The 72089-nt window shown below is 44.4% G+C and overlaps 1 non-coding gene and 1 pseudogene across 1 annotated transcript; both read left to right on the top strand.

Moving 5' to 3' along the window:
• Positions 1-13675: 13675 nt before the first annotated feature.
• LOC9271751 (receptor-like serine/threonine-protein kinase SD1-8) lies at positions 13676-62862 on the top strand (annotated as a pseudogene).
• A 5910-nt stretch (positions 62863-68772) lies between these two features.
• LOC112939762 (small nucleolar RNA R71) lies at positions 68773-68879 on the top strand. The gene has a single exon (XR_003243632.1). It is a non-coding gene; the product is annotated as a small nucleolar RNA R71 (small nucleolar RNA).
• Positions 68880-72089: the final 3210 nt, after the last annotated feature.

The following is a 72089-nucleotide window of genomic DNA, read 5'->3' as shown; positions in this document are numbered from 1 at the left end:
TCATCATCACTCAAGGCTAGTTTCCTCTTGCGGAAGTCTGACTGGCTGCGGTGCTGAGCAATCGGGGGGGTCAGATTTCATCAAAGCGAATTCCTATATTTCAAGTTTTCCGTCAATTTGGCAGAAGGTAAAAGCACGCTTTATAGAAAGGTTGAGATGATCGATACTTACCGGTGGAGGAGGGTTGAAGGCGTTGTACGGCACCACTGGCAGCAAGTGCGAATAGCTGACCACAATTGCATTCGAGAAAATTTTATACATTCTCTCCTTCATGAGCTTGAAATCAAGGGAATCTGGGTCTTCACGATTCGGATCATGTTTGCCGTCAAACTCAAAAGCTGTGCGGGATCTCTCTTTGATTGGAGTAACCGACTTTTTATGAAGTGCCGAGTGATTTGCTCTCCTTGCAAGCCTTGTTCCTTCAGCTTTATCATGCGCTCCATTAGCTCCACTCCTTCAGCAGCCTCATCTCCCATAGGCAATGAGTTCCATGTGTCCTGGTAGACCGGAGGGAGACAAGAGTACTCGGGAAGAGCTGGCTCAGGGTTTTGAACGTAAAACCAATTTGCGTGCCACCCTTTGTTTGAGGTCTTGAAAGGCATAGAGAAATATTTCTGGCTCAGTGTTCCTCTGAGTTGGAAGCCGGCGCCCCCAACAACGCATGGTTTGCTCTTGTTCGGCTGGGGCTTGAGGAAAAAGATGCGGCGGAATAAAGCAAAATGAGGCCTAATTCCCAGAAAGGCTTCGCAGGCATGAATGAAGTTCGCAATATGCACTATGGAGTTTGGATTCAGATGATGCAGGCTAATTCCATAAAAGTTCAGAATCCCTCGGAAGAATCTTGAAGTTGGGAGGGAAAATCTGCCATAAAAGAAGTGAGAAAATACCACGACCTCGCGTGTGTCGGGGGTCGGGAATGCTTCCCCGAACGCTGGTCGCCACCCGATGATTTCCTTCGCCGGAAGAATGCCGTGCGCCACCATTTCCTTCAGATTCTCCTCCGTCACATCGGAGGGCGCCCACTGACTCTCGAAACTTTCTCTCTCTTCCGCCATGGACGTGAGTCGAATAGGCTGATTCGGTCTGAGAAATAGCTGGAGAGGAATGGGAAATCGGTGCGGTGGGCGCGTGGAGAAGTTTTGTGGATTTTTGAGAGTGGATTGGGGTGGATTGATAAACCCTAGCTTCGTCGGTGCGGTTTTGTACTGTAGCAAGAAGTAGGGAAATGGCGAGAGTTTCGGCGGGGAAGATGAAGTGACGCTTGGACTTCGGTGTTTTGTTAGGGTATCGGTAGTACTAATGGGCCTGGGCCTGTACAGTACTTCAGCCCAATATCGTTATCAGTGTGGCCCGTTGTGATCCCTAGGGACTTAGGCGCTTTTTGCTTTGGCAATTTGAGCTCACAATGATGTGACCCGACGCTGTTAAAATCCTTTTTAATGCAGTTTGATAATTCTTTGGAATTACCACGATGCAGATGAAAAAGGTGCCCGACAGAAAGGTGTTATACTATTTTTGTCAGCTTTATTAGGCTACAAAAGCTGTTTGGGTTGATTTGAGATGACTGGTTTATTAAGAGTCATTCTTTTGGCATGTTATATGCTTATTTTGATTATGGTAAGGGTTATAGCCTAGGATATTAAACTTCTTAATTACCATGATCTTTATCATATTTGGTGGATCATTTTAAGAGTTTCTTACTCGGATTTTTATCAAATGTGTCTTTTTGTGGACCTTTTGAGTGTTTATCGCTCGGGCCCTTTTCATATTTTTTCTTGATATATTCAAGTTGAAAGGCAGTCGGCTGGGTATTTTATTGAATACCATACGAACTTTACAATTTGCTATTTGGCTGTAAAACCACTCGGTTCTTGACTACATGTCTAGTTTTTCAACTAACCATATAGTCGGGAGGCTACACCTAATTAGGTGCATCTACTCGATGCACCATATTTTATTTTCGCCCTTCACAGTCTTTGATTTAGGCACTCGGCAGGCTGGAGCAGAAGGAATTGAAACACTCGGATTATTGCTTTGTGTTCTGAGAAAGCAATTTCGTCGACTGCAAAGGTCTTTGGGGCTCCTGTGGAGATTATGGATACCCCATATCTACACGGCAGTTATAGTTTAGTTGGGTATGTGCTACCAAATATTGACAGAATATCTTTATGAGGACTCAGGTTAGTTTCTAACTTGTATGTCAAGGAAATACCCGAGATCCTAGTCGGTTACGATTGTATTTTATCTATAATCGCATATTCTGTTAGGGATATGGACTGTATTTTGTAATACGGACCCCTTCCCCTAAAGGTTATAAACGCTTGTAGCATAGCCGATCAGATAGATCTAGCATGTATCGGCTAGTACTCCGATACTACTGTATGCTAAGATGTTAAAACAGATAGAATATATCAAACAAAAGCCTAATATACTTTATTGCAATAAGATCTTAATATAAAGAACAGACTTAGCATATCAATTAAGCATGTAAGACATAAGGCTAAATCAGGTAAGATCGGCTGAAACCCCGATACTATCTCTATTCATAATCATAAAACGAGCCAGATATTATAATTATAAATAACACTTAATAGATTGAACTCAACCGATGCAGCATTAAGCATAAAGACAAGTATGATATCTAAACAAGATGACGAAAATCTACAAGAGATGGTAAATACACGATACAATCTAGATTAATAACAAAATATAACTCTACCGATTGTTCCCTAATAATAAGAACCAGCCGATAACAAGCTATATAGCGAAACTAGCATAGATTGCAACATGTATATGATAACTCGACGGATTACATAGACAGGGTTAAAGTATCATAAAGATGGAAGCATTAACCCCGATAACGCAAGCCGCCATAACAAGCTTTACCTCTAGTTGAAGATCGAAATCGATGCAGCTCAACCCGAAAGCAAGAACTCGTCGAAATAAACGAAAGCCAAAAGGGTGGCGATGCGCCGAGATTGTATTGAACGATTGTTGTTTGATTATATCGGTTCGGGTCATATTTATACCCGAGATACAAAATATGTCCTTGTCGGACACAACTCCTATCTCTAACAAACTTTAAGATACCATAAGTCTTTGCGGCAAACTTTTGCCCAAACTTATCTCTAAGGAAATTATATAAAATATCCTAATTAATAGATACAATTGCCTTTACAGGACCCAATCCGTGCGTGGCAATCCATATGAAGCACATTAACTCAACCCAACGATGTGTACCGGGTCACATTGTCGGAATCGGCCCAATCGGCTACCTTGTCCGACTCGAACTCTGCTGATTCTGATCGCAGCCGATTCGGACTTCATCCGATTCTTATTCTGTTTCCGGTCGATCTATCTCTTGGATTCCGCTTCGATTTTATCTTCATCTCCGATACTTGAATTACCAAATTTGGTCGTTGACAGTGCCTCATGACATACAATGGGGAGGCTTGAACTATCAGTCCCCCAGATCAAGCGGTATGCCTCCATCTCTCGGTGAATGGCGCTCAAGTTCCTCTCGTTGGGACTTAGGTGAAATCACTAGGAGAATGGATACCCTTGATATGCAAACGGAAGAGATCCAATACAACCTCGAGGAACACATAGCACAGACGCAAGAATGGCAACAAAATGCTGATGCTCAGTTCACCAACATCAACAACCTGATGCAGCAACAGCACGATGACCTTCAAACGTACTTCCGCTTCCAGGGATTCAATCCTTATCAAGGACCCTGAGCGAAAGCCAAGCTTGGGGGGAGAAATCTCTCCCCCTACTAAGGTAACTTGTATCATTGCATATTTTCCTTTTCAAATGCATGTTTGTTTTTCCAATTGCATCTTACAAACTAAAAACAACATAAAAATTTGCAAAATAAAAAATACCAAAAAGATAGGATAGATTTTATTATGCTAGGTAAGACAACTTAGTTCTCTTTGATGAAATGATGAATAGCTGCTCCGTTTTATATCTCTCATTTATAGGTTCATGGTCAAGTACTCTCTAATAAATTGAATATGAGTAGCCATCCGGGAACCTGAGATAAATGAGTTGCATTTGCTAATCTGATCTAAGTTGTTGTGAGATATGAGATAGAAAATAAAAGTTGCTATAATCCTAGTCTGAGTTTGACTTGAAATTCCGGATGTTTTATTTTTCAAAATGACAAAATCATGAAGTTCCTCATTTGATATTATAAATTCCTACCAAAGCCAAAAATATTCATATTGATCAAGCCATATATAGTTTGGTTATTTGCAATTCCATTGAACTTTGTCAAATCCTTGAGACACGTGTAGATTCTTCTCATGCTGTATGATCAAGATCATGCACCCACATTTATGCACACTGTTGGTATTTCTTAGCGACACAACTGGAAATATAGTTCCCAGCAATAGCACTAGAAATAACCTTGATATATTACGGTTACAGACGTGATCCGCAAGCGCACGGATATACCATTGTAGCATTTCACCCGGGAGTATTCCAAGGTATCGTAATTATTTTATCCCAAGGGAAGATATGATAAGAGAGTACTATGCTAATAGTATATATATATTACTTGTATACATCAAGGTCTATGCAGGGGTAAGTTAAGCTTAAGGGTAAAGTGACACACAGCTAAGGATTCCGCTAACTCCTCCTTAACCTAAATATGATTAAGTGGAAATAGAATAGAAATATCTCACTCCTGTACTTCTAGTATACAACATCCTAGTCTATTCTAACTAGTATACTCTATGTAGTATAACCCCTTTAATAATGCAGCATAGCTAAACCGGAACTCAGCTATGCCCTCCCGATGCAACGCAAAGTTAGCAAGGGTTGTCGAGTTTCTTACGACAACATGTCATAACCCTCCAACCGAAGTAGGATATAGAGGTGTATCCAACCCCAGGAAATTGTATGTAGGAATATAAACTGCGAGGAAGACGCCCATACTGAGCTGTCACCATCAGCAGCCTGCTACTCTCCCGGCGAATATACCCCCAAATAATGATAAGTGATAACCTGAACCCTATGCTTAAGTAACTACTTATTACTCTACAGCCTTGCAATCGGTGCAGAGCATCTGAGTCCCCGGGCCATAGCTCTCGGCCTAGCCAGAGCAGACTTATGACCCAGTTATCAGACATTCTACCAGCATCAATGAAAATCCCAGAAGGTTTAACTACTAAGATTATACTGATTATCAATAAACTAAGAATGGTACCTATATTCTATGAATGGAATAAAGTACCGACCTTGTATAAAGAAGAAATATTATATTAATAAAATGGAGCTTCAATCCTTGCTTGAGTGTGTGTTGTGAAGTGAGGATGAGGGCTCCTTAAATAGGTAGGTATGACGGTTGTAGAGCATAGGAGTTGTCCGAAATGCCCCGCAACCGCCATCAGGAGTTCATCTGGAGCGTCCACGCCAAACCCCAGCCTGAACGGCTGTGATAGGGGTTCGGCCGAAACAAGGGGTTCGACCGAACCATGATCTGGCCCAAACGGCCCAATTTTTGGCGGGCCGACTCCTCATTTGCTCCTCAATCCAAAACATGGAATTTTGGGCTTAATTGATCATGTCTTTTCTGTGTTCTCAGCCCATCTATCCATAAGTCTGATCCTCGACAGCATCTGATTGATTTTTTATCAATTTTATGTCGATTCTCCTCCATTTATGTGTGCTTCTCGTGTATACATGTTTTTTTTTGAAGAGAACACAGCAGGGGATTCTCCTATATACATGTTAGTAGCATAGTATATAGTGGAAGTGGATATTTTATTTGGAATTTATGCATTGCAAGCATAGCTAGTCTTCATACATTGGGTAATACTGACGGTCGAAACTGGTCGATAACGACCGTCAACACACACGCTAAACTCCTACACCGGGAGCTAGCAATTATCCATTCCATTTCCATACCACCATCAAAATAAATTCTCCATGCTTTTGTGTGCTTTCTTCTCCTAAAAAGAAAATCCTTTATGAAAAAAAAGAGAGGGAGGGAAAGGCATGGTTGTGAAAATAATAATGTTATGCTCTCTCAATCATGAGCATGATGTTGAGAAAGAAAATATAAAAGAAAATAATGTGTAGCCATGCCCTCTTCTTATTTATGAAAGAAGGATTTTGGAGAAGGAAGTAAGCACATAGGAGAAGCTTTTTCTTTAGTTTCCACATTTCATTTGTACCATATATATCACACACACACACTTTGCACGATCTTGATCTTGAGTATGTTTAGTCATCTATTTTAGTCATAGTTTTTTACTTAGTAATAAATGTTAATGCAAGTATGCCATGTTTGATCCCTACTGAGCTCCACATATCAACCTTAGAGTTGGAATCAAAAAGGCAAATTGGTGAGGAGTTCAAATTGATACACCCTGAGAGATCGAGTGAATCATTTGAGGAACTTGGATTTCTTTCGCAAAATCATTTGAAAAACTTCCGGAATGAATGTTGAATAAATATTGGGTGATTGGTGCTCAAATTGCTGTTCTGCCTCTCAACCGCTCAAGATAAGGAAAGGCAGTGTCTCGTGGTAATCAGGGGTAACGGTAAGCCATCGTGCCAAAGATTATTTGATTTAAGAGACAGTACACAAACCCTGCACCTGTACATTTGAGATATACAGCATAATAGCGACTCCTGATCAACAACCAAGTCTTTGTTTCCTTTCGTCCTTCACTAGGGATGACCAAAGGTTCAAGCTTGGGGGTTTTTGTTGACGGTCGTTAGCGATCAGTTTCACCCATCGATATTACCAAAATAAAGGAGAACTAGTTATGCTTGCAATGCATATTTGTGTTCAAATAAAAATATTCCACTATCACTAGGATTACTAACCTCTTGCAGAGAATGAACACAAAATGGAGGAGAATTGTCACGCCTAGAAATTCATGAACTAGAATTTCTAAGCACAATGTGCATTAAAACCCCTGTCCAGGACTAGCCAGGGTACACAAACGACAATTGTTGACATACAAATCTACGTCTTACAAAAATATAAAAGATTACAAATGCAGCGGAAAGGATAAATGAGCTAGACTTGAAAGCTTGACTCCTGCAGCGAGGCGACTCCACTCCATAGGCATCCTTGATGGCAGCGACGAAACCAACTTCAACGGGACAGCTCCAACTGGGAAGATCTTCAGCTCTGGTGTGGGGAAGAGAGAGCAAGACTGAGTACTACCCACTGTATTCAGCAAGTCAAACCGGAAGAGGAGGTATTGTCACACCCTGAAGTTCTTCTCCCAAGCCTAAATTGAGTTAATAAATGGTCTCAAGAAATTATTTGTGTAAAGGCAAGACAGAAACCCCAATTTAATAAATGCAATTAATAATCGAAAATGGCATGTGGAATTTTTCTTGCGGGCTATATAAACCACCCCCGCATCCTCCTCCTCCTTTTTCACATTCTCGTTGATCGCTCCCGAGCTCTCCTCCGCCCTAGCACCGTGCACCAACCGCCGCCGCCGCTTTAGCCACCTCCGGTCACCGCTCACCGCCGTTAGAGCCGCCGCCAAGCCTCGCCGTCGCCACCGTCGGGTTCGCGAGCCCGAGGGCCACGCCGTCCACCCCTCCCCCGTCGAAATCCGCCACCGGAAGCCATCTTTCGTCGTGCACTGGTGAGCTTCTCCATTGCTGCCGCCTTTGGCCGGCGATTCCACGCGTCGTGACCTTTCCCTCTCTCTCTAACTCTTCTCGAGTGTTTGTTTAGGTTCTCCCGAAGCACGTCCGCCACTTGTCATCACCTCCGGTCGATCGCCGTCGCCTCCTCTCGCGCCGGCCGGACCTCGCTGTGAAGACGCCCTCCCCTCCTTTTTCCCCTCTCCCTCCCTCGCTGCGCGCCGCTGCTCGCCGCCGGTCGTCGCCGGTGGCTGCCGAGCTGCCGTGCGCCATGGCCGGGCTAGCCTAGGACGTGCCCGTGCGCCATCGGCCACAAGCGCCCGCAGTAGACCGATCTACCGTGCGGTAGATCAGGGCCATCTGTCGCTGCCCACGTGGCCGCCTGCGCGGCGCTTCCCCTCCCGGTCCCGTGGACTTGGTCCACCGTGGACCGGCACGCCTTGATTCATTGGCATGTGTGGCCTGCTTGTCGGCGCCGCCACCCCTGCTAACGTAACCCGAGGTTAATTAATTGCGCGATAAATCAATTAAGGATTTTTTCTGTTATAGTAAAAACACAGTGAATCTTCTAAAATTCATGGAAAATTCATCCGTGCTCCATTTAAGCCCATTCAAGTCTCAGTAAATCAAGAAAAATGCAAAGAATCCATTAAAAATGGTTTTGTTCTCTGTTTCAGTAGTCTTATAGCCTGTTTGCTTTGGTTGCTTAGATTTCGGCTCTCCCGACGCTCCGGTGTACTTTGAGATAGTCGCCGAGGTCCCTCCAGCCACAGAGCAAGGCAAGTCATGCTTGTCACTTGAATATATTGATCCCATATTGCAAATGCTCTATTGTTTTCTTTAAATATTGCATTGTTTTATAATGTTACTATGGGATGTTTACCTACTGTCTCAGCCATACTATTTGTTTATCTTATTCCTTTGCTAGCTTGGGTTGTAACATGACTAGATGTGGGATTAGGAATTGCTTAGCCATGCTTAGATCAACTAGTACACAATGGGGGAGTCACATTAATGCATAGACTCTGGACTCTAGTATGATATTAGATTAGTCCCACCGCTATGGTGTTGGTTGATTAAAATACATTAAATGGTGGGCTGTGGGTGCATGGTTTTGATGGTCGTGCCCATGGCAATTAAGGACCGGTTCGTGCGAAACCCTGGAAGAATTCCTCGTACTTACCACAAGCCAGCGTGGGCAACAGCTAGGCTTGTAGTGTAGCTTTCCTCTAGCCAACGCATCTAGGCAAGGGTGGGCGTGATGGAGTGGGATGGGCCCTGCGACGGCCTTTGTCGCTTCCGGATTCACCTAGGCACGAGAGGGGACTGCCCGCTGCCTTTTGAGGACTGGGGGTAAAACCTGAGGTGTGGTGTGCTTGGTTAGAGGGGTTATGCGAAGGGTCCTGTCACGGCATCTTTCCAGTATATCGTGGTGGCATGCCGGCGCACAGGAACGTGTCGTGGGACTGTGTCTTGTGGGTACAGTTGTACACCTCTAATCAGACTGTGCCCGTGGTTATTGGCGGTCAACCAGATTCACCGTGATTAGTCTCACCCTAGCTTAGCTTAATGGAACTGATTAGCGCAAGTGGTGGTTTGGTCCTGTCTCAACATGGTGTAGCGTTGAGCAGTGATTGGTTTAATATTGGTTAATTACTACAACTGTTTTACCGCTTTCAACTACTGTTTATAGATGCTAGCTTTATGCAAATGAACTCCTTTAGCCATCTTTGGTTATATACTGCATCATACCCTCTGCTCCGGTGTGACTTGCTGAGTACAGTGGGTAGTACTCAGTCTTGCTCTATCTCCCAACCCCAGAGTTCGAGTATGCTTCCGATGGTGGTTTTCCAGAGGAGTAGGCTTCGTCCGTGCCATCAAGGATGCCTGTGGAGTGATGTTCCCCGCTGCAATCCAAGTCAAGGCTTAGCTCCAGTTATCCTTTTATTTTCTGCTGCATTTATGTAAGACTTTTATAATGTTTGTAAGACGTGGATCTGTATGTCAACTTTATCGTTTGTGTACCCTGGCCGGTCCGGGACAGGGATTTTAATGCACATTCTGCTTGGAATTCCATTCGGGAATTTAAAAAGGAGGCTAAGGGTTCATTTGCATATAGCAGGCATTTAAAAAGGTAGTTGAAAGCAGTAAAACAGTTGTAGTAATTAATCAATATTAACCAATCACTGCTTAACGCTACACCACGTTGAAACAGACACAATCCACCACCTGAACTAACCAGTTCCATTAAGCGAAACAAGGGGTGAGACTAATCACGGTGAATCTGGTTGAACACACATATTCGTAGGCACGACTATTCAAATAGTTTTACTCTAGAAAGAGGTGCACAACTGTACCCACAAGACAAAATCCACCGGCATGTCACCGTGCCATGCATGATGCCACCGTGTGTTCCAATATTGGCATTAATTGACAAAAGTTCGCCGCACGAATCACGAAGTGATTTTTTTCCATGAACGCAACCAATACACTCCAATATATCCAAAAATCATGCTTTGCTGCTTTTTGAACTTTTTCATTCCGGTCAAAAACATCGCACCCTTCTATGCCACTATATGCCAATATTGGCATTAAATGACGAAAGTTCGCTGCACGAATCACGGAGTGATTTTTTGCCACGAACGCACCCAATACACTCCAATATGTCCAAAAATCATGCTTTGGTGCTTTTTAAACTTTTTCATTCCGGTCAAAAATATTGCACCCATGTGTGGCAATATATTCCAATATTGGCATTAATTGACAAAAGTTCGCCGCGCGAATCACGAAGTGATTTTTTGCCACGAACGCACCCAATACACTCCAATATGTCCAAAAATCTTGTTTTGGTGCTTTTTGAACATTTTCATTCCGGTCAAAAACATCGCATCTACGTGTGCCACTATTGACATTAATTAACAAAAGTTCGCCACGCAAATCATGAAGTGATTTTTTGCCAAGAACGCTCCCAATATGTCCAAAAATTATGTTTTGGTGTTTTTCAAACTTTTTCATTCCGGTCAAAAACATCGCACCCATGTATGCCACTATATGCCAATATTGGCATTAATTAAGAAAAGTTCACCGCGCGAATCACGAAGTGATTTTTTTGCCACGAACGCACACAATACACTCCAATACGTTCAAAAATCATATTTTAGTGCTTTTTGAACTTTTTCATTCTGGTCAAAACTTCGCACCCATGTGTTCTAATATTGGCATTACTTGAGAAAAGTTCGTCGCGCTAATCACGAAGTCATTTTTTGCCATGAACGCACCCAATACACTCCAATATGTCCAAAAATCACGTTTTGGTGTTTTTTGAACTTTTTCATTCTGGTCAAAAACATCGCACCCATGTATGCCACTATATGCCAATATTGGCATTAATTGACAAAAGTTAGCCGCGCGAATCACGAAGTGATTTTTTGCCAAGAACGCATCCAATACACTCCAATATGTCTAAAAATCATGCTTTGGTGCTTTTTGATCTTTTTCATTCCGGTCAAAAACATTGTACCCATGTGTGCCAATATTGGCATTAATTGACAAAAGTTCGCCGCGCAAATCACGAAGTGATTTTTTGCCACGAACGCACCCAATACACTCCAATATGTCTAAAAATCATGTTTTGGTGCTTTTTGAACTTTTTCATTCCGGTCAAAAACATCGCACCCATCTATTCCACTATATGCCAATATTGGCATTAAATGACGAAAGTTCGCCGCGTGAATCACGGAGTGATTTTTTGCCACGAACGCACCCAATACACTCCAATATATCCAAAAATCATGCTTTGGTGCTTTTTGAACTTTTTCATTCCGGTCAAAAACATTGCACCCATGTGTGGCAATATATTCCAATATTGGCATTAATTGACAAAAGTTCGCCGCATGAATCACGAAGTGATTTTTTGCCACGAACACACCCAATACACTCCAATATGTCCAAAAATCATGTTTTGGTGCTTTTTGAACTTTTTCATTCCGGTCAAAAACATCGCACTAATGTGTGCCAATATATTCCAATATTGGCACTAATTGAGAAAAGTTCGCCGCGTGAATCACGAAGTGATTTTCTGCCACGAACGCAAGTAATATATATATATATATATATATATATATATATATATATATATATATATATATATATATATATATATATATATATATATATATATATATATATATATATATATATATATATGTATATATTAGCATGGTTCTCTCTTTCACAATCTTCACTTGCGACTAAATAAATACGATACCTTGGAATACTTCCGGGTGAAATACTACAATGGTATATCCGTGCGCTTGCAGATTACTTCTATAACCATAATTATACCAGAACTATTTCTACGCCATTGCTAGGATTAAATATTTCTAGTAATGTCGTTAAGAAATACCAACACTAGGTTAGGATGAAATGTGAAATTTTGTGAGTTGTATAAAATTTTAAGAAGCGATTCTCAATATTTATATATAAGGTTCTCTATTCTAATAATTTTGGTTCAAGTTAATACGATGCGTATGAATCCTATTATGAAATGTGTTTAAGATCGAAAAACACATAAAAGACTCAATCGCAGCAAAACAGTCATGCAAATGGGCAAATGCAAGCTCTCACCTTATAGTTTTATTTTATTTTAGAATGGCAAGGAAAAGTTTTAAATTTTCCCACTTGTCGCGGTTGCTCTAGCTAGTTTAACCTTATTTAGGTATTATGTTGATAAATTTTGCATGTTTATCCTCTCATCTCCCTAAAGTTTGAGTTTAATAATTCTTATCATGAAAATCTGAAAAATAAATTCAACTTTTAAAATAAGCTTCAATGTTTTTAGAATATATGACTTGCATGCAAATGTCTTGGATTCTCCTTATTTCTCGTATGATACCTTGTGCTTGTGAAATATATCATTAGGAAGACATGTCATCTAAGCAATTGGTAAATGAATGATTGCCTGACAATATGACCCTTGCTTTTTTCTATTTAATTCTTGGAAATTATATTAAAAAAAGTATAACTTTGCCTACTCATCATTAATGTTTTATTCCTACCAAAACCATATGTTGATCTTCATGATAAACCTTATACATATGCTGCTTGTATCATTCTATGTTTTGTCAAATGGTTTAGACCCTTATTAGATTTTTTTTTCTTTCATGTTCTCATCATCAAGATCTTGTGCACATCCACCATATATTGCTCTCCCTGTACACTGAATGTTTAGCTAAACATTTTTATCCACCATCATATGCTATACTTCTACTCCGGAAGTCAGCATCCACTATCATCCATCCACCAAATAAAGACTTCACATGACTATGATTCTCCATCCTCTATCCATGCCAAATGAGACATGAGTTAAAAAAAGAAATGATTTTAGAAAATCATAATGTTCAAAAAAGAAGGAAACAAAAAAAAATATTCTTGAGCATGATGAATAAGATAATATAGAAAATAGCCATGTTCTCCAAATAAAGTATAAGGAGGAGGATCATACCAAAAATGAGTCATATTCTTCCATTTTCCCATCATCCACCTATGTATTCTTTTCCACACACATGTGCATAAACTTGATCATGGTGGTTTGATTAGTATCCTTCTTGGATCTACTCCCTGGTTTTACAAAATTTTTTATACAAGTATGTCATTCTTATTTCCTACCATGAGTTCCACATAAGCCTTAATAGAAATATAGGACAAATTGCCAAAGCAAAAAGTGCCTAAGTCCCTAAGGATCACAACGGGCCATGCTGGAAATAAAATTGGGCTGAAGTACTGTGCAGGCCCAGGCCTGTTAGCACTCCCGATACCCTAAAAGCACCGAAGTGAAATAAAACGTCTCTTCGTCTTCCCCGCCGAGACTCTCGCCATTATCCCCATTCTCTGCTACAGTACAAAACTGCGCCGGCCAAACTAGGGTTCATCAATCCGCTCCAATCCATCCTCAAAAACTTCACAAAATTTCTCCCCACATCCACCGCTCCGATTCCCCATCCCTTTCCAGCCGTATCTCGGACCAAATCAAACCATCCAACTCACATTCATGGCGGAAGAAAGAGAAAGCTTCGAGAGTCAGTGGGCGCCCTCCGATGTGACGGAAGATAATCTGAAGGAGATGGTGGCGCACGGCGTTCTTCCAGCGAAGGAGATCGTCGGGTGGCGACCAGCATTCGGTGAAGCATTCCCAACCCCCGATACTCATGAAATCGTGGTATTTGCTCATTTCTTCTATGGCGGTTTCTCCCTTCCAACCTCAAGATTTTTTCGGGGAATTGTGAATTTCTATGGAATCAGCCTGCATCATCTGAACCCAAACTCCATAGTGCATATTGCCAATTTTATTCATGCCTGCGAAGCTTTTCTGGGCATTAGGCCTCATTTTGCCTTGTTCCGCCGCATCTTCTTCCTTAAGCCTCAGCCAAACAAGAGCAAACCATGTGTTGTTGGAGGCGCTGGTTTCCAACTTCGGGGAACACTAAGTCAAAAATACTTCTCCATGCCCTTTAAGACCTCAAACAAAGGTTGGCACGCAAATTGGTTCTATGTCCAAAATCCTGAGCCTGCTCTCCCCGAATACTCCTGTCTTCCTCCCGTTTATCGGGATACTTGGAACTCACTGCCAATGGGAGATGAAGCTGCGCAAGCAGTGGAACTGATGGAGAGGATGATAAAGCTAAAAGAGCAAGGTTTGCAGGCAGAACAGATCACTCGGCACTTCATAAAAATCCGGTTAGCTCCAATCAAAGAGAGGTCCCGCACAGCTTTTGAGTTTGACGGCAAACATGATCCAAATCATGAAGATCCAGACTCTCTTAACTTTAAGGTTATGAAGGAAAGGATGTACAAGATCTTCTCGAATGCTATCGTCGTCAGCTATTCGCACTTGCTGCCAGTCGTGCCATTCAATGCTTTCAATCCTCCTCCACCGGTATGTAATCAAACATTTCAACTTTTCACAAAATATAGTCTTGTCTTTTTGTTGAATCAATTAACAATGAAGGATATCATGCCTAGGAATTTTCTTTGATGAAATCGGACCCCCCCAGTCATTCAATGCCAATCACCCCACTGCCAAACCGGCCAAGGGAGCGGGGGTCCCAAGATCCATTCTGAAGCCCGGCCAAATACTTCCAATCCAGCCGGCCAGCCAGATTCACGCAAAAGGAAGTTGGTGTCGAGTGACGACGAAAGCGATACTGCTAGAAAGCCTGGGGACCGAGAGGCAACCAAGAAACTGCCAAAGCAGGCTACTCCAAGGAAGAAAACCACCAGTCGTCCTGTGCCAAAGATCAGGAAGTCTTCCAGGTACAAATCATATAACGATCTCCCTTGCATTGACGTGCACCCAGTGCAGAAAAAATACTGACAAACCAAACTTGCAGGAAACCATCTGATATAGATCCTTCTGGAAAAGACTCTAACCCGACTAGCAGGGAAACGAACTTAAAAGGAATCGAGCCAACTAACGAGGATCAGCCGAGTGACAGCCAGCCAGCAACCGATAATGTAGGATCTGGTGATCAACCCCTGACTGAGAATGAGTCGGCCGAAGCTGTGGACGGAGTTAATCAGGAGCCCCCGACCGAAAACCAGTCGGACTCTAGGCCAAGCCAAGAGATTCCAGAAGTTGGAGCTTGGTCAGACAGCCCTCCTAGACAAGACGCCAGCAACGTCCCGATGCCAGGGTCTCCCATTAAGGCGCAAGAGTCGACTCGTCCCCGTCCGGAAATCATCACAGGTAAACACCTTGCCTGAAATCGTGTTGATCCAAATGAATCTGATCAATTGTCTAACCTTTGTCAGTGGATACATTAGGACCAATGATTGGTGTTGAAGAAGAAATTCTCCGGATACGAGCAGCTGAGGATTCGCGCCCTCCCATTCTGGTCAAGTGGTGGGATGACAACATGCAGCCTCAAGGGATCGTAATAAATAAGCAAAAAGAGGATGAAGAGTTATGCCTACTGAGAAAGGCGCTTGGTCAGGCAACCCGCATTGTAAATGTAAGCTCTTTGGCGCCTGATCTCAACCATCTCGTTTGCCATTTAGTCCGAGCGCTAATTAAACTGTCTTGCAGAGGATTCATCTTAGGAACGAAGCTAAAATGGCAACCTTAGAGAGGTTAGTCCCTCATCTTGGGACCCTCGAAGCCACTAGGAATCAACTGCACGAGACAAAAGAACTTGCCAGGAAGAATGAACATGATATGAGGGATCGGATTGCTGAGCTCCAGGAATCCAATTTTGAACTGAGCGGCTCATCAAAAGGTACGCACAAACTCTGCCCAACTAACTTATGTTGTTATCTTTGTAATCTTGATTAACCAGAGTCAATGTAGTGCAAGCTGCCAAGATATCTCAACTGGAGAAGCAGATTCAAACTCTGGAAAATGACAAGGCAGAACTGGAAAGACAGAGGGACTCAGCTTTAAAGGATGTTGAAGGTACCAATAATCAATACCTCAAAAGCCATTATCTTCTATATGCTGATTCATTAATGTGAATCTGTTAATGCAGACCGCAAGATCAAGTCCCAGGCACAGTTTGATGTCTTAGTTGACAAGATCAATAGGCTTGAAGGGGCTAGGGACAAAGTCGCTAATGCCGCTACTCCAATCATCCAAGCCATGTTCTTCAATAACGCCGATCCGAGTACACTTGATGCTGCCGAAATCTTCGACAAGCTGAGAGTCGCTCCGGATACTTACTTCAAGAACATCAAAGAGGCTGGAAGTATGGGAGCAAGTCTGGCGTTGGCGATAACCAAATCCCTTTATCCAAGAGTTGACATTGATGCCATTGATGGCTTTGCAGACGGGACGAGCGAAGAAGCTGCTCTTGATCTCATCAATGATGCGCAAAAAGCCGCTGACAAGATTGCTGCTGACGTGGTTGAGAGATTCCAAGATGTCGACCTTCGGCTGACTGGGTCTGATAATTCTGATGATGAAAAAACTGATACTGATTGATATAACAATGATTTTGATGATTAATGATGATGGAGGCTCAATTTGTACAATACTGATGAATTTATGCTATGCTTGGTGTTCCATACTTAGCTTCTGATTTCTTAAAAGCCTTTGTCAAGCCTTATTGAGCCTAAAACCCGCAAAAGCTATTAAAAACCTTCAGTCCTCATTGACTAAGTCGAAAGACCAAACAGGGCAATGATAAATCAAGTAGGCAAATTGAATTGATAAAAATCACACTCCATTATTATCATAGTAGCCCCCCGACTGAAAACTTCAAGGAAAAACTTGAAGTTAGCAGTCAAAGAGGAAAGATACAAACGAAATGCCTAAGCATAAAATCGACGAAGGTGTTCAATATTCTAAGAATTGTTGATAAGAGTACCATCTTCGCGCTTGAGTCGATAAGAACCCTGGCCGAGTGACTTCAGCAATTATGAACGGTCCTTCCCATAAGGGAGATAATTTATGCCGATCCTGTGTGGTTTGAATTTTCCTCAGAACCAGGTCGCCGACTAAAAAGGCTCGCGATCGAACATTCCGATTATGATAACGGCGCAACCCTTGCAAATACCGAGTCGACTGAATTAAAGCTGCTTCACGGGCTTCCTCTAGTCGATTGATGTCGTCTACTCGGCCCTCTTCGTAGCGCTCCTCGTTGAAGTTCCGAAATCGTAGTGATTCAAATTCCACTTCACTTGGCAACATTGCTTCTGCACCATAAACCAAAAAGAACGGCGACTGGCCGGTAGCCCGACTGGGAGTAGTGTGTAAAGACCAAAGTACAGACGGCAGCTGATCTACCCACTTGCCAGCATAGGGACGTAGTCGGTCGAAAACTCGTGCTTTTATCCCTTGAAGTACCATGCCATTGGCGCGCTCAACTTGTCCGTTACTCATGGGGTGTGCCACGTACTCATGGGGTGTGCCACGGAGGCATAACAAACTTTAATGCCAAAGTCTTCACAAAAGTCTTTAAATGCTCCGCTAGTGAATTGAGTGCCATTATCAGTGATGATCCGATTAGGTACCCTAAACCGATGCACAATGCTGATGAAAAAATTTCTAGCTTTATCTGCTGTGATCGTGATGACCGGTTTAGCCTCAATCCACTTGGAGAATTTGTTGATAGCCACAAAGAGATGCGTGTAACCACCGACTGCCCTTTTAAACGGGCCGACCATGTCAAGCCCCCAGACCGCAAACGACCAGGACAACGGGATGGTTTGCAACTCTTGGGCTGGCAGTTGAATTTGTCTGGCAAAAAATTGACAACCTTCGCATGTCCGCACAATCTTGTCAGCATCAGACACAGCTGTAGGCCAGAAAAAACCTTGCCGGTAAGCTTTGCCGACAATGGTCTGTACAGCAGCATGATTACCACAAATACCAGAATGTATATCCTTCAACAATTGTCTCCCTTCTTCCAAAGACACACAGCGCTGCAGTATTCCTGATGGACTTTTCTTGTACAGCTCAGTCTCATGAATAATGTAAAGTCTGCTACGCCTGGAAATCCGCTCGGCTTCATTTTTGTCTTGAGGGAGTTCTTGTTTGGTCAAAAATCTTATGAAAGGTTCTCTCTAGTCGGCTTCGATCATGCTTACGCCTTGAGTATCCATGGCTTCAATTGTTTCTTTTCTGGGCACGGTTGGTTCGTAAAGATGTTCGACGAACACATCTGAAGGAGCTACTTCCCGTTTAGAACCAAAATTGGCCAGTCTGTCCGCTGCCTCATTATTATGTCGGATGACGTGGGTGAGCTCGAGTCCATCGAATTTATCTTCCAACTTGCGTACCTCTTGTCGATAAGCAGCCATATTATCATCTAGACAAGACAACTCTTTCATGACTTGATTAACAACCAACTGAGAGTCGGCGAATGCCTAGAGAGATTGCAATCCTTAATCCATGGAGTAGCGCCTCGTATTCCGCCACGTTGTGGGACGCAGAAAAATGTATCCACAATACGTAGCTCAATCTTTCTCCGGTCGGGGAAATTAATACGACCCCAGCTCCAGTGCCTGTAAGCCTCTTCGACCCATCAAAATGCATAGTCCAATATTCCATCTTTTCCTCTGGCATGTCTTCTTGGCACTCGGTCCACTCGGCAAGGAAATCAGCTAAAGCTTGTGACTTGATCGAAGTTCGTGGCTTGAACGATATGTCCAAAGACATCAATTCTAAGGCCCACATCGCAATCCGTCCGTTTGCTTCGCGGTTATGAAGTATATCCCCGAGTGGAAACGATGTGACCACCGTGACCGAGTGACTTTGAAAGTAGTGAGATAATTTCCTGACGGTAATTAAGACACCATATAATAACTTTTGAACCTGAGGATATCTTGTCTTGGAATCGGCCAAAACCTCGCTAACGAAATAAATTGGTCCGTCACGCTCGACAACCAGGACCGTGCTCACAACCAGGACCGTGCTCACAACCTGGGAGGTTGAACTTTTTGAATATGGCCTTCCTCTTCACGCTCGACAACCAGGACCGTGCTCACAACCTGGGAGGTTGCCGACACATATAACAGTAGCGGCTCTTGTGGATGTGGCGAGGCCAAAACTGGTGGAGTAGTGAGAAGTTTCTTCAAGTCTTCAAAGGCTTTTTGTGCTTCGGGTCCCCACTGGAAATTGTCAGTCTTCTTCAGCAGCTTGAAAAAGGGCATCCCCCACTCGCCGGTTCGTGAGACGAACCGGCTGGGTGCTGCCATGCAACCAGTCAGCTTTTGGACGTCTTTTTGGGAGCTTGGCGGTTTCATGTTGAGGATGGCATTGATTTTCTCCGGGTTGGCCTGTATGCCTCTTTGAGATACCATAAATCCGAGCAACTTCCCTGACGGTACTCCGAAGATGCACTTTTCAGGGTTTAGTTTCATCCTGAAAGCATGAATGCTTGCAAAAGTTTCTTCTAAGTCCGTGATCAGGTCATCCTTCTGCTTGATCTTGACGACTACATCATCAACATAAGCTTCAACATTGCGGCCGATCTGAGTTGAAAAACATCTTTGAATCATGCGTTGATAGGTTGCTCCTGCGCTTTTCAATCCAAAGGGCATGGTGATGTAGCAGTAGGCCCCAAAGGGCATAATAAACGAGGTCTTCAAGCAGTCGGATTCTTTTAGTCGGATCTGATGATATCCCAAGTAGCAGTCCAAGAAATTGAGTAACTCGCAGCCGGCTGTTGAGTCAACCACCTGGTCAATGCGAGGTAACCCAAAAGGATCTTTGGGACAAGACTTGTTGAGGTCGGTGTAATCAACACACATGCGCCACTGTCCGGTCTTCTTCCGAACCAAGACTGGGTTAGCCAGCCAGTCGGGATGGAGGACCTCTTTGATGAAGCCTGCTGCTAACAGCTTGGTTAGTTCTTCCTTGATCGCATCCTTCCTGTCCTGTGCAAAACGGCGGAGTCGTTGCTTGATGGGTTTGGCGTCTTCCTTAACGTGTAAAGAGTGCTCAATCACCTCTCTAGGAATACCAGGCATGTCGGATGGTTTCCACGCAAAAATATCTTTATTATTCTGAAGAAAGGTGATGAGCGCGCTTTCCTATTTACAATCTAACTCAGCACCTATTACAGCAGTCTTGTTAGGATCAGAGGGATCTAAAGGAATCTTTTTGGTCTTGGCATCGCTTTCTCCGCTTTTGGGCATCTTGGTTGCGGGCAGTTCTCCTTCGCTTGCCATGGTCACCGCTAGTCGGATCTCTTCTTGGTCGAGTGTGATCTCGCGGGTCTGGGCCATCTCGCAACTTTCTTTATCACATGTGACGGCTTGCTTGATGTCGCTCCGTAGGGATATGACTCCTCGAGGACCAGGCATCTTCATCATCATGTAGGTGTAGTGGGGGACAGCCATGAATTTGGCTAGGGTTGGTCGTCCGAGTATAGCATGATATGCTGTTTCGAAATCAGCAACTTCGAAACAAACGTTTTCTGTGCGAAAATTCTCCCGAGTGCCAAAAGTAACCGGAAGAGTGATCTGGCCGACTGGTGTAGCTGATAAACCTGGGATAACACCGTGGAAGGGTGCATTACTCGGCTTTAATTCCGTGCGAGGAATCTGCATATCGTCCAGGGTCTTAGCGAAAAGGATGTTGAGTGCACTGCCACCATCGATGAGAGTCCGTCGGAGCTTGACATTGCGAACCACTGGGTCTAGTATCAGGGGGTACCGCCCCGGGTGGACCACTCGGTCGGGATGATCCGAGCGGTCGAACTTAATTGCTATCTCTGACCACCGAAGGTATTGGGGTGTGTTGGGCTGAACCGCATTGATCTCCCGTTCAGTTAGCTTCTGCTTTCTCTTAGATTCATAAGCCAGGGGTCCGCCGAAGATGTGGTTGAGTTCTTTGCGATGATCTTGAAAACCAGTCGGGGCATCGTCTTCATCATCTTTCTTCTTTGATGTGCCTTGATCTCCGTCTGAAGGCTTACGCGCGTTCTTGACGTATTGCTCCGCAAACTATTTGTAGACGAAGCAATCTTTGGCCACGTGGTTGGAGTTGGGATGATGCGGACATTGGGAGTTCATTATCTTGTCGAAGGTGTTGACGTGGGAACGTTGTCGGGAAGATGGAGAGGTTGTTGCCACAAGCTCTTCGGGCTTACGCTTGTGATCCTTGTGGTTGTTACTTCCACTCCCTCCTGCGGCCGGCATATCCTTCTTTGGCTTCCAAGTGGTCCCCGACTGCTTGGACGCAGTAATAGCATCTTCGGCTTTGCCATACTCGTTGGCTTTTTCAAACATCTGCTTAACCGTCTTGGGAGGTTTGCGCCCGAACTTGCCAACTAGGTCCTCGTGGCGAATGCCTTTAGTAAAGGCGGCGATGATGACATCGTCGGTGATGTCGGAGATCTTGTTGCGTTGCTCGGAGAAGCGTCGGATGTAATCTCGAAGGGATTCTCCAGACTTCTGAACGATGTTATAGAGATCGAAGTATGTACCAGGCCGTTCAAAAGTGCCTTGGAAGTTGGCGATGAAGTGGTCGCGTAGTTCTGCCCATGATCCGATTGTGCCGCGGGGTAGCCCGTGAAGCCAGGACCGGGCAGAATCTGCCAAGGCCACGGGCAGATAGTTCGCCATGGCTTTGCTGTCTCCTCCTGCTGCGCGGATTGTGAGACCATAGACGGTGAGCCAAGACTAAGGGTTGGTGGTCCCGTCATATTTCTCGATTCCAGTCGGCTTAAAGCCGGCTGGCCAATCCACTCGACGCAGATCGCTTGTGAAGGTAGCAACTCCGTCCATATCGTCGTCGTAGCGATCCGGTGAATGATGGCCTCTTGCTACGCGGCGCTGGTTGATGGTGTCGCGAAGATCGATGGGGCGCCTTAGATGTGGGGAGTGCGGTCGTTCAACTCGACGCTCCCTATATCGTTCGGGAGGCGAACGAACAGACCGTTCATCATGTCCCCTGCTCCTGCGACTAGAACCGGCGCCGGCAATGCTTAGGCTTGGCTGGTGATAGTCCTGAGATCGAAGGTGAGGGACTCGGCTACCAGTCGGGGTGCGGGTGCTTGCGGAGTTGGCTGGAACCGAGGCAGCGATCATGGTCTTCGTCTGGTTCAAGATGTTGACAACATGATCAGTTTGGTTGAGTGCGTCTTCCTTGAGGAGGGTGTCAAGGAGAGTGATTGCTGCAACTGCGTTCTGCTGGGGGGTGCGAAAGACCGCTGTTCCATTGATGTCTTGTTGCCCAATGAGCTCTCTTGCTCGCCGCCCAGATTCCAAGGCGTGTTGCCGTCGATCTTCAGCCTCCTTTGCAATCCGTTCGCAATCTTGTTGCTCATGCTGTAGTCGTTCTCGCTCCTGTCGCTGTCGCTCTTCCTCCAGTCGGCGACGTTCAGCTTCTTGCCGTGCGCGATCTAGGTCCGCTTCTCGGGCTCGGCGCTGTTCCTCCGTTTCGTTGTCAGCCATGAATACACCGAAGAAGAGGGGCGTATAGTTATCCTCATAGCTGTCGTCGAAGTTGTCGAGGTCGCCGTGGTCGTAGTGGTAGCCGAAATCGTCGTAGTCGAGGATCTCGGTTGGTCGAGAACTGACGCCGGGGGAGCGGAGGTAGCTATCCAACTCTTCCGTCGAGACTGTCCCAAGAGGTTGGAGTATAATGCCAACCTCCCTGGATCTAGATTGGATCGGGGCCGAAGCCGGAGCTCGCCTAGATCTTCGAGTTTGAGATGTCTCGGCTGTGAAGACAGCGGCCAAATCATCAGGAAGTTTCATCAGGATTGAGGGATAGGATCCGTCGTCTTGATCTGGTCGCGCAGGAGGAGTAGATTGGATCTCGTCCGAGTGGTTTGAAGCCGACTCGGGAGAGATGATCTTGGAGTAGGCCTCGACCGAGTTCGGGATACCGAACGGCGCTGGGACCTGATCTCTCCCCGACTGGTTCGAATCCGAGTCAAGGAGAGATATTTTGCCGAAGTCGTTGGAGATGAAGTTGAGGCTGCCGAACCGGAACGCCTGCCCGGGAGGGAAGGCGAAGTCGTCGATGCCGGAGACAGAACCCATCGCACTTAGTCGGCAAAAACTTGACGCTACCCCTACCTGGCGCGCCAACTGTCGAAACAAGATTTCGGCAATAATAAAAGGGGGTGGCTATCAAGCTAGGAAAGCGGATGGGTTTCGAGACAAGGAATTTTTATACAGGTTCAGGCCTTCTTATTCAAGAAGTAATACCCTACTCCTGTCCGGGGATGATTCCGCCGAGTGTGTTATTGATTGTATAAACTGGAAACAAAAACCGTGCCCCGAGAGGCACACGGACCCTCCTTATATAGGGGACGGAGTCCGCTTTACCAAGTACAGTCCATATCCCTAACGGAATATGTAATTACAGATAAAATACAATCGTAACCGACTAGGATCTCGGGTATTCCCATGACATACAAGTTTAGAATCTAATCCGAGTCCTCATGAAGGTATTCTATCTTTATTCGGTATCCCGTACCCAGCTGGAATATGACCGCCATGTAGATATGGGGTATCCATAATCTCCACACTTTTCGACACCGGCAACCTGGTGCTCACGGACAAGGACGGCAACGTGCTGTGGCAGAGCTTCGAGCACCAGACAAACACGTTCCTCCCCGGGATACGCGTCGGGAAGGACCTCCGGACCGGCGCCGAGTGGTCGCTCTCGTCGTGGCGCGGCGCCAAAGACCCGTCGCCCAGTGACTTCCAGTACGGACACGAGCGGCTCACCTGAGCTGCACGTGTGGAGCCGAGGCCGGAAGACGTACCGGACGGGCCCGTGGATGACGACCTTCGAGGACATGTTCGAGTTCGAGTTCAGGGTCGCCACCGGCGGCGAGGTCTCCTACCAGTTCCGCAACCTTGACGGCTCGCCGATGTCATGGGTGCTCCTCAACGAATCCGGCGTCATGCAACGCATGGTCTGGGACCGGTCGGCGATGTCGTGGAGTAACTTCTGGTCGGGGCCGAGGGACCAGTGCGACAACTACGGCAGGTGCGGCGCGTTCGGCGTCTGCAACGTCGTCGACGCCACCGTCTGCGGCTGCATCAGGGGCTTCACACCGCGCTCGCCGGCGGAGTGGTACATGCGGAACACGTCCGGCGGGTGCGGCCAGAGGACGCCGCTGCAGTGCACTGGCAGCAGCGGAGGTGGAGGCGAGGACGGGTTCTACCTCCTACGCGGCGTGAAGCTGCCGGAGACGCACGGCTGCGCCGTGGATGCCACGGTGACTCATGAGGGGTGCCGCTGGAGGTGCCTGTCCAACTGCTCCTGCACGGCGTACGCCGGCGCCGACATCCGCGGCGGCGGGAGCGGGTGCATACAGTGGTTCGGCGACTTGATGGACACGGGGTTCGTCGACGGTGGCCAGGAGCTCTACGTCCGCCTTGCAAAATCTGAGCTAGGTTTGTGACACTTGCTATCTCTTTTAATTCAACGATATTAATCTGATGTGTTTTTTGCATTTAATTTGGTCTTGCAAATTGGTAAACTATTGGAATTATTATCTCTATATTTCAGTTCCATTATCATTTTTTTCTTACTATTTTTTTATACTCCTATTTGAACCATATGCAAGAATAAACCACGACATATACTCTCCATGGCTTAAAATCTACGTTGTCGTCATCGTCATCATCATTGTTGTTCTTAGCCAAAAGCCCGTGCATTGCAACAAAACAAAAATGAGTTTCTAGCTTATTTAACTTGATTAAAAACATAGTTAGTCCAAGTAGTACTTTACGATGTTTTCCTCATGGTACTTAATAACCTGACTCGAATTGTGCATTATTCAGATCTTGTCCACCGTACTGGTTTTCAAAAAAAATAAATTATTGGTCGAATTTTGGGGAAAGTCAACAGTGAAATGGAAAAGAACTTGTGGGAGCGTGGGGCTGATTAAAGGGGCCCATTTATCAAGTTGGTGGAGGTGGTGTGATAGAACAATCACCACTGCTATTAGTATAGATTATTATTATTATTACAGAAGACAGTGAAATTATTAGCAGTGTGATGCATAAATGTTAGTATATAGATTGTGTTCTAGTACATCTTTTTGTGTAGGGATAAAATATATTACGTCTCAGTTTCTATGATTGGCTCAAGGTCTCGGTATAACTAGTCAATAGTCATTTTATCAAAGAATTCTTCTAGCTAAAAATTTCACTCATCGTGTCCTCGCAAAAAAATCACCCATGGTAGCTACTGAGTGTGGTTGGTGAAGAGAAATAAGATATGGATAAGACTAGCTTCTATATATTTGACTTGGCATCTCCTGCTTCTACCTGCTCTATATTAACTATTGATACTACATGGACAATGTTTCAGTTAGTTGCGTGATCATTCACTTAATAATATTTTTAATCATGCATAACCCAGGTGCTATACAACAACTTCAAACCAATGCTAACTCTATGGGAAATTCATACAATAAGTTGGAACTTTCTATTCAAATCAGGAAATAGACAATCGCATCTACAAGGACGAACAAGTTGTTGGAAATATAGTCAAATATCGGCATATTTTAATCCAAAATATTAAGACATAATCATGACATGAACAATGTGAGGTGATCCAGTGATAAAATTAAACATAAACAGGAGCATGCTTAAGGTAGAATAAGCATCATCATCATCATACATAGAACGCAATTATAGTGCGACTAACAGAAATATCAAAAACTGAAATAACAGTAGAGGATTATACCCTGTGAAAGTTCCTCCGCTGGATTGTGAGGCAGAACTGCCTCCGTTGGTGTTGTCGTTCTGTGCACCAGCTCCCGGTGCGCCAGCTCCGGCTCCCGGTGCGCCACCTCCAGGTGCAGGTGCGGCAGACATGGTGATGCAAATGTACGGTCGACGACGAACAGAAGACGAGGAGCAGTCGTGCGGAAGCACTCCCCAAAAACCTGATCACCCGCCTACCCAGTGCAGATCTCAGGCGAAGGTATGGTTCTGGAGGCCCTCGGAAGAACACCAGTGTTTGGAAAGTAACCGAGCGGATCTGATCGGATTCCCCCTTTCCTTATGGCGCAGGAGAGAGATCCGCCCGTTGCCGCAGTAACAACGCGATCAATGGGTATTGAATCGCCTGCCCATTACGGAGGCAATCTCAGGGTTGGATTCTGATCCGTTGCAAAAGGATAGAGACATGCGCAACGCAACGCACGCACGCACGCCTGGCCCTCGCCACGGCCGGCCGGCTCGGCTTGGCTCGGCTGTTAACAACTAAATTTGGTAATATCGGCATTGGGAAAGAAGACTAGATTGAGGAAAGGTCGGAGGTGGAGATCGAGTTCGGAAACAAAGCAGGAATCGGCTGGAGTCCAGATCGGCTGCGATTAGGGTCGGCTGGGTCTGAGTCGGACTAGGTAAGCCGATGCAGCCGATTCTGACAATGCAACTTGAGGTATGGCATCGGGTTGAATTGAGGTGCTTCAAGATGATTGCCACACATGGATAGAGTCCGGAGAAGGCAATTGTATCTATTAAATTAGGATGTTTTATGTAATTTCATTAGAGATATGCTTGGACAAAAGTCTGCCGTAAAGACTTATGGTATCTTAGAGTTTGTTAGAGATAATAGTCATGTCCGGTATGGGCATATCTTGTAATTCTCGGGTAAAAATAGACCCCGAGCCCTATGTAAAATAAGAACACACATTCAATATAATTTCGGCGCATCGCCACCTTTTTGCTTTAGTTTTATTTCAACGAGTTCTTGCTTTCGGGTTGACCTGCATCGTTTTCGATCTTCAGCAAGAGGTAAAACTTGTTATGATGGATTATGTTCTCGGGATTAGTGCTTCCATCTTTATGATACTCTAATCTTCGACAGTATCGTCATTTAATTTACAACTGGCTAACAAAAGGTAGCCGATTAGGTTAAATAGCGATGTTGATCTAGATTATATAAGATATCTACCACTCTATGAAACTTCCAGCGGCTTGATTGTCTAGATATTGTTATTCTTTTCATACTTAATGCTGCATCAGTTAAGTTTGATCTATTAAGTCGCGCTTAGAAAATCAATCTCTAGCCTGCCTCCTGGTTGCCGATTAGGGTAGTATCGGGGTTTCAGCCGATCTTATCTGATTTAGCTATATTTACTACACATGCTTAGTTGACATGTTAAATCTGCCCTTTATGTTAAGATATTATTGCATTTAAATATATTAAGCTTCTGTTTGGTATATCCTACTTGCTTTAACATCTTAACATAGAGTTGTATCGGAGTATTAGCCGATACACACTAGATCTATCTGATCGGCTATGCTATAAACACATATAGTCTTGTTATTAGTATATGTTTCAATCTGAGCGATTTATACTGTCTCGGCATGACGACTGATCTATCCCAATTACTTGATTTAAGCATATATCGATATAAGAACTATATATCGTTAATATCTACAGCCGATCGAATAGATCTAGTTCTTTATTGTTTATTTACAACCGCCGATCGATTCACATACGACATCGGCTCAAAGATAAATGATATGTCATCGGCATCTAGCCGATCGGCTATCATTTACAGATTTAATTGCGGTTCCTTTGTTTCTATCTCTTGTTGATTGCAAGATCAAATCAACTGGCACGCCCATACATCTGAAGGCGAGCTTTGGACCTGCACTGGAGTTAAGCAGATCTCCCAGGCCTCGTGTTTTCTGTCAACACGCTATTGGCATGCCCAGTGGGACAAGTAAGAAGTCAGCAAGCAATTCTTCCTCATGGTTGAGAAACCACCACTGTCACCATCCTCGGCTAGCCCGGGCACTATCAAAGAAAAGATCCAGAAGTTAGGATTGATCAACGTCCATGAGGCAAACGTCGTGCCTATTGATCCAGAAAAGTTCACTCCTGAGCAAAAGAAAGATTTTGAGGCAATGATGCAGCAAGCACGAGATCAGTTCCTGAATTCGTTTATGCAGACTCGCAAGAGAACATTTGTTCAGAAGTAAAAATTAAAAGTGGTTGCTGATGATCCTGGAACCGATTCTTCTAAGGATGGAGATGGGAAGCAAACTCCAGACGGCTCAGCTCAACCGAGTGACAAAGGCGCTACCGACGGATCTCTAGGAAATCAAGGTGATGGTGCTCAAGGATTACAGGGAGGAGATCTTAATCAGAATAGTGATGTGGCACAAGATTTTTTCAACAATTTCCAAGACCGGGTTGACTACGCCGTACATCATGCTCTGATCAATCAGTCTAGGGTGTTAGTCAATACCTTATCAGACATGATGAAGTCAATAGCCAATGGTTCAGTAGCTGAGCATCAGGCTGCAAGCCCAGTTTATTTGCAAGGAGGTGTCTTTCCAAATTATCGGTCCTTGATCACTGATGTTTAGCCATCCATTCAGGCGGTTCCTTAGTTACACCAATAGCTCAGCCGACGGCGCCAGCATCAACTCCCCTACCTGCGTTGTCAGCGATGACGCCAGGCTAGCCGGTGAATCCTCGGTTGTTGACGAGAGAGCAGCCACAGCATATTAGGCAGGTTGTGAATCGGCTGACCCAAGATCTGGTTGCTGCCATGTTTCTACCACCTCAACCTATTGTTGATCCAATACAGCAGCAGCCAAGTCAGCAGACACCCCCAATTCAACAGGTTGTACAACCGATTCAGCAACAGGTCATGCAACCAGCTCAGCAAACAGCACCAAGGCAGCAGCCTCTGCAGCCGATTCGGCAGACGCCGTTAAGACAGCAAGTCATTCAGCCGATTCAGCACCAAGGTTCAATAAGCGCATTGGCCGGGTTTGCAACGCCTAGCGGTCAGCCTGTACAACAATTTTTAAATCAAGTTGTCCCAGAACACTTGGTTCACCACGTACGGCCGGATGGCACAGTAATGCCTCAAGTCGTTCCTGAGCACTTAGTACGTAACATCCAGCCGAACCGTCATAATTACCAAGGGGGCAACTTGAATTATCAATATCAGCCTCAGGGGGCCAACTCAACCTCAGTTTGCTTCTCAGTATGGTCAGTTCGAGCCCATCCAACAACAGGCACAGGGAGCAGCTCAGCAACGACCGTGGGCCGATGTGATTGCTGACGTAATGAGGGAACAGTTCGGGCTTAAACCTAAAGAGACTGGAAGCTTGTATCAGCAGCCTTATCCTGAGTGGTTTGAGAGAGTTCCTCTTCCCAATCAGTTTAAAGTTCCGGACTTCTCTAAATTTTCAGGACAAGATGGTGTGTCAACTTATGAGCACATTAGCCGATTCTTAGCTCAATGTGGTGAAGCGTCGGCTGTGGACGCTATGAAGGTTAGGTTGTTTCGGTTATCTTTGTCTGGATCGGCTTTTACTTGGTTTTCATCTTTGCCGTATGGGTCGATCAATAGTTGGGCCGATTTGGAGAAGCAGTTCCACAGCTATTTCTACAGTGGGTCCACGGGATGAAATTATCTGACTTAACAGCGATTAAGCAGCGGTATGATGAACCTGTGCACGAGTATATTCAGAGATTCAGGGAGATGAGGAATAAATGCTTCAGCTTGAGTTTGACTGATGCCCTGTTAGCCGATCTAGCCTTTCAGGGTATGATTGCTCCGATCAGGGAGAAATTCTCATCTGAAGACTTTGGTAGCTTGTCACATCTGATACAGAAGGTAACTTTGCACGAGCATAGGTCTGCGGAAGTCAGGAAAAGCTCCAAGAAGGTTAATCATGTTTGTCCGTACATGTATGGGTTGGATGATGATGAGGACGATTCTGAAATAGCTGCAGCCGAATGGGTGAGAAGTAAAAAGGTCATACCATGCCAATGGGTAAAAAGTTCTGGAAAAGAGGAGAGGTATGATTTTGATATATAACCAAGGCTGATAAAATCTTTGACTTATTGCTCCGAGAGAAGCAAATTCAACTCCCTCCTGGTCATACGATTCCATCTGCTGAGGAATTAGGCAAGAAAAGATATTGCAAATGGCACAATTCTGGATCTCATTCTACTAATGATTGCAAGGTTTTCAGACAACAGATTCGGGTGGCCATTGAGGGAGGCAAAATTAAGTTCGATGATTCTAAGAGGCCGATGAAGGTGGATGGTAATCCTTTTCCTGTTAATATGGTGCATACAGCTGGCCAAACAGCCAACAGGGCCCGTGCAAGGGGTTTTCAGGTGAGTTCGGCTAAGATTATTAATAAATATCAGAGGAGGTATGACAAGCAGCAGGAGAAGCATCATGAGCAATACGATGATGGTTTTGATCCTCATTGGGGTTGTGAGTTCTTTAAATTCTGCTGGAATGAAGGTATGAGGCTGCCATCTATTGAAAACTGCCCTGGGTGCAGTGACATCGTCGAGAGCTCAAGCCAATCATATAATAGGGGTAATCCGCTAAGGCAAACAAGAGTTTCTGTCCATCAAAGATTGGGTCCGGTGAATCACGATCATGGCCAAGAGGACAATGTAATCAGGAAGAATCAGTGGTGCCCTTCGGGTATTTTTACAAAGAATCAGAAAAGAAGGGTTCAAAGGTTGAGGAGTAGGGAACATTTCCAGGAGGTCGAGCAAGAAATTAATCATCGGTTGAAGAAAGCAAAACCAAGGCAGGAGTGGCGAGTTAAGAGTCAGATTCCTGTAGCCGATGATGTTGCAACCGATGAGGCAAAAAGGTTGGCAAAAGGGAAAAGTATTGTAACGGCGTCAGTTAACATGGTTTTCACTTTGCCAGCCGAATTTCGGATCGACCAAGCTGATGTTGATGAGGTGGAAGAGGAGTCGGCTAAGTTGGTTCTATCACCAGAACAGGCAGCCTTTGAAAAGCCTGAGGGGATAGAGAATCGGCATCTTAAACCATTGTATGTGAACGGCTACGTCAATGGGAAGCCGATGTCTAAGATGATGGTTGATGGTGGAGCTGTGGTAAATTTGATGCCTTATGCTACGTTCAGGAAGTTGGGTAGAAATGCCGAGGATCTCATCAAGACAAATATGGTGCTCAAAGACTTGGGTGGCAATCCATCGGAAACTAAAGGTGTTCTAAATGTGGAGCTGACAGTCGGCAGTAAGACTATTCCTACTACGTTTTTTGTCATCGATGGGAAGGGTTCTTACAGCTTGTTGCTTGGAAGGGATTGAATTCACGCCAATTGTTGTATTCCTTAGACTATGCATCAATGCTTGATTCAGTGGCAAGGCGACAAGATAGAGATTGTGCTAGCCGACAGGTCAGTTAATGTCGCCAGTGCCGATTTAGCTCTTTGGGAGATCGATGGCCTTGATTGTTTGTCTGGTAAAGTCTGGGATGGAGATTTTCTAAAAGTATCTGCTTCTGATATACAGCCACTTGAAGATGGAGAACCCAAGCTATTACTTTGAGGGCGTTGTGGAGGGTTCAAATGTCTACACCAAGGACGCGGTAGATGATCTCGATGACAAGCAAGGTCAAGGTTTCATGTCGGCTGATGATTTGGAAGAAATAGATATAGGTCCAGGCGATCGGCCAAGGCCGACATTTATTAGTAAGAATTTGTCTCCAGAGTTTAGAACTAAGCTGATAGAGCTCTTGAAAGAGTCTAGAGATTGCTTCGCTTGGGAGTATTATGAGATGCCTGGACTCAACCGATCGATTGTTGAACATCGGCTACCTATCAAACCAGGGGTTAGACCACACCAGCAACCTCCGAGGAGATGTAAAGCCGACATGCTCGAACCTGTCAAAGCTGAAATTAAGCGATTGTATGATGCTGGTTTTATTCGTCCTTGCCGATATGTTGAATGGGTTTCTAGCATAGTTCCTGTCATCAAGAAGAACGGAAAGGTGAGGGTATGCATTGATTTTAGAGATCTGAATAAAGCTACATTGAAGGACGAATATCCAATGCCAGTGGCTGATCAGCTGGTTGATGCTGCGTCAGGAAACAAAATTTTGAGTTTTATGGATGGAAATGCAGGATATAATCAAATCTTTATGGCCGAAGAAGACATCCATAAGACAGCTTTTAGGTGTCCTGGTGCGATCGGCTTGTTTGAGTGGGTTGTGATGACTTTCGGCTTGAAGAGTGCTGGCGCTACATATCAAAGAGCTATGAATTATATTTATCATGATCTAATCGGCTGGTTGGTCGAGGTGTACATTGATGATGTGGTTGTTATGTCTAAACAAATAGAAGATCACATAGCCGATTTGAGGAAGGTTTTTGAGAGAACAAGAAAATATGGATTGAAGATGAATCTGACAAAATGTGCTTTTGGCGTATCGGCTGGCCAGTTTTTAGGATTTCTTGTTCATGAGAGGGGGATCGAGGTGACTCAAAGGAGTGTTAATGCGATCAAGAAGATTCAGCCTCCGGAAAACAAGACAAAACTGCAAGAGATAATCGGCAAGATAAATTTTGTTAGAAGATTTATTTCCAATCTGTCTGGAAGGTTAGAACCTTTTACACCATTGTTGAGATTAAAAGCCGATCAGCAGTTTATTTGGGGGGCAGAGCAACAGAAGGTTTTGGATAATATTAAGGAGTATCTTAGCTCTCCTCCCATTTTGATTCCTCCACAGAAGGGGATACCTTTTTGGTTATATCTGTCGGCCAGTGAGACGTCAATCGGCTCGGTTTTGATTCAGGAGTTCGAAGGAAAAGAAAGAGTTGTGTTTTATTTAAGCCGTTGGCTCATGGATGTGGAGACTAGATATTCCCCTGTGGAGAAGTTATGCCTGTGTTTATACTTTTCATGCACAAGGTTAAGGCATTATTTATTGTCCAATGAATGTACTATCATATGCAAAGCCGATGTTGTCAAGTACATGTTATCGGCTCCAATTTTGAAAGGAAGGGTTGGAAAATAGATATTTTCCTTAACTGAGTTTGATCTGCGGTATGAGTCACCGAAGGCGATTAAAGGGCAGGCTGTAGCCGATTTTATTGTTGATCATCGTGATGATTCAATCGGCTCAGTTGCGATTGTGCCATGGACTTTATTCTTTGATGGATCGGTGTGTACTCATGGTTGTGGTATCGGTCTAGTTATAATTTCCCCTAGGGGGGCATGTTTCGAGTTTGCTTATAATTTTAAACCTTATGCGACTAATAATCAAGTTGAGTATGAGGCAGTGCTCAAAGGGTTGCAATTACTTAAGGAAGTTTAAGCCGATACCATTGAGATCATGGGGGATTCTTTGCTAGTAATCAGTCAATTGGCAGGAGAGTATGAGTGCAAGAATGATACATTGATAGTCTATAATGAGAAATGCCAAGAACTGATGAAGGAATTTCGGTTAGTAACTTTAAAGCATGTATCTCGAGAACAGAACATTGAAGCTAATGATTTAGCCCAAGGAGCATCGGGATATAAGCCGATGATCAAAGATGTTCAGATTGAGGTTGCTACCATAACAGCCGATGATTGGAGATATGATGTTTATCGGTATTTACAGGATCCATCTCAATCGGCTTTTAGGAAGTTAAGGTATAAAGCATTGAAGTATACACTGTTGGATGATGAGCTTTATTATCGAACGATCGATGGAGTGATGTGACCATGGCTACCACGGATGCAACCATTGCTCACATCATGGATGAACAAGAAGGTATCGAGATCAAGTACTCCAAGTGCTGGAATCCGATTCGGCCACCTACTACACTGCTGACTTCAAACGGCCACCGAATCTGCATACGACCTCCGTTTTCGGCCCGTGAGTACTTGATGGAAAGCTCTCGGAGCCCTCTTTCCAATGCATCAAGCCTCATTGCCAAATTCCATCTCAGTCAGCACCAATTGAAGAAACAAGGTGCTGTGACACCTGTAATGGGCCTATGGGCTTGTAACTTCATTTGGGACCCCGGCCCAGGTGGGGCCCATGTGGGGTGCGCCCCAAGCTGGTGGAGCACGACCCTAGGCACCCCTAGGTCGTCCTCCCACCCCTATATATAGATAGTTACCCCTTTAGGGTTTCTCGGGTTTTGATAGATTGAAGTTTAGCCATTGCTACTTGCTTGCAGCGCGCGTGTCGGCTAGACCGTCCGTCTGCTTGTTCTTCGGAACCCCAACTTATCATTTGTATTAAATTCCTATTTGCAATATCAGATTGCCTTTATCTTGTTCTTGCTTGTTTCTTCGATTTGCTTGCAGGAATAGGGTTGATCTGCACCGGCAAGATCAACAACCAACGGAGAGGTGTATCGATCGCTAAGGCGCAACACAACGTCTCGTACGGTTGTAGTCGGATCGTCAACGTTTCTCCCAAATCGTAGTTATCACAACTCACCGAAAGATCGGGCCAACAACAGCCTTGAGTGTCGAGAGGAACTCAGGGTTCATCATGGAGTGTTACTTAAGTGCTTGAGTGCCGATGAGGCCAAGGTTGCAATCGGCGAAGTCCATGAAGGGATATGTGGTACTCATCAATCGGCTCATAAAATGAAATGGCTACTTCGACGTGCTGGATATTTTTGGCCGACAATGTTAGAGGATTGTTTCAGATATTATAAAGGCTGTCAAGACTGTCAGAAATTTGGAGCGATCCAGAGAGCGCCGGCATCGGCTATGAATCCTATTATTAAGCCATGGCCATTCAGAGGTTGGGGGATTGATATGATCGGTATGATAAACCCACCATCAAGTAAAGGACATAGGTTTATATTGGTGGCGACTGATTATTTCACCAAATGGGTGGAGGCGATTCCTTTGAGGAAAGTTGATTCTGGGGATGCAATACAGTTTGTTCAAGAGCATATAATCTACCGACTTGGTATTCCTCAAACTATTGCAACTGATCAAGGTTCAATATTTGTGTCCGATGAGTTTGTTCAATTTGCCGATAGCATGGGTATCAAATTGTTGAATTCTTCACCGTATTATGCACAAGCTAATGGGCAGGTCGAGGCATCTAACAAAAGCTTGATCAAGTTGATTAAGAGGAAAATTTCTGATTATCCTCGGCAATGGCATACTCGTTTAGCCGAAGCATTGTGGTCTTATCGGATGGCTTGTCATGGATCAATCCAATTTCCTCCTTATAAGCTTGTTTATGGGCATGAAGCTGTTTTGCCATGGGAAGTTAGAGTTGGCTCACGCCGAATAGAGTTACAAGATGGTCTGACAGCCGATGAGTATTATAACCTTATGGCCGATGAAAGGGAGGACTTGGTTCAATCACGTTTGCGAGCTCTTGCTAAGGTGACTAGAGATAAGGAACGGGTTGCTCGGCACTATAATAAGAAAGTGGTGCCTAAGACTTTTTCGGAAGGTGAACTTGTATGGAAATTGATTCTGCCGATTGGAACTCGGGATAACAAATTCGGCAAGTGGTCACCGAATTGGGAAGGACCGTTCCAAATTTATAAGGTTGTGTCTAAGGGAGCATATATGTTGCAAGGGCTTGATGGTGAAGTCTATGGGCGAGCGCTCAATGGAAAGTATTTGAAGAAATATTACCCAAGTGTTTGGGTTAACGCATGATCGGCTAGTATTTTCGATGTATGTCAGCCGATGTGTTTACATCGCCTTGAGATGGCCGATATGGTTATATTGCCCTTAGTTGTTTTTCCTGGTGTAATCGGTCATGGTTTGCCGATGTACAATGGCCGATATAGTTATATCGCCCTTAGTTGTTTTTATAATTTTATCAATGCTTTTGACATTGTAAAATTAGGGGCGCACATATATATGCACGAGATACAGTTTAGCGAAGTTTTGAGCAAATTTGGAAGTTCGATTAATCGGCATACGGATTGTCAGGATAAACATCGAAAGTATTTTAGCCGATTACAAAAATTTTCTAAGGCTTATTACATGGAAAGTCATCGAGACAAGTATTGCTGGATAGCCGATATAGCCTTCTACCTAATCTGTTCTATTTCTTCTATGGCTTGGGCATCTTGAGCGTCAGTTCCAGGGATAACTTTCAAGGACTTGGTCATATCAGCGACATTCTTGATAGCCGATTTCAGCCTTGCCTTCTGTTCTTCAACAGCTTGCAGGAGATCGGCTAGCTTTTTGTGCTCCATTCTTGGAGTTGTGCCATGAGATCAATCTTACGAGCTTCAAGCCGATCAATATTTGAGTTGATCAGGTCCTCAGATAGTTGATCAAGTTTAGATTTCTCTACGTGCACAAGCTGCTGATTGTGCTGGATTGTAGCTTCAATATTTTGGCACTCCCGGTGATCAGTTAACCTTTGCCTAGCCTTCTCCAGCTTGAATCGGTGTTGCTCAAGGTAAACGGCTGGAGTAAGGGCATCGGCTAGTTCATCTGGGAGTAGAGCTTGGATGTCTGTGAACCTTGCCCGGATTGAGCCACAGTTGGTCACCAAGTTGTCTAGTGATGCCTCTAGCCAATGAGAAATATCTTCCAGAATTTTCTTCACATCATCGGATAACGGGGCTAAGGCTTTGCTTGAGGTGTCTTCTTCTGCTTCATCAAGATAATCTCTGATGTCAAAAGAGAAGAGATCGGCTAGAACCTGCAGAGACAATTTTGGAAAGAATAAGAGCTGGGTAAATTATAGCCGATCTAATTGTTGAGACAAAGGGAAACTTATTGGGATAGCAGGAGCAGCTGGTTGTTCTTCCTCCTCGATGTGATGATTCCCCACAGCCGATGGAGTCTTATCACTTGACGATTGTTATACAGGAGGGGAAGGAGGAGGAGGCTGCGAAATAGACAAGTGTTATATAGAGTCGGTTGAGATTGATTTAGTAAAAGAATTAAGGACATCTTACTTGTGGAGCCGACTTGATAATCGTTGCTGCTGGATTTTTCTTCACAGTAGTTTTCTTTTTCTGCAACCATAAAGCCTATGAGTAATTAGCCAAAGAGGGAAGTAATTTCAGGAGAAGTCAAAGAGAAGTACTTACTCTTGTAAAATGAACGGGGCAGAAGGAGTTGGAGGCGTTTGCTTGGGTGAAGCCGATGGTGTTCTTTCTGTGTCACTCATTTCGGCTACAGCCTGGTCAACATCTTCACCAATGTCTTCTTCATCTAAAGCTTGTTCAATAGTTGGATCCAAGGCGGGCAGATCATCAATCGGCTTATCAGTTGGCTTAGTTTTCTTGAATTTGGCCTTTTTCTTGGGAGCTAAAGCCAGGGTACTCACGGCCGATGATCTGGTTTTCCTCTTTTGGCCTGTGTCGGCTGGTTCCCTGGTTAGACCGTGAAGGAGAGTTGAAGTCTTGGGGGCATGGTAGCCGATAACGGGGGGAGATAGTCCACCTCCATTAGGAATTAAACCTGGGGCATATATGATATCTTTGCCACTGTTGCTTTGACGAGGAGGAGAGGATTCTGTTGTCTACAAATCAAAAGGAAGATTAGTTAAGATTAATCGGCTAAGCAGTTATTCAAATGAAATCAAGTGAGTTAAGACTTACTTGAGGGACTACATCTGGAAAGAGGTCTGTCATATACATTGAGGCTGGTTGGTGGAATAGATACAGCTTCCATTCACCCCACCATCTGTCAAAGTTTTTGCTTCTGAACATTGCCAGTTCTATATTTTCAATACTGCCCAGAGGAGGCCCTTGAAGGTTGAGCAGCCGATCCATCATCAAGGTTGATGAAATTTCTCCTCGGTATAGGATCTTGTCAGCAAAGAATAAGCCAATTGGGAGTTGGCCCATTCCAAGTTGTCTAGCCGAGCTCATTGGATGATAGAATTCATAAGAAGCTTGGATGTTTCTTCCCTGATGAATGCCGACAGGAAGGATGCATGGGCTGATTGCAGCTGAGAAAATTTCCCTGGACGATTGGTATCTTTCATGATTGATGTCTTCGAATCTAAAGTCTGATGGGAGCTCAAGGCTTGCCGAATCTTCATAAGGAAACTAGACTCGAGCATCTTTCTGAAAGCCCTCATAGGAGCTGCAGAACCAATCCTTGAGTAGCTCAGCCGATAGTTTTGCTCCAGCATCGGCTGATGCGGATGCATATTCTCCATATGACATACATCTATGATGAGTGCGCTCTTCTTCATCATCTTCTACAATCGGCTCTAGTCTTGGGAATTCGGCTTCTAACACAGATGGCCGATTGACAACTTTCATGACTATCAGGTTTAGCCAAGTCTGCAGCAACCACCATGGTCCGCCTGCTCCAACCATTGAGCCGACAGCTATCTTGGCCGATGCATTGATCAACATTTGGTATAGATAGCCAAGGAGGATTTTGCCCAAGGGAAATTGTCTTTTTGTTTCTAGGGCTTCGGCTACAAATTGCCAGTTGGTTGTAGGGCCACAGCTTGATCCACAGAAGAGAAATTTTTCTAACCACATTAACAAGAAAGCCACATGTTCTCGGGGGGTGACTGAACCCTGGCCCATGTATGCTGCTACATAGCCTGACCAACCGCCTATGCTCTTGGTCTTGAAGTCATATTGGTTCTTTATGTTCAAGCTCATAGGGTTAGCCGATGAGGTGACGTCCAGGCCCGTGATCATGACAATTTCTATGAGAGTTGGGGTCATCGGCCCTTGGTTGAACAAGAAGGCATTGATGGTGTTGGACCAAAAATAGGAAGCAGCTGCCATTAGGGGCTCATCCTTAGCTGAATTGGCTATGGTGAGATCAAGTGCCTGGCCGATTCTGATCTCATCCCAATGAACTCTCTTGCTAGCCGATATGCGCTTAAACCATGTGATCCAACTTTTCTCGGGAGAAGTTTTCTCGAGGGATGGCTAGGATTTGAAGGTATTCTTCCAATGACCTAGATCTAGGTTGGTTAATCTGAAAGGGATCCTATTGGTTTCACCAATGATGAACTCGGTGGGATCGGGATTGCCAACTGGGCCGAGAAAGTAGTAGTTTTCGTACGATAGACTGGGAATCGCGACTAGGTTGGAGAGATGCTACAAATCCAAAGCGACTGAGAAGAGAAAAGCAATTTAAGACAGAAGAAAATTGATATGCTGCTAAGAAAGGGGATCTAGCCGATGGGAACTTACCTCAGCATACTCGGCTGATGGTGCGGCAGATGGGCTGGCGGAGGATGACATCGCTGCGGGCGGAGATCTCGCCGGAGGTGAAATCACCTGGAGATCGCTTTGCGTCGGAGGAATCGCCGGAGAGAGAAAAGGTAGAGTTTCGCTTAAGCGGTGAAAACGGAAGTCACGGTGTGAGGTTCCTCGGGGGCAACGATTAGTATTTAAAGCGCTAGAATAACGGTCAGAAAACGGCGGAGTGCGAAACTTGCTCGGAGTCGGCACACGGCAAATCCGGAACATTACCAAATATCCCGGACTTGGGGGGCATGTGTTAACAACCAAATTTGTTAATATCGGCATTGGGAAAGAAGATTAGATTGAGGAAAGGTCGGAGGCGGAGATCGAGTTCGGAAACAGAGCAGGAATCGGCTGGAGTCCAGATCGGCTGCGATTAGGGTCGGCTGGGTCTGAGTCGGACTAGGTAAGCCGATGCAGCCGATTCCGACAATGCAACTTGATGTATGATATCGGGTTGAATTGACGTACTTCAAGATGATTGCCGCACATGGATAGAGTCCTGAGAAGGCAATTGTATCTATTAAATTAGGATGTTTTATGTAATTTCATTATAGATATGCTTGGGCAAAAGTCCGCCGTAAAGACTTATGTTATCTTAGTGTTTGTTAGAGATAATAGTTGTGTCCGGTATGGGCATATCTTGTAATTCTCGGGTATAAATAGACCCCGAGCCCTATGTAAAATAAGAACACACATTCAATATAATTTCGGCACATCGCCACCTTTTTGCTTTAGTTTTATTTCAACGAGTTCTTGCTTTCAGGTTGACCTGCATCGTTTTCGATCTTCTACAAGAGGTAAAACTTGTTATGATGGATTATGCTCTTGGGATTAGTGCTTCCATCTTTATGATACTCTAATCTTTGACAGTATCGTCATTTAATTTACAACCGGCTAACAGAAGGCAGCCGATTAGGTTAAATAGCGACATTGATCTAGATTATATAAGATATCTACCACTCTATGAAACTTCCAGCGGCTTGATTGTCTAGATATTGTTATTCTTTTCATACTTAATGTTGCATCAGTTAAGTTTGTTCTATTAAGTCGTGCTTAGAAAAACAATCTCTAGCCTGCCTCCTGGTTGCCGATTAGGGTAGTATCGGGGTTTCAGCCGATCTTATCTGATTTAGCTATATTTACTTCACATGCTTAGTTGACATGTTAAATCTGCCCTTTATGTTAAGATATTATTGTATTTAAGTATATTAAGCTTCTGTTTGGTATATCCTACTTGCTTTAACATCTTAACATAGAGTTGTATCGGAGTATTAGCCGATACACACTAGATCTATCTGATCGGCTATGCTATAAACACATATAGTCTTGTTATTAGTATATGTTTCAATCTGAGCGATTTATACTGTCTCGGCATGACGACCGATCTATCCCAATTACTTGTGTCAGGGTTATGGATACCACATACCTAATAGTAGTTGACTAAATCTCGGCAGGACCCACCACATACCATGTCCTATACGGAAACAACCTACGGATATAGGAGGGAGTTCCGGATAAGGAAAGACAACCAGAGTTCTACATGGAAACGACAAGGACTACTCGGATTGTATTGGTTTCCCTAGTTCTACTTGGACAAGGGGACACCTATGGGTATAAATACAAGCCCCCCTAGAAGGACCATGGACGACACCCATGACAATCAACACACGCCCACCAGAAGCCACAACATACAAGCCTACGTAAGCCAAGACACACCGCCGGATATCGACTTCAGGGATAGGCATGGCTATTCCCCTACGGTGTCTCCGGATACCGTCAGGAGATACGAAAGCACTATCTCTGATCTCGCCGGGCACGGATTCGAGGAGGAAGACTACCATGTTGTCGACTACGAGTCAGACCTTCAGACCGACATGTCGACAACAGTCAGATAGGCTACCCACATATTGTACTGGTGTGATTATGGTGAATAAGAGCAATACTGGCTTCGGCCAACAAGATGTAGGATTATTACCTGACAACTCAGGGGCCCGAACCCGTATAAAAATCCCTGTCTCCATCTCTTTTACCTCAGTCTCGCGTATATCCTAGCACCGATGATCCCCATACTGTCCAAATACCGTAGTCGAGACGTCAAACGTCGACAGTGGCGCACCAGGTAGGGGGATTTTGGTGCTCTAGGATTTCGACGAGATGGGTTCAATAGATGGATTCTCCAACAACAAGCTACTCAACGACTTCAACTGTGAAGATCTAACCCGATCGGAGCATGTCTTCCGACAAGATCGGAATTCGTCACCAGTAACTCGATCTATCAAGACATCGCCGCGACGGAAGACATCAATACAAGATCGTCGATCGCGAGATTTCATCCCCAATCGACCATCTCCGAAATTGACATCTGTTGCCAGAATTCTAACCGGATCAAATCAGGATCGGCATCCACTACGCACGACTACTTGCAGCGCGTGATTCCCAAGAGGGCAGGCCTGCTCGTGTGTTCATCATCTGCCGACAAATCTCTGAGGACCTGGAGTTGAGCGCCGCATTGATCTGTTCATTGGCCTGTACCGTAGTCGGACACTGGAATTCAATTCCAAGTCGACAACCTGGCTGCTCATCCCGATGACAAAAGACAAAAGCAAATCAGTATATATACGGGAATATGTACATGTGGCCCCAACAATAACCCAACAGTGCACCTGCCCATCAGGCCACATTACAAATTCTAAGGTATTGTAGTAAGATTAATTTCTTAATTGATCTACTAAATTCGTAGATACATCCGGCATGTATCTATACAGGTACGCAATATTTTATATGCAATTTATCGTACCTATTCAGACCATACAGCATTGTCAGATCTATAATTTATTACGTTTACCTAAAGCATGTTTTTTATACAATATATATTGCGCGAGTGCTTCCGATGTTAGGCCAACTACGGTCTAACGCTGGGGGCTCGCTCTGTTTTCTTCTGTATAAATCATGCTTGTTTACAGTTTACATAATACTTGATATTTACATCTGCTTGTTGTATCCTGATAATACTAGAAGATCCATGTAGTTTTTTGAGTACATACTCGATATTCTCTGCTATATGTCTTGCCTTCTAGAAAATATTTTTTAGGAACAATTGAGCACTTGAGTAGGTTGTGGTCGAGTACACAACATTATCGAGAACATTCTCGACAAATGCGGAGTTATCGCACCCAACCTACCAACGAAGACCGACGACCTACCTCATAGCACCGGCCATAGCTGGACTACTCGAGAAAAGGTTGTTAACGGATAATTCCTCGCGAACGTCGTCGGCTTGATCACCCGACATGATTGCGAACGGACATCCGGATATGCTATAAGTTGGGTACGTGAGTCATGCTGGCTACATGAGATACACTTGCAATAAACCAACTCTAGCACTTCCATTGGTGTTCGAGAGATAATTCTGCTCGCTCATTGGTTCTCGCAATAGTACGTAGCAATCTCTCGCACCACAACTTCCATTGGTGTTCGAGAGATAATTCTGCTCGCTCACTGGTTCTCGCACTAGTACCTAGCAATCTCTCGCATCGCAACTTCCATTGGTGTTCGAGAGATAATTCCGCTCGCACACTGGTTCTCGCACCAGTACGTAGCAATCTCTTGCACCGCAACTTCCATTGGTGTTCGAGAGATAATTCTGCTTGCACACTGGTTCTCGCACCAGTACGTAGCAATCTCTTGCACCGCAACTTCCATTGGTGTTCGAGAGATAAATCCGCTCGCTCATTGGTTCTCGCACCAGTACGCAGCAATCTCTCGCACCTTAACTTCAGATGGTCGAGGTACGACTACGGCAGCATAGCGGTCCTCGCACCACGACTTTAGATGGTTGAGGAACAGCTACGACTGGTCTTCGACCGGCAGCGTAGCGGTCCTCGTACCACGACTCCAAATGATCGAGAGATACCTACTCACCGGTTCTCAACCAGTTGATCGTAGTGATCTCTCGTACATTTGCTTCTAGTGGTTGAGTTACGACTACTGCCTCTACTTCAACAAAGTTGATAGCAGGTACACAATATCGCCAAGTGTTTTACCCAGAGATCCCTTACCACGACGACACCTAGCGTTGAAACCTATCCTACTATCCCTTTACGCCGTCTTGACAAGGCCTCCGAGGAACCTAAGGGATCTTCGGCTGGGGACGCCCAGAGCCGATAAGGCCTTGTCGGATCCTGTAGAGACAAAAGACCATGTAAGATCTGGTCGGGTAAAATTTCTCACCGTGCGTATTAACCAAGCCGTGTAATCGGAAATTGACTTTTCCAACTTCACGGCTGGGGGCTAGGATCAGTGCTTATTCAACCAAGGAAGGTCAAGGATCCAAGAGCCTTATCCTCTGAGAACGATTCTCCGACGATAAGGCTGGGGGCTAGGGAGAATGTATGACTCTACAAACTGACTGATCGAAGTCGGTAAGAGAGAAGACGCTCATACACAAAACATTGGTCGGTAAATTTAATTCATTTTCAATTTACTATACATATTATAACATGTCACCCTTTGAGCATTCGCTCGGGGGCTCTTTCTATTTGATATTCTTTTTTGAGTATTGATTTCAGGAAAATTCTATTCGACATTGATGAAGGCTCCATGTCTCTATGGTTCTACACCAAGATCGACTAAGGCGAGTACGACAAATGTCGACAAGACTCCGTCGCAGACTCTACGCCTTCTCGATCGCTCGAGAACGGTTGCTGGATCTCGACAAGGAATACGGAATGAAGAGATGGTGTACCCGCCGAGATAAAATTTCTTGACTTTAATCCAAATTCTCGATTACAGCAAGACGGGAGACTTAGTCGTACGCTCCGTACATTCTCGGTCGACATCAGAGATTGACTTAGACAAACCCTTTCGGTGCCCGCACGAGGCTGATAAAGGAAGTCTAACGTTATCTCTAAACTGATGCGAACCCACTAGGGTTTGTGGCCCGATCTTTCGATGATAGGTAAGGGATAACTCGATTAGATGAAGACGACGTTCACAGCCCGACTACAACTGTCCAAAGACGCTGCGCCTTAGCAACCGATACACCGTCTCCAATGGTCGCCGCGAACTTGTGGTGCGCGTCAACCCGGCCACGAGGGCACTCGTCCTGCAAGCAATCGAAGAACAAGCAAGAACAAGTAGGACAAGCACTGAAATTGCTAGATAAAGATGAAAGTTTCACTATCAAACACAATATGGTGGGGTTCCGATTACAGGCAAACGGGCGGTTTAGCCAACACGCGCGCTGCGAGCCGGTAGCAAGAAGCTATCTCTATCATCAAAACCCGCCTGTTCTTGGCGGCGACTAGAGGTATAAGAAGAGGGGAAGAACGACCATAGGGTCGTGCTCCAACCCTAGGACGCTCCCCTAATGGGCCCAACTTGGATACACAGCCCATTGGGCCAAAAGAGGTGACGCAGCACCATGGACAGAAAATAGTCGGGAGTAAAATGACAATTGCGGCCGCTCCAGAACAGATATGGACATGTGGCTGGATCCATTTGAAAGTAGACTTTATAAGCGTTCCATGAAGTACTTGCACGCCCAAATCGGAGTTCGCATGAAGTCGTGGCGGCCGTCAAAATTTGGCGCTGCCCTGCAGTCCGAATCCACCCCGCGCGAATCCTCTTCCCTTTGGATCCTCTCCATCGTTCCTGAGTAAAACACGAGTGCACGCGTCTCCGGGGTATAAAGACGAGGAATATGAACTCAAGAAAGAACTCATCTGATAATTTAGTTGACGTGCACGAGCGCGGGTAATAGGACCATCATGCTGTACATGGGGGACGTGGATGTATCGATGGTGTTGATGTCCTCATCATAAACTCACCGAGAACGGTCACGTGAGCTCGATAACAGTTCTTCCAAAGTCTGCGGTGGAGAATATGAACTCGTTCATTTCCATCGAAGTCGTGGGCTACTGTCAGGGTTATGGATACCACATACCTAATAGTAGTTGACTAAATCTCGGCAGGACCCACCACATACCATGTCCTATACGGAAACAACCTACGGATATAGGAGGGAGTTCCGGATAAGGAAAGACAACCAGAGTTCTACATGGAAACGACAAGGACTACTCGGATTGTATCCATATTGGTTTCCCTAGTTCTACTTGGACAAGGGGACACCTATGGGTATAAATACAAGCCCCCCTAGAAGGACCATGGAAGACACCCATGACAATCAACACACGCCCACTAGAAGCCACAACATACAACCCTACGTAAGCCAAGACACGCCGCCGGATATCGACTTCAGGGATAGGCATAGTTATTCCCCTACGGTGTATCTGGATACCGTCAGGAGATACGAAAGCACTATCTCTGATCTCGCCAGGCACGGATTCGAGGAGGAAGACTACCATGTTGTCGACTACGAGTCAGACCTTCAGACCGACATGTCGACAATAGTCAGATAGGCTACCCACATATTGTACTGGTGTGATTATGGTGAATAAGAGCAATACCGGCTTCGGCCAACAGGATGTAGGGTTATTACCTGACAACTCAGGGGCCCGAACCTGTATAAAAATCCCTATCTCCATCTCTTTTACCTCAGTCTCGCGTATATCCTAGCACCGACGATCCCCATACTGTCCAAATATATCGATATAAGAACTATATATCGTTAATATCTACAGCTGATCGAATAGATCTAGTTCTTTATTGTTTATTTACAACCGCCGATCGATTCACATACGACATCGGCTCAAAGATAAATGATATGACATCGGCATCTAGCCAATCGGCTATCATTTATAGATTTAATTGCGGTTCCTTTGTTTCTATCTCTTGTTTATTGCAGGATCAAATCAACTGGCACGCTCATACATTTGAAGGCGAGCTTTGGACCTGCACTGGAGTTAAGCAGATCTCCTAGGCCTCGTGTTTTCTATCAACACGCTTTTGGCACGCCCGGTAGGACAAGTAAGAAGTCAGCAAGCAATTCTTCCTCATGGCTGAGAAACCACCACAGTCACCATCCTCGGCTAGCCCGGGCACTGTCAAAGAAAAGATCCAGAAGTTAGGATTGACCGACGTCCATGAGGCAAACGTCGTGCTTATTGATCTAGAAAAGTTCACTCCTGAGCAAAAGAAAGATTTTGAGGCAATGATGCAGCAAGCACGAGATCAGTTCCTGAATTCGTTTATGCAGACTGATGAACCTTGAGTTCCTCTCGACACTCAAGGCTGTTATTGGCCCGATCTTTCGGTGAGTTGCGATAACTACGATTTGGGAGAAACGTTGACGATCCGACTACAACCGTACGAGACGTTGTGTTGCGCCTTAGCGATCGATACACCTCTCCATGGGTTGTTGATCTTGCCGATGCAGATCAACCTTATTCCTGCAAGCAAATCGAAGAAACAAGCAAGAACAAGATAAAAGCAATCTGAATTGCAAATAGGAATGAATACACAAGATAAGTTGGGGTTTCGAATACAAGCAGACGGACGGTCTAGCCGACACGCGCGCTGCAAGGAAGTAGCAATGGCTAAACTTTCATCTAAACAAAACCCCCAGAAACCCTGAAGGGGTACCTAGCTATATAAATAGGGGTGGGAGGACGACCTAGGGGTGCCTAGGGTCGTGCTCCACCTGGCTGGGGCGCACCCCACATGGGCCCCACTTGGGCCGGGGTCCCAGACGAAGTTACAAGCCCATAGGCCTATTATAGGTGACGCAGCACCTTGTTGCTTCAATTGCGGCTCAATAAGATGGAATTTCGCAATGAGGCTGGATCCATTGGAAAAAGGACTCCAAGAGCTTTCTATCAAGTACTCACGGGCCGAAAACGGAGGTCGTATGCAGATTCGGCAGCCGTTTGAAGTCAGCAGTGTAGTAGGTGGCCGAATCGGATTCCAGCACTTGGAGGACTTGATCTTGATATCTTCTTGTTCATCCATGATGTGAGCAATGGTTGCATCCGTGGTAGCCATCGTCACATCATCCTCCCCTTCTTCACAGAAAACCGTCCTCGGTTTTTCCATATGGTGCTCTTTGCGTAGTCCATTTACAACAACCTGTTTCTTCCAGTCAAAATAAGGCAAACTCGAGACAATTTGGTTAGCAATAACATTTCGCTCTAGCTTGCATGTTTTATCCACATGTATAGGAGGTTCTAAATCTGAACATATGTAAACTCTATGCACCAAATATATTCCTCTATTATCAGATTCGCCAAATATATGAAAAATAGCACTAGTTGGACAAGGCAAATCAGACTTAGCAAATAATTTCTTCTTCAAATTATCGAGCTCACAAAAATCATCAAACTGAACATAGCCCAAAGTATTTAAAGAAGATAGCAATTCACGTTCCTGTACTTCATTAGCAATATGAACAACATGCTTAAAATCAGCACATAAAGAAACACTAGAAATAGCATGTTCATTCACTAGTTGTGGCATGGATATAAGTGAAGCATTATCACACAACTCTTCTTTATCACAAGGAACAGCGAGTAAATCAACTTGTGACAAAGGAATTCCAGCAGTTGGTTCCACTAATGGTTGCTCTGCTATAGCATAAAAAGTGGACGAATTCAATTCATTAACAACACACTCACCTTTATTAATTTCAGCACCATTAAGTTTACCTTTGATGCCCTCTTCAGATAATGGATGTACCTCGACTTTGAGTGTGATCAATGGGACTGGCGGCTCTTTCATGTCTCTCTCCTCCTTTTCATGATTATGCACTTCCTGCAAATGGTTAGTAATAGAAGACAAAAACATAGCATGTTGCTTCTTCATGTCCTCCTCTATTTTACTTTCAGCATTGCAAGCAAGCTGTAACAAATGAGAAAGAGATGTATATCTTTGACAATCAAGCATGTCCTGAATTTTTTTGTTAAGCCCAAATAAAAACCTCAATTCTTTAGCTTCTTCGCATTCATCTAAACCACAACGTAATAAACAAGCTTGCATATCATGATAGTATGAAGTAACAGTTCTGGTATCTTGTTTTAAACATTGCAGTTTGTTGAACAAAATGTCAGCATAATACATGGGAACATAAACATCTCTGAAATATCGTTTCAGGTCTTTCCAAGATTGTGGTATTTTGTTATGCCTACAAAGATGTTTCCAATCATTAGAAGCATGTTTAATTAAAACACTAGAGGCACACATAACCTTTTGTTTCTCCGACAAGACATGCTTTTGAAATTCACTATCAACCGCTAGCTCCCAATTAATGTAAGCACGAGGATCATAGTTTCCCTCGAAATAAGGCAGTGCAGATTTGATCTTACCTAGAACATCATCACTTACCTCATAATGGTCATGTTGATCCCTCCTCATGTCTCGACGAAGATGTCGATGTTGAGCACAGCTATCCCCAATTATCTTGCGTATCCCTGCCATTGTTAGTAGAAAACAAGAAACATACACAAAAATATGCGCGTTCCTATTAACTACTAGGTAGTGGCAGCTCAAAAATCGCACACACTCAAGCTTTTAACCAAGCTCTTACAAGATCTTACCAATGCAAGTGGAATGGTGACATACACCGACTCAACCAAGCACCCCAATGAAGGTTGGATGTATCGATGCCTTGGCAAACACTTGCGGTACGGCTGTAATCAAATATGTGGAGCTCTGGGTAGGCTTAAATATGTAGCAAAGGAATAGCAAATGCTCAAATCAGATAATGCAAAGTTGAATAATTGTTCAAAGTCAAGTACCGTGCTGGTCCTAGGCTAGAACGTACTAGAGACGCGAGCCTAGACACAAACGATACCACAAGATAGCACTAGGAACAACTCATGCACAACTCTGATATATGAAGTTCAGCTCAAACATAACAGTATTTTCTCTTTTCTTTCTTTCTTCTTTCTTCTTTTCTTTTTTTTTCTTTCCTTTTCTTTTCTATTTTTTTTGGTGCGGTTTTTTTTCTTTTCTTTTTTTTTGCACCTTTCTGCCTTTTTTTCTCACTTTTTGATTATTTTTTACCAAAAACAGACTCAAGGACCTCAATGTAAGATCACAGGGACTCAAATGTAAATATGAAAAATACAGGGACTCAAATGTAAAAGTCCACACCAAAATTAAAATTATACAAAAATGGAATGCTGAATTTATGCCGGTTCCGTTTTTCCAAAAAGATCTCGAAACCGACACCAAACAAAAATTCGCCAAGGTGTTTGACACAACTCGGAACCGTGGAAGAGAGGGAGGGAGTCGGACTCGGCCAAAGGGGCGAGTGGGACTCGGCCAGGAGGTGGAGTGGATGGCAGCCGAATTTGGTGTATGGGATAAAAAGGAAACTGATTTTTAACCAATCCAATCTACTATATCTTTCCAAAACAAACTTGACTACTTCCAAAATCAGATATGGTAATTCACCTTCCTCCTCTCGTGCACGACACAGGCACGGCCAAAACAAACACACACAAGGATCGGCAAACTCTAGATGCAACTCAAGAACTCCAAAACTAACCGACAGAAACTTCTGAAAACTACAAAAATAGAACCGTGGCAGCGAGCCGATTCCGTTTTCGTAGGTCCCGACAACAACAGAGACACGGTGGCAGCGACGACTGTGGTACAAAACGTGACCAGAACTCGAAACTCTAAACGAACTAGACGCTAAGACCAGCAACACGACGTGACGATGCAACACAAAATTCAACAAAGCAAAAACTGAAAAGAACAATGCAATGGCACAATATGGCTAGGTAAATGATACGAATTTTTTTTGTATGGCTATTTTCTGGTTATAGGAAGATAAAAACTCACCGAGCAACGAAAGCTCTGATACCACCTGATGAACCCTGAGTTCCTCTCGACACTCAAGGCTGTTATTGGCCCGATCTTTCGGTGAGTTGCGATAACTACGATTTGGAAGAAACGTTGATGATCCGACTACAGCCGTACGAGACGTTGTGTTGCGCCTTAGCGATCGATACACCTCTCCATGGGTTGTTGATCTTGCCGATGCAGATCAACCTTATTCCTGCAAGCAAATCGAAGAAACAAGCAAGAACAAGATAAAAGCAATCTGAATTGCAAATAGGAATGAATACACAAGATAAGTTGGGGTTTCAAATACAAGCAGACGGACGGTCTAGCCGACACGCGCGCTGCAAGGAAGTAGCAATGGCTAAACTTTCATCTAAACAAAACCCCCAGAAACCCTGAAGGGGTACCTAGCTATATAAATAGGGGTGGGAGGACGACCTAGGGGTGCCTAGGGTCGTGCTCCACCTGGCTGGGGCGCACCCCACATGGGCCCCACCTGGGCCGGGGTCCCAGACGAAGTTACAAGCCCATAGGCCCATTATAGGTGACGCAGCACCTTGTTGCTTCAATTGCGGCTCAATAAGATGGAATTTCGCAATGAGGCTGGATCCATTGGAAAAAGGACTCCAAGAGCTTTCCATCAAGTACTCACGGGCCGAAAACGGAGGTCGTATGCAGATTCGGCAGCCGTTTGAAGTCAGCAGTGTAGTAGGTGGCCGAATCGGATTCCAGCACTTGGAGGACTTGATCTTGATATCTTCTTGTTCATCCATGATGTGAGCAATGGTTGCATCCGTGGTAGCCATGGTCACATCACAGACTCGCAAGGGAACATTTGTTCAGAAGTACAAATTAAAAGTGGTTGCTGATGATTCTGGAACTGATTCTTCTAAGGATGGAGATGGGAAGCAAGCTCCAGATGGCTCAGCTCAACCGAGTGACAATGGTGCTACCGACGGATCTCTCGGAAATCAAGGTGATGGTGCTCAAGGATTATAGGGAGGAGATCTTAATCGGAATAGTGATGTGGCACAAGATTGTTTCAACAATTTCCAAGACCGGGTTGACTACGCCGTACATCATGCTCTGATCAATCAGTCTGGGGTGTTAGTCAATACCTTATCAAACATGATGAAGTCAATAGCCGATGGTTCAGTAGCTGAGCATCAGGCTGCAGGCCCAGTTTATTTGAAAGGAGGTGTCTTTCCAAATTATCGGTCCTTGATCACCGATGTTCAGCCATCCATTCAGGCGGTTCCCTCAGTTACACCAACAGCTCAGCCGACGGCGCCAGCATCAACTCCCCTACCTGCGTTGTCAGCGATGACGCCAGGCTAGCCGGTGAATCCTCGGTTCTTGACGAGAGAGCAGCCACAGCATAGTAGGCAGGTTGCGAATCGGCTGACCCAAGATCCGGTTGCTGCCATGTTTCTACCACCTCAACCTATTGTTGATCCAATACAGCAGCAGCCAAGTCAGCAGACACCCCCAATTCAACAGGTTGTACAACCGATTCAGCAACAGGTCATGCAACCAGCTCAGCAAACACCACCAAGGCAGCAGCCTCTGCAGCCGATTCGGCAGACGCCGTTAAGACAGCAAGTCGTTCAGCTGATTCAGCACCAAGGTTCAATAAGTGCATCGGCCGGGTTTGCAACGCCTGGCGGTCAGCCTATACAACAATTTTTATATCAAGTTGTTCTAGAACACTTGGTTCACCACGTACGGCCGGATGGCACAGTAATGCCTCAAGTCATTCCTGAGCACTTAGTATGTAACATCCAGCCGAACCTTCATAATTACGTAGGGGGCAACTTGAATTATCAATATCAGCTTGATTGGTATTGGGCTGCAGTTTGCATCCCCTCTGTTTGGAGCATATAAGTCAAACTCCAGGCCCTTTCATGAGTATCTAGAGATCACCCAAATCTCATAGACTGTGACTAGCAGTCGAACTCATATAGGTGTGTTCCTTCTGAGATGTTCTGCAGGTCAACATCTTTGCTTAGAAAAGCCACTCGGATCACATTAAGGAATAAGCCATCCTACCATGCAGAGTAGAAGAGAAGTACATCATGAAAATGAGCCCTTTTCAAGGGTCTCTTCTCTCAACCACACAATAGTTTGTTTCGCCATCCAAATTCACGGATCTCCGATCACAATGGACAGGTTTCCACTATTGTGCAACCTTAGGTGGGTATCAAGCCCATTTCCCTCGATGCACTGTCTATCACATTACGTGGTAGCCCCTTAGTAAACTGATCTGCCAGATTTTTAGCCGTTTGGACATAGTCCAATGCTATCACTCCGGAGTTTTTCTGCTTTCTGACAGATTTCAGTCTTCTTTTGATATGCCTAGATGACTTCATGTTATCCTTTGAACTGTTCACTTTAATAATCACTGTTTGATTGTCACAGTTTATTAGGATAGCTGGCACTGGTTTTTCAACCACCGGCAAATCCATCAGGAGTTCACGAAGCCATTCGGCCTCAACTGTCGCAGTATCTAGTGCTGTAAGTTCTGCTTCCATTGTTGACCTCGTTAAGATGGTCTTCTTGCAAGACTTCCAGGAAACAGCGCCACCTCCAAGTGTGAACACATATCCACTTGTGGCTTTTATCTCATTAGCATCAGATATCCAGTTTGAGTCACTATACCCTTCTAGTACTTTTGGGTACCCGGTATAGTGAATTCCATAGCTCAGTGCCCATAGCTCAGTGCCCTTTAGATAGCGCATTACTCTTTTTAGAGCCTGCCAATGATCATCTCCCGGATTTGAGACAAACTGGCTCAGCTTGCTTAAAGCAAATGAGATGTCAGGCCTCGTTGCACTAGCCAAGTACATCAATGAACCAATGATTTGGGAGTATCTCAGTTGATCGATTGCTATTCTTCAGTTTTTCCTTAATAGCACGCTAGGATCATAAGGAGTAGAAGCTAGCTTGCAGTCACTATATCCAAAGCGACTCAAAACCTTGTCCACATAGTGGGATTGCACAAGTGTAATCCCACCCTCATCTCCTCTCAGTAGCTTAATGTTAAGAATAACATCAGCCTCTCCCAAATCCTTCATTTCAAAACTCTTGGACAGAAAGTCCTTGACCTCCTCAATCACATTGAGGCTGGTCCCAAAGATCAATATGTCATCGACATATAAGCACAAGATCACTCCTTCTCCCCCACCATAGCGATAGTACACACATTTGTCAGCTTCGTTCACAACAAAGCCTGCAAATGTAAGTGTGGTGTCAAACTTCTCATGCCTTTGCTTAGGTGCTTGCTTAAGGCCATACAAGGATTTCAACAGTTTACACACCATTCCCTCCTGACCTTCTAGTACATACCCATCTGGTTGATCCATATAGATCTCCTCCTCTAGCTCTCCGTTTAGGAAAGCTATCTTAACGTCCATCTGATGGACGAGAAGACCATGAGAGGCTGCCAGAGCAAGTAGTACTCGAATCGTGGTCAAACGGGCAACTAGTGAGTAGGTGTCGAAAAAATCCTCGCCTTCTTTTTGGGTATAACCCTTGGCCACAAGCCTTGCCTTGTACTTTTCAATTGTACCATCAGGCCTAAGCTTTTTCTTGAAAACCCATTTGCATCCTACAGGCTTGCACCCATATGGACGCTCAAAGACTTCCCAAGTACCATTGGACATAATCGAGTCCATCTCACTGCGTACTGCTTCCTTCCAGTAGTCAGCGTCAGGAGATGAATATGCCTCTTCTATGGTTCTTGGAGTGTCATCCACAAGGTATACAATGTAGTCATCTCCAAAGGATTTTGCAACCCTTTGTCTCTTACTCTTACGAGTATCTACAATCTTATCCTCCTCAGGATTTCCCTCAAGCGTTTGATCATTGTGTTCTATCGGTGCAAAGTGCTCATGGGGTATGACAGTTTCTTGACTAGAAGTGCTAGGTGTATTTTTCATGGGAAATTCATTCTCAAAGAATGTAGCATCTCTGGACTCAATAATTGTACCAACACGCATGTCGGGTACTCCAGAGTTTACTATTAAGAATCTATAACCCACGCTGTGAATAGCATAACCAAGGAACACACAATCAACAGTATTCGGTCCAAGTTTATGCTTTTTGGCTATAGGTACATTTACCTTGGCCAAACAGCCCCATGTTCATAGGTATGAGAGATTTAATTTCTTCCTTTCCCATTCCTCGAATGGTATTACTTCCTTATGCTTCATTGGAATTTTATTCAGGACATGACACGCAATCAAAACTGCCTCACCCCACCATTCCTTGAAATGTCCCGCAGTGTCTAACATGGCATTCACCATCTCAGTTAGAGTACAGTTATTTCTTTTGGCTACCCCATTTGATTGGGGTGAATAGGGAGGCGTCCTCTCATGAATAATTCCAAACTCTTCGCAAAAGGATGTAAACTCATTGGAGAAATACTCCCCACCTCTATTAGACCTCAACCGTTTGATTTTCCTTTCAAGTTGGTTTTCTACCTCAGCTTTATAGGTCTTAAAGTAATGCAATGCTTCATCCTTTGTTTTCAATAGATAAACATAACAAAATCTAGTGCAATCATCTATCAGTGTCATGAAATATTTCTTTCCCCCTTTAGTCAACATGCCGTTCATTTCGCACAAATCGGAATGAACAAGTTCTAGAGGTGCCAAATCCCTTGCCTCAGATGCCTTGTGAGGTTTGTGAGGTTGTTTCGATTGAACACAAGTATGGCACTTGGAACCTTTGACCAAAGTGAATTTTGGAATTAAACTCATATTAGCCAAGCGCATCATACAACCGAAATTTACATGACAGAGTCGCGAATGCCACACATTGGACTCATCATTCTCGCTAATATGGTTCACAACATTATTATTATTACACATGTCATCCAAAGAAAAGCAGAACAAGCCTCCGTTGTCATAACCTTTTCTAATAAAAGTTCCATATTTAGATACGACACATTTATTGGATTCAAACACAAGTCTAAAACCTTCTCTACACAGTAGAGAGCCGCTAACTAGATTCTTCTTTATTGAAGGGACATGCTGCACATTCTTCAGCTGCACGGCCTTTCCCGAAGTAAACTTCAGATCGACCGTACCAACACCATGAACAGCCGCAAGTGACCCGTTTCCCATCAACAAGAAGGAACCTCTCCCGACCTGATAAGAAAAAAACAGGGAAATATCAGCACATACATGAATATTAGCACCAGTATCAACCCACCAATCAGGTGAATGAAAAACAGAGAGAACTGTAGGTAATAATTTACCGTACCCCGATGTTCCTCCGCCCTCCTCGCTAATGACCATGTTGGTAGACTTCCTGTCTTTGCGCTCAGGACAGTCCTTGGCCCAATGCCCAGACTTGCCACACACAAAGTAGTCACCCTTTGCCTTTCCCTTGCCTTTCTTCTTAAAATTGGTTGTAGCCTTGGGTTTGACATCAGGCTTGACTTTCTTGTTGTTGTGGGATGCATGAGGGTTCTTCTTTTGTACCATATTGGCACTAGAACCTCCCTCAACCTTTTTGCTCCGGTTGTCCTTTATCCTCGCCTTCTCTTCAACACCCAAAGAGCCAATGAGATCAGAAACACTGAACTCTTGTCTCTTGTGCTTTAGAGAAGTGGCAAAGTCCAACCAAGAAGGTGGCAATTTGGCAATAATGCCACCCGCCACAAACTTGTCCGGCAACTCACAGTTGTTGTTCTCAAGTTCCTTAGCCAGCATCTAAATCTCATGAGCTTGTTCTACTACAGAATGGTCATCGACCATCTTGTAGTCACAGAACTGCTCCATGACATACAGCTCGCTGCCGGCGTCGAGAACTCCGAACTTGGCCTCAAGTGCATCCCACATGTCCTTCCCTGAAAGCATGTGCATATACACGTCCACTATATTGTCAGCGAGTACACTGATCAATGCTCCACGGAACAGGCAATCCGAAGCCTCGAACTTAACCTCTTCCTCAGGAGAGAGAGGTGGTTCACTTCATTTGCCCCGTGAAACATAGAAATATTGCATTGCTGTCAACCACAGTAGTGCACGTGCTTTCCACCTTTTATAATTAGAACAATCAAAAGCATGTGGTTTCAGTGCAGCAGCAAAGCCAACTACCGAAAATGACCTATCAGGTTTTTGGATTGTTGGAAATATAGTCATATATCGGCATATTTTAATCCAAAATATTAAGACAATAATCATGGCATGAACAATGTGAGGTGATCTAGTGATAAAATCAAACATAAACAGGAGCATGCTTAAGGTAGAATAAGCATCATCATCATACATAGAACGCAATTGTACTGCGACTAACAGAAATATCAAAAACTAAAATAACAGTAGAGGATTATACCCTGTGAAAGTCCCTCTGCTGGATTGTGAGGCAGAACTGCCTCCGTTGGTGTTGTAGTTCTGTGCACTAGCTCCTGGTGCTCCAGCTCCAGGTGCAGGTGCGGCAGATATGGTGATGCAGACGTACGGTCGACGACGAACTGAAGACGAGGAGCAGTAGTGCGAAAGCACTCCCCAAAAACCTGATCACCCGCCTACCCAGTGCAGATCTCAGGCGAAGGTGTGGTTCCGGAGGCCCTGCTCGTTCCGATCTTTCGTGCGTGCAAGCGATCAGAACCGGGGAAGCAGACAGAAGCACCACAGGCAGCGGCGGCGCGTGGAGGAGGAAGAACACCAGTGTTTGGAAAGTAACCGAGCGGATCTGATTGGGTTCCCCCTTTCCTTATGGCGCAGGAGAGAGATCCGCCCGTTGCCGCAGTAACGACGCGATCAATACCCAGCGGCGGCGCGCGGAGGAGGAAGAACACCAGTGTTTGGAAAGTAACCGAGCGGATCTGATCGGGTTCCCCCTTTCCTTATATCGCAGGAGAGAGATCCGCCCGTTGCCGCAGTAATGACGCGATCAATACCCAGCGGCGGCGTGCGGAGGAGGAAGAACACCAGTGTTTGGAAAGTAACCGAGCGGACATTGTTTGGAAAGTAACCGAGCGGATCTGATCGGGTTCCCCCTTTCCTTATGGCGCAGGAGAGAGATCCGCCCGTTGCCGCAGTAACGACGCGATCAATGGGTATTGAATCGCCTGCCCGTTACGGAGGCAATCTCAGGGTTGGATTCTGATCCGTTGCAAGTTATAGAGGCAATCTCGGGGTTGGATTCTGATCCATTGCAAGTTACGGAGGCAATCTCGGGGTTGGATTCTGATCCGTTGCAAAAGGATAGAAGCAGGCGCAACGCCCGCCCCAGCGAGCGTGTGGCTTTCCAATCCCCACCTCAACCGGTCAACAGGGAGCCTCCAATAACTCCCTATTGAAGTTGAGATACTCCTCGTTTAATTCCCAGGGTGGTATTATTATCTTTAACATTTATTATGGGCCTTTGAGATTTAATAGAAAAATCGGGCCTAGCCCATTTATTCTAACACAAGTCAAGCTCATGATTAGACCATAATAAAAACAAAATGCTAATGTACGAGCTGGCAACGGAAAATCCTTTTACAATTTTCGGAAGCATATTTGAACTTTATAATCACACACTATCTAACCCTAAACTTTACCATGCGCTTGTAGTGGATGACGTGGCAATGCATTGTAAGTTTGAGAACAAATTTTTAAATAAAAACAGTATTGAATTCAAAGAATTATTTTACAAAAGTATAATCTTTCCAACCAACATTTACAACTTGAATAAATTTCCTACCATAAAATATGCTATACTTGGCAGGGAAAAAATGTTCTTATATCTGAATAAAACCTTATCGATATTGGGGTTAGTTTTAATATAGTCCAGGGATTAATTTTGTAGAATTGAAATACATGTGAAATTGCATGCGTTTGAAATTGTAAAATATTCAAAGTACTTCAAACAATTGTTGAAAAAAAATCTCAGTTGGAAAGCATAAGTGCATTTGAATTTTAAAACCTAAATAAACTTAGTGTGGCAAAACTAAATCTATTCCATGCACAAAAAATGGTTTTTATCTACATTTTGAAGTAGTTTTTATCTACATTAACCTTATTTATACATTATTAATTGTTTTTAAGCATTTACTTTTTTTACAAATAGATAATATTCGGGCCAAGGTTGGCAACTTAATTGGCAAGTAGACGGCATTAAATGTTTATAATTAATATCTGGTTTTACAGTATAATTTTAAGTTTCAAACTTTCACGAAAGTTCAGGTTGTAAAGTGAACTCTTAGTACAGTTAGTACTAGATGAAAATGGCATGTTAGTTTTGTGATCTTTTTGTTTAATGGAGTAATATCGAATCATGGATATGCGGTGGTACATGTGAGGCTGAAGTCAACTACGTCAGTTTAACCGTGAGTTGGACTGTACATAAATAATTGAGAATACTATCTTAAAAACAAACAAGTGGGAAAAAAACTAATAATATATTTTGGAGGTCAAATAATTGGAGGCAAGATCTTTTCCTGATATAGAATTTGCCCTGATGGCAACTTCCAAGTCCTGATAGAGAGAATTTGGAAATTCCATGAAGCTAAAATACTGAGGGCCTGTTTATTAGATCGATCCCTGGCAAAATTTTACACCCTACCATCGAATGTTTGAACATATGCATGGAGTATTAAATATAAACAAAAAAAATAACTAATTACACAGATTGCGTGTAAATTGCGAGACGAATCTTTTAAGTCTAATCGCGCCATGATTTGATAATGTGGTGCTATAGTAAACATTTGCTAATGACAAATTAATTAGGCTTAATAAATTCGTCTCGTGGTTTACATGCGGATTCTGTAATTTGTTTTGTTAGTAGACTACGCTTAATACTTCAAATATATATCCGTATATCCGATGTGACACGCCAAAACTTTACACCCCTGGATCTAAACACAGCCTTAGGCCTGAGTTTGATACTGATAAGTTTGAACTTTCCGTTGAAATCGGGAATTATAGACTTGTCCATGCATGCATGCATGACTTGTGTTCAGCCACTGACAAGTCCTTTTCAATAGCCTAAAGTGACAACCAGGCCAGGTCAAGCTTAGGAATATAGTATATATATTGGACTCAGCCATTCTATTGTCTTTTTTTCCGGTTAATTACATTTGACGCGGGAGTATTAGTTTGTGGTACTCCCGAAATCAAATATATAATTGATCGAAGGAAGCACTAGCAGTATTTACATCAATATTACGTGGATTTAGCCTAAAAGTGGTAATTGCTGATTATTCCTACAAATGCCGTGATGATTTTCTGTCTACTGATTGAAATATGAAATATTTGGTCAATTTAACCCTCAATAAAGCTGCACTCAAATGTTCAGACGCGATTAAAAACACCAACTTTGTGGTAGTCATTGCACTGGTGATTACAGGGTTCGTCTTGGCTATACAGTCGCTTGGATTTCTTATGTGGAGAAAGGCACGGCGCTGCAAAAAAGGTAACTGATCCTTGTAATTATACTTAATTTCTCAGTATCTAACAGACAAAACGTTTTAGGATCCAAATCCTGACTGCTCTCTTATACTCCATATTGCTCATATGGCTTCTCCATTTTGCAGTCAGGGTGCTTGATGAGACAGGTGACTTCATCACCGGATGTCCTACTTATCCTTTCGAGATTATTAGAGCAGCTACGAATGGATTCTCTCAGGAGAACGAAATTGGGCGAGGTGGATTTGGCATTGTTTACAAGGTCATAATGCTCTACAAATCTTTAATGAAACATGCATCAATGCCAAAAGTGCGAAAAACAAATAAGTATATTGTCGTACAAACTACAGTTCAAAAGTATTGGCACTTGTATTAGGATTTTCTACACGTATGTGTGCTTGATAAGGCTCTTTAGGATTTTTTTTTAATTAGGATTTCATCGGAACTAGATAAATTACCCTAAAATCCTGTAAAACTTCTGCATTTCAAAGGAGCCGTAAAATTAGCTATTTCTATTCTGAACCTGCCAAATCCGTTTTATGAAAACTAACTAATAAAAAGAACAGCTTTGAACTCACTGACGAATTTCTGATTGAGTTTATCAGGGCCAACTGCCAAACGGTCAGGAAATTGCTGTGAAGAAGCTCTCAAAGGAGAACACGGTTCAAAGACTGAAAGAGTTCATGAATGAGGTTGACATTATCTGTAAGCTGCAACACCGCAACCTCGTCCATCTTCTCGGCTACTGCATCCACTGTTCCGAGAGACTGCTCGTCTACGAATATATGAGCAACAAGAGCCTAGACGCCTTTATCTTTCGTATGTTGCTTTTAAAACCATTCACCATTTCATTAGTGCTACGATTGCATTTTGTCAATTCAATAATTAACATCACCCAAAACTTAAGGCAATGAAAAAAAGAGCACAATATATATGCATATGCTTAAATAGTTGTAGATTAAGAAATTGTGAGTTAATGTAGAGGCTAGATAGATTTCCATTATCGAAAAGAAAAGGAATTGTCTGACCTCGGAATTTGCAAACAGATGAGAGTGGGCGTGCTATGTTGAGCTGGAAAATGAGAATGGACATAATCTTAGATATTGCTAGTGGGCTGCAATACCTTCACAAGGACTCAAGGCACACCATCATCCACCGAGATCTTAAGGTGGTGGCTAAGATATCGGATTTTGGGATTGCAAGGCTTTTCAGCCACAATGGTGGCAATCAGGACTGCACGATCACTGACAGGGTTGTTGGAACACCGTAAGCAATGCAACTATATAGACAATTAATTACGGATAAAAATAACCATGTGTTTTAGCTCGAAATTTCTTTTTGGTTGTGTGTACATCTGATAGATGTAGTGGCTGGATTTTCAGATCTCAATATCTGAAAAAGCTCTAAATATCTTCCAAACCTTCATCAGATTATTTATTGACCGATCTTATCCTCCAATTGTAGTGGATACATGTCACCAGAGTATGCAATGGATGGTAAGTTGTCATTCATGCAAGACGTGTATAGTTTCGGCGTTCTACTACTGGAGATCATCAGTGGCAAGCACAACCAAGGAACTTCGAGCCTTATAGCACATGTAAGCAGCACATCTCTCCTGCATGCATTTGGGGGCATACGTTGAATAGAAAATACTTCCTCCGTTTCATATTATAAGACTTTCTAGCATTGCTCACATTCATATATATATAAGACTTTTTAGCATTTCTCACATTCATATAGATGTTAATGAATTTAGACACATATATATGTCTAGATTCATTAGCATATATATGAATGTGAGTAATGCTAGAAAGTCTTATAATATAAAACGGAGGTAGTATATATTAGCTAGAATTAATTTCCGTGAGGCCTTGTTCAACTAATCCCTTTCATATATAAGTGGATTGAGGGGGATTTGGATTTATTGCACACCTATTGTAGTGTGGAATTATTCCCCCTCAATCCCCTCCAATTTCTCCCTCTTCAGGATTAGTTGAACAAAGCATGAGAGAGTTGTGTGCAGGGTTTACAGTTTACATTTTCAGAACTGAGTTTTTAAAATTCCTGAACTGTCGGAACTCGATTTCCGAAATTAAGAGTTTCAGACATTTCGATGCACGTCCCAAACAAAGTTAAACTTTTGATAAAACTAAGAAGGTAGCTGGCCAGAATGAGCGGGCATGCATCGTAGGCTACGTTTGATATACTTATAAGTAATAGGTCAATTGTGTCGAAATGTCGTACTATTTGTTATATAACAAAATATAGGCATATGAATTTTATATCGTTTATGTGATTATAAACCAGACGTGTAGCTTATAATTATAGATTGTTTCTATTTATAGGAAAGAAGAGCATAGAGCTCGAGCTAGAGAGGAGAAGATGGAGTGGGTATATAGTGATGGATGCATGGAGGGCGATATGGAGGGGGCATTTTTTTTAGTTTCTCTAAGTGGTTTAATTGAAAGCCAATTATTAGAAGTTTTTTCCCTAGGATTTGTAAGATTTTTATTAAAATATGTGACATGTCGCGGATTAAGATTTTTCTAAAAGTATATTTGATGGTTGAAAATAATATCAATAGGTCATCGATCTAAGTGAAAACCATTGGCTAGATGTTTTGTTTTTCTTTGGATTTTATAAGATTTTTCTAATTTTTAAAATGTGACACGTGGAGGGCTCTAAAAGGTGACACATGGCGACTTTGTATTTTCTAATTTTTATTATGTAGAATGATTCATGATGGCATATACATGTCAATTTTTGTAGCGTTTCACTGTTGTTTGGTTGTTGGTCTATGTTGAAATTACATATTTTAAATTTTACATAGTAAAATATGAGTAATATAAATCCGGATATACTCACGTATTTATAAATAGAAAACAATTCAAACAAATTAAAAATCGGATATTATTTGGTTGTCATGTAAAGAATAGGTGGCAGTTCAAATAACGTATTTTAAGTTTTTATAGTAAAATATTGGTAATCTTGACCTTAAATTATTTACATGTCTAATAATGAAATAACAGTTCAAACAAACTAAAAATAGATATGAGTAAAATTAAGTAAAAACGGAATGTTATCTTAACTACCATACAGCGAAAAGGGAAGAAACAGGGAGAAGGGATCTAGGGGAAATGAGACGAGACAACACACTGAGTAATATATGCATACGTACGGCAGGAGAGGAAGGATAGCTTTTTTGTTGAGATAAATCGAATTGGCCCACCAGTTTAAGTTATATGATTATTTTAATTTATTACAGTGCCACATGTTGACTTAGGAGAGTTCATAGGAGTCCTACGTGATGATTTGAGAGGGTTTATAGGAAGTTTAATTAATGTATTTTTAGTATATAATAGATAGATAGATAATAGATAGAAAATATATTCTTTTTTTTTTCTTTCAGACATGGAGGCTATGGGAAGACGGCAGGAACCTCGAGCTCCTGGACCCCGCCGTGCGTGGCGAGTGCACCGCCAGCGAGCTGGAGCAGGCAACGACGTGCATTCAGGTCGGGCTGCTGTGCGTCCAGGAGAGCCCGGACCAGCGGCCGCCGATGGCCGACGTGATCCACATGCTGTCGCGGGAGAAGGCGCTGGGCCAGCCGCGGCGGCCGGTGGTGTGCACACCGATGAGACGATCGCCAGCAGCCGTCGTCCGGCGTGCAGCAGACAACCACCTGCGGCCATAGTGGGCGCCTGACCATTACCGACCTCGAAGCACGATAGCATGACAGTGGCTGAACAACCGGCCAGGGTGCATGCAAGAAATGCGCCGTCACCTACGGCTCTGCTAAATGCATGAAATTTGGTAGTTCAACTTTAAAGATACTGAGACACCGCTTATTGATAGCGAAAATAATTATGGGATGATTACATAATTATTGGAATTAATAGATTGGTTTTAGCTCTTTTGAAGATTAATTCTTTGAAAAATTACAAAAAACTCACCTCGTGGGATGTCACGCATGCATGGAGATGTTTAGTACCATATTGCCTATTATAGAAAAGGGAATGGTGCTCTCCTAACCACTTAAGTCATGTGTGGTGGAGACAACAGGAGGAACACACTTGCGCTCACGACATGCGCACCTTGCACCTAATATATCCATACATCCTCACCCCTTGCACCCTTACGCCTGATATCTCCCTACATCGTGCAAGCGTCCTGATATCTTCATATAAATAAACCAAGCCGCCGCCTACTCGTAACATACACGAAATCAATCCATACATCTTGCAAGCATCCTGATATCTCCATATAAATAAACCGAGCCGTTGCCTACTCGCAACATACACGAAATCAATCATGGATGCATCCGCGGAGGAAGGTGTACTTGGTTCATCGTGTCGGTTCGTCCTCGAGCTCGATCCTCTCTTGAAGATGCCCGAGAATCATTTCTTCATGGCTACAACAAAGAGCAAGGGTACAAGACTACTCGAGCGGGGGTAAGCAAATACCAGCTGATTAAACTTGCACCGAACTAAAGCAAAACTTGTATATGCAAAATGCCTTAGCTAATTGCAGCAAATGAAAGTTGAGATAGGCTAAACAAACTTGAGAGCAAAAGAATTTGGGAGGGAGTGTTGAAAATGAGTTGCATTGGTGTGAATGTCTCTTCCCCAGCCATCCTCTTTATACAGAGGGGCCATAACGGCCATTTATGACATGTGGGACACAAAAACCGTTGCACCACAAAAGGACAGGCCCAACGGCCACCTTCCTGGGTTAGCCAACCTCTTGGTGGGGCCTACTGGCCCAGGATTTCGTGGTGTGGATTCAACGGCTAGTTGGAGTGGGACCCACTGAATTCTGGTTGAGAATTTTATTTTATTATTGCTCAAAAATTTATTTTAAATTTGTTGTCTCAAAAATCATTTGAATGCAAAAAATTTTGAAAAGGGAAACATGCTCTAATGCAATGCGGAAATTAAATATGAGATAACCACCAATTTACCTGTTGGCAAGGCAAGGGCGTCGTCGTTTTAGGTCCGATGTCGCGCCCGGAAAAATACCTTTTCTAGAACGCTAGTGTATTAATCCCAGTCCCAGGAAAAGCCAGGGTACACCACACAAACATGATATAAAAGGCACATCTTTATTATATCGATAATATTTACATTATTACAAAGGCACTTCAGGCCTGACAAACAAAAATAAACAGCAGCGGACTAGCGGGCCTACGGCTCCATCTTCACAGGCGCTCGACTGGGGCATAAGCCAAGACTCCACCTAGGACTTCTTCTCCAAAGCTTCTCTTACTGAAGGAGGGGAAAAGATAGAGCAAGAATGAGTACAACCACAGTACTCAGCAAGCCACACCGGGAGATGCATGATTAATGCAAGGGGGTACAAGGGGATAATAATAGGGGTTAGGTTTTACAGTAAACAGCATTTAAAAGACACTTAGTTGCTCAAAGCTATTTTGTAAATACGATCCTAGAGCTACACAATATTATTAATCAAGGTCGTGAACACTCACGAACCTGCCTTAACCAAAGGCCTACAATGATTCAGACCGAATTGGCAACCCGACCTGGGTCCCAGCTCATCCCAAGCCAACCCAGGCCTACCATTCCATATTTTAGTTGTTAAGAAAATTTTAAGAATTAAACCACTAACTTGGGTACATTGCTAGGCTTGCCCATATCCGAGGGCGTGGCTATTTGAATAGATTTACTCTGATCAGAGGTGTACATCTTTACCCACAAGACACATCTTTACTCCGCATTCCATGGCCTTGGAACCCGTCGTAAACATGTGACATAACCCTTTACCCATCCTAACCGTGAACAAAAGTACCGACCCAACCCTGCCTACGGCCGGTATCCCGGACAGGCAGGCCAGGATTGAGCCCCTAGCAACAGGATCTAGACCGGGTGCGCCACACACATAGGGGTGAGACCACCCGCGTACTAGTCCAGTGCCATGGCATCTCGACTAACGGACACCGGCCCGTGTAGCCTTCATTTGCCTAGACATCTCGATTACCGAGCCGCAGCTCGCGTAGCCTTCATTTGCCTCAGAGATATCCATCGTTGCAACGACTTCATCCATCTCTATTCGTGTCCTTTTGTTCAAGACTAGACTGAGCACCGAGTTAAGCCTTGCCCATTAGACATGTGGTTAGTATGGTAGTACTTTGCAACAGAGGCCCGAGCTTAATTCTTATATTGGCCAGGGTGCTACTTCCCACAACTGGCATACACCCAAACCCCACCGGAAAACAGGTTTTAGGGGTTTTGAAAGAGGAAGAGAGGGGCATGTCCAATTCCACCATAAGCCAACCATTCCATAGTGTCCAAGTGACATGAGAATTCCTAAAGTCTAAAGTTATAAAACCACCTAATGTTGCCTAATTAATCAGCGAAGCATCTACCCTAATTCACACTAGTGGAACCATGAATGCAGTACCCACTAGTTGGGGTTTTATTTTCCTAGGGTGAACAAGGTAATAATAAACAATAACAATGATAAGGCTATAACCAGAATTAATAGGAAGTGCTAAATAAAACAGTGATAACGCGGGAATTTAAATAAAGTGGTAATGCAATAATTTAAACCAAAAAAATTTCATAAACTGGTATTCAATATGCTCAAGGATGATGTGACTTGCCTTGCTCAGAGAAAACGGCCTTCCGAACCTTCGACGACGACCGCGAACCACGCTTCGAGAACCTCCGGAATGACAGAAGCTACATGAAGCACACAAGCAAAGCTACAAGCCTATAAAGAAGCAATAACAATACATAAAAAGAAAGCACAGGGTTCTTTTGATTATAACAAATATTAAGAGACTTGAACGGGTCGATTCGGGGTTCGTACGACCAAGACATGGTCATCCGAAGTTTAATGCTGTTACATGGAGATTTGCGGATTATTATAATTAGGCTTTGCAACTATAAAACATGTGTAAGCGCTAGCCTGGAAAAGACAGAAAGGCTGCGCTTGTTGACATGCAGACCCCACATGTCAACCTAAAGGGCCACGGTAGACCGAGCACACAGAGACGGTCCACGGGTCGACGGAAGCGGACCCCGTGTGTCAACCGAGGCGAGTGGCCGACAAACGGACTCCACTAGACACCACGCGGGCTGCACACGTCGAAACCACGCGGCTACCGAGCGGGCACACTAACACGGTCACCACACGCACACATGAACGACTACCGACACCGGTACACGGGTACCGGGGTCGACAACCGCACGACAGGCACGGGGCAACACCGAAAGGACGAGAACGGGGCAGCGAGAAGAGGGATCCTTACCACCACGCGAAAAGGCGCGGCACGACGAAGACGAACGGGCGCGGCGGAGATGGCTCGGGGACGATGGAGGCGAACGGCGAGGGAACGACTTCGGCGGCGATCCTTGGACGAAGGCGAGACACGGCCGGCGCAATGCTTGACGACGCAGAGCCGAGGACGAAGACGACGACAGGGCTGCAGCAACTTGACGAAACGCAGGCGACGAACGGACGCAGCTTGACGGAGGAACGAACGCCACTACAACCGGGAACGACGAGAGGACGACAACGACAACGACGACCGGGAACAAACACCGCTGTGATGCCGGAGGAGGAGACGGCGATGTTGGCCGGCGCACGGGAACTGCGGAAGGGGCTACCGGAGGAGACGTCGATGAGGAGGAAGGAGAGGCCGGCGCGGCGGCAGCGTTCCGGTGAAACCGAGGGAAGGCCAGGGTGAAGGGCGATGTCACCGTGCCGAGGGAGGAGACGGCAGCGTAGGATGGCTCACCGGCGAGGAACAGTAGCCGCCCGGAGGAGGGGAGGTACTGGACGCCGACGAGGAGACCACTCCGGCGAGCTTCGGGCGAGGAGGAGGTGAGGCCGGAGATGAGGACGGCGTCACGGAGCCGAGGGAAGTGGTGGCGACGTCGGCTGGTGCACAGGCGAGGCGGCACAGGTGGCTGGAGGCGGCCGGCGCCGGGGAAAGAGGAGGAGGAGATGGGGAGAGGTGGTGCGGCCACGGGGAGACGCGGAAGAAGGCTAAAACGAGAGAACGGAGTGAGGGGGTTCCGTTTTATAGGCGCGGCGAGGGAGCCGGCCAGGGGAGGAGCGGGGAACGGCGGCGGGAATGGCGGCCGGCGGGCATGGAAGGTGGCCGGGATTGGCGTGGCCGTTCCGGGCGATTAATGGTGCTATTCAAGGGGAAAATTAGGGGGAAAGAGAGAGGAATCAATGGGGTTTAATTCCCCCTAATCAATTTTGGAATTAGCCATTTGAATCGAGCGGATTTGAGGGAGGAACGGCGCTAGGGTTCACATGAGAGAGAGGAAGGAGGCCGGCGGCTAGAGGTCGGGGACGCGCCTGACAGGCAGGACCCACGCGGGAGGCGCGCGGTCAACGCGCGTACGGCACGCGTGAGGGCGCGGGCGAGCGCGGCTCGGCTTGGGCCGGGGCAGGCCCAGGTGGGAGGAGGAGAGGATGGAGTGGGCCGGGAGTGGGAGGGGAGGCCCAAGAGAAGAAGGGAGAGAAGGAGAGGGAGAGAAAGAGAGGGAGAAAGGGAGGACTTCCACCGCGGGCCGAGAGAGAGAGAGGAAGACTTGGCCCAAAGGGAAAAGGAGGATTATTTTTAGTTTTTCTTTTTAATAAACTTTGATAAAGGTTGTTGTTGCTTAATAATTATTTCCGGTTTTCTGAAAATTCAAGTAAAATTTGAGGGCTCCTTTTAGACCAAGAAGAATTTAACAAAAATCCTCTAGACCACATTCGAATTTTTCTTGTACGCATTTTAATGTTTGCCAATTTCTTTTCGAATTTTAATTAATTATATTATTCCTTTTAGACAATGATTTTTATTTCGGGATGAATTTATCAGGACATGACATCCGACGAGCACGACTGTACCTCCAATGTTTCAACTTGACGAGGCACCTTGTTCTGGAAGTACGGGAACGGGTGTCTTCTCCTTAATCCGCCACACCATCTTTATTTTTGGTATGGTCAGTGGCTTCTTCGTAACTAGGAACACAGGTTGACCGGCCTGTGTCCCCGGCTTATTGGATGCCAGCCTAAGGTACTGACGGTTCCTCGTTTCTTCTTGCTCAGGAAGTCCATCATGAAATCGATGAGGCTATCCGTCCTTCGGGGTTTTACTTTGACCTCCTTAATGTTCTGTGGGTTTGGTCCGTACTTGATCTACCCCATGGAGCAATGCTCCATCCTTGGCTTTCTTGTGGACGATACCCGTTATTGTTGCTCATGAACATGACGTCCTTATGGGTTTCCGGACAATCCATCCCAAAGTGACCGTCATTGCCACAGACCTCACATGTCATGTGAGAGTTCAGGGCCTTAACGGTACCCTGCTTGGCGTCCTTCTCATTGTTGTCCACTCTCTTCATAAGGAGATCCAACTTAGTGGTGAGCATTTCCGTCCACTTGACGGTGTGCATGCCGCGTTGATGGGTTTGGAGCCGTTCCTTGCTCCAACCCATGTTTGAGATCATCTTCTTAATCAGGTCAGCGGCATCTCTGACCGTCTTTTAAGAAGAATGCCCCTCCAGCAGTAGCATCCAGGTGATCTCGGGACGAGGGGGTTAATCCGTTGTAGAAACTCTACAGGATGAGCCACTCGTCTATCCCATGATGAGGACAGATGGCGACATATTCTTGTAGTCTTTCCCAAGCTTCAGGAATGGTTTCATCCCTCGTCTGCTGGAAGCTGGATATTCTTCCACGAAGAGCGTTGATCTTGCCCATCGTGAAGAATCTTGAGAGGAATGCCGTTGAGCGCTTCTTCCGGGTATTCACAATTGCACGATTGGTGTAAAACCATTGTTTTGCTCTCCCGAAGAGGGGGAACGGGAACAGTTGGAGTCTGATAACATCAGGGCTAACTCCTTTGATGGTATACATGCTACAGATTTCCAGGAATTACTGCAGATGAACACTTGCATCCTCATTAGGCTTGCCATAGAACGGGCTAGCCTGCGTCATTGTGATTGGGCTGGTTTTCAAATCAAAGTCACCATCTCCCATGTTGACTTGGGGGTCCAATAGGCACGTTGTCAGCAGAGGGAATAGCAAACTTGTGTAGGGTCTTCCCAGCCATATCGTTCAACTCTGGTGGCGCGGAGATGACTGGTCTGGTTGCCACGAGTTACTTGAGGAGGAATGACACGGGGTCAGATTTGCCTCACAAGTGACTTAGGATTTTCTTTGGAGTTGGTCGGCAAATCAGAACCAGTCATGTACTACCCTGTTTTCACATAAAAGAGAAAACAAACAAGATTTTCCTACAAAGGACAGTGATCATACAGAGGTGAATATAAAATAATCTTCCCCGATAACGGCGTTAGAAATGCTTGTTGGTATCTCTTAACGACATTACTAGAAATATAATTCCAACCAATTATGTAGAAATATTCATGATATATTTATGGTTACAGGTATAATCCGCAAGTGCACGGATATACCATTGTAGCATTTCACCCTGAAGTATTAAGGTATCATATTTATTTAATCCCACGAGAAGATATGATAAGAGAGAACTATGCTAATAATTTATATATATTACTTGTATACATCAAGGTCTATGCAGGGCATAAGTAATCCAAATGGTAGGATAAAGGTGACACACAGAAGAAAGAACTAAGATACTCTCACTAAAATATAATTTAAGCTAAGTGGAGGAAGAATAAGAAAATAATTCAATCATATACTTGTAGTATACATACATCTTTAGTTTACACTTGCCAGTATATAGTCACACTTACATCATCATAGACAGGTCAAAGTTTGGAGGAATACAAGGCGGGGTTGTTACACTCTGTCGACGTTTGATAGTCACGACTAGGGTATTTGGATAGTATGGGGATCGTTGGTACCAGGGTATATGCGAGATTGACGTAAAATAGATGGAGACAGGGATTTTTATATAGATTCGAGCCCCTTATATGACAGGTAATAGCCCTACATCCTGTTAGCCGAAGCCGATGTTGCTCTTTATTCACCATAATCACGCCAGTACAATATTTAGGATACCCTATCTAACTGTCGTCGACTTGGTGGCATGGATAACCAACTCGTAGTCGACGGCAGGGTAGTCTTCCTCCTTGAATATGAACTCGTCGAGATCAGAGATGGCGCTAGATCCCTCTTGTCAGCCTCTACAGGCATCGGATTGGGTTTGTCTAGACTAATCTCTAATGTCGATATCTGGCAGTGTATTGGTTTGTATTGGCTTGTGGCTTTGTGGCAGGTCCCCCTCTCCTCCTAGGGGGCTTGTATTTATACCCATAGATGTCCCCTTCTCCAAGTAGAATTAGGGAGACCAGTATGGATACAATCCGAGTAGTCCTTGTCGTTTCCATATAGAATTCTATTTGTCCTTTCTTATCCGGAACTCCTTCTATATACGAGGTACGATCCCGTATAAGACTTGCTATATGGTGGGCCCCGCCGAGCTTAGTCGATTACTATTGGGTATGTGGTATCCATAACCCTGACAGTAGCCCCCTACTTCAATGCAAATGAACAAGTTGATGTTCTCAACCGAAGACTTTGGAACAACTATTGTCGTGCTCGTTTGACTGTTCTCGGTGAGATTAGAGATAGCGCTAGATTCCCCTTATCGGCCTCTGTAGGCACTATATTGGGTTTGTCTAGGTCCCGATGTCGACCGAGAAGGTATGGAGCATGTGACTAAGTCTCTCGTCTTGCTGTAATCGAGAATTTGGATTGAAGTCAAGAAATTCCATCTCGGCGGGTACACCATCGCTTCATTACATATTCCTTGTCGAGCTTTATCAACCGTTCTCGAGCAATCAAGAAGGTGCAAAGTCTGCGACAAAGCCTTGAAAATCTGACTTGATTGTTCTGATGTCTGACTTTCCTGAAATCAACACTTGGAACATTTGTCGTACTCGCTTAGTCCATCCCCGTGTAGAACCATAGAGACATGGAGTCCTCGACAACGCTGAATGGAACTTTCCTGAAATCATTATTCAGAACATAATATTAAATAGAAATAGCCCCCGAGCGAATGCTTAAAGGGTAACATGTTATAATATGTATGGAAAAATTGAAAATAAGTTGAATCTGTGTGTCACAATAAAAGAGTACGTTCGCTAGAGTTGCCCTCAGCAAACGGAGTTTGGTACCCTTCCTAGCCCCCAGCTGTTTTTATGGGAAAGCCATTTTCCACAAAAGCAACTTAAATCTTATAACAAACCATGCTGAAGTTGACAGATCCTAGCCCCTAGACGTGAAGTTGGGAAAACCAATTCCCGATTACACGGCTTAGTTAATACGCATCCATTGAGCACTCTTACATGACCAGATTTTACATGGTCGTTCGGCTCTTAGCATCTAACAAAGCCTTATCTGCTCTGGGCGTCTCCAGCCGAAATCCCCTTAGGTTTCTCGGAGGCTTTGTCGGAAAGCGTAAAAGGACAATAGGACCGCCTTCAAGACGAGGCGATATAAGAAGAGGGGATCAACGGACAAATATTGCACATATAAAACTTACAGAAGTTGATGTAGATGATGAGACGACCACCACACCGGGGAAAGACCAGGTGTATAGTTGTATTCAACAAATTGCAGAAGTAGTGGGAGAATCGCTACGCCGCTGGTCGAAGGCCAGTTGTAGTCATAACTCGACCACTTGAAGTGGAGGTATGAGAGATCGCTATGACATACTGGTTTGAGAACCAGGAGTAGGAGTCTCTCAACCGTTTGAAATTAAGGTGCGAGGATGAAGCATCTAGGCCCCCATTGTTAATTTTGGTAATTAATGACAAACACTATTGAGCTATATATTTTAAGTTAGGTTCACATTATGTGTGCGCATGGATGACTACCGATGGATTAAAATTGACGGCGCAAAGCGAAAGGAAAAGAAGACGGTGAACTAGTGCTTTTATTTTAAATTGATCAAGGTGTAGGGCGACC

Source organism: Oryza sativa, chromosome 7, assembly GCF_034140825.1.
Source record: "Oryza sativa Japonica Group chromosome 7, ASM3414082v1".
In the NCBI taxonomy this organism is placed as follows: domain Eukaryota; kingdom Viridiplantae; phylum Streptophyta; class Magnoliopsida; order Poales; family Poaceae; genus Oryza; species Oryza sativa.
The sequence above is the reverse complement of the archived record's forward strand: the minus strand, read 5'-3'. Positions and strand labels throughout refer to the sequence as shown.